This window comes from Bidens hawaiensis, unplaced genomic scaffold (genome assembly GCF_021521415.1).
Source record: "Bidens hawaiensis isolate Kalapana, Puna unplaced genomic scaffold, B.hawaiensis_p1.1 tig00020443_1, whole genome shotgun sequence".
In the NCBI taxonomy this organism is placed as follows: Eukaryota; Viridiplantae; Streptophyta; class Magnoliopsida; order Asterales; family Asteraceae; genus Bidens; species Bidens hawaiensis.
This window is the reverse complement of record NW_027493122.1, coordinates 291,481-363,394: the sequence shown is the minus strand read 5'-3', so window position 1 is coordinate 363,394 and position 71,914 is coordinate 291,481. Positions and strand designations below refer to the sequence as shown.

General features: G+C 38.2%; 6 protein-coding genes across 6 annotated transcripts; 2 read left to right on the top strand and 4 right to left on the bottom strand.

The window, feature by feature from the left end:
* Positions 1 to 13,951: 13,951 nt before the first annotated feature.
* Positions 13,952 to 15,218, bottom strand: LOC143560760 (uncharacterized). The gene has a single exon (XM_077048986.1). It carries the CDS (start codon positions 15,195 to 15,197, stop codon positions 14,160 to 14,162), a length of 1,038 nt encoding a protein of 345 aa, XP_076905101.1. The 5' UTR covers positions 15,198 to 15,218; the 3' UTR covers positions 13,952 to 14,159.
* A 16,513-nt stretch (positions 15,219 to 31,731) lies between these two features.
* Positions 31,732 to 37,214, bottom strand: LOC143560775 (peroxisomal fatty acid beta-oxidation multifunctional protein MFP2-like). Its single transcript, XM_077048998.1, has 17 exons — positions 37,080 to 37,214; positions 36,128 to 36,199; positions 35,971 to 36,036; positions 35,808 to 35,876; positions 35,192 to 35,259; positions 35,020 to 35,101; positions 34,861 to 34,916; positions 34,465 to 34,767; positions 34,295 to 34,381; positions 34,032 to 34,206; positions 33,832 to 33,953; positions 33,188 to 33,351; positions 32,735 to 33,111; positions 32,539 to 32,660; positions 32,286 to 32,434; positions 32,045 to 32,183; positions 31,732 to 31,955 (listed from the first exon to the last, which is right to left on the bottom strand). The coding sequence occupies exons 1-17, from the start codon at positions 37,168 to 37,170 to the stop codon at positions 31,920 to 31,922; spliced, it is 2,178 nt and encodes a 725-aa protein (XP_076905113.1). The 5' UTR covers positions 37,171 to 37,214; the 3' UTR covers positions 31,732 to 31,919.
* A 3,469-nt stretch (positions 37,215 to 40,683) lies between these two features.
* Positions 40,684 to 46,777, top strand: LOC143560774 (uncharacterized). Its single transcript, XM_077048997.1, has 13 exons — positions 40,684 to 41,850; positions 42,166 to 42,247; positions 42,349 to 42,537; positions 42,651 to 42,715; positions 42,786 to 42,945; positions 43,043 to 43,288; positions 43,375 to 43,488; positions 43,588 to 43,767; positions 43,854 to 43,935; positions 44,010 to 44,845; positions 44,923 to 45,373; positions 45,953 to 46,143; positions 46,227 to 46,777. The coding sequence occupies exons 1-13, from the start codon at positions 40,757 to 40,759 to the stop codon at positions 46,719 to 46,721; spliced, it is 4,185 nt and encodes a 1,394-aa protein (XP_076905112.1). The 5' UTR covers positions 40,684 to 40,756; the 3' UTR covers positions 46,722 to 46,777.
* Positions 46,778 to 48,117: 1,340 nt separating this feature from the next.
* LOC143560759 (protein ENHANCED DISEASE RESISTANCE 2-like) lies at positions 48,118 to 50,114 on the bottom strand. Its single transcript, XM_077048985.1, has 2 exons — positions 49,803 to 50,114; positions 48,118 to 48,691 (listed from the first exon to the last, which is right to left on the bottom strand). The coding sequence occupies exons 1-2, from the start codon at positions 49,879 to 49,881 to the stop codon at positions 48,174 to 48,176; spliced, it is 597 nt and encodes a 198-aa protein (XP_076905100.1). The 5' UTR covers positions 49,882 to 50,114; the 3' UTR covers positions 48,118 to 48,173.
* A 6,174-nt stretch (positions 50,115 to 56,288) lies between these two features.
* Positions 56,289 to 60,617, top strand: LOC143560758 (uncharacterized). Its single transcript, XM_077048984.1, has 3 exons — positions 56,289 to 56,455; positions 57,413 to 57,518; positions 60,372 to 60,617. Exons 1-3 carry the CDS (start codon positions 56,315 to 56,317, stop codon positions 60,452 to 60,454), a joined length of 330 nt encoding a protein of 109 aa, XP_076905099.1. The 5' UTR covers positions 56,289 to 56,314; the 3' UTR covers positions 60,455 to 60,617.
* A 2,635-nt stretch (positions 60,618 to 63,252) lies between these two features.
* Positions 63,253 to 65,214, bottom strand: LOC143560757 (protein DETOXIFICATION 55-like). The gene is made up of 2 exons (XM_077048983.1): positions 65,087 to 65,214; positions 63,253 to 64,793 (listed from the first exon to the last, which is right to left on the bottom strand). Exons 1-2 carry the CDS (start codon positions 65,180 to 65,182, stop codon positions 63,402 to 63,404), a joined length of 1,488 nt encoding a protein of 495 aa, XP_076905098.1. The 5' UTR covers positions 65,183 to 65,214; the 3' UTR covers positions 63,253 to 63,401.
* Between the last annotated feature and the right edge of the window lie 6,700 nt (positions 65,215 to 71,914).

Below are 71,914 nucleotides of genomic sequence, written 5' to 3'. Positions count from 1 at the left end.
TTGTTAAAACATTTAATATTGTATTTACGTGGTATTATATATACGTGTATATACATATATGTATATCTAAATATACGTATACATACATACACGGACAAAAGATGTGAGAAACAAGTATTATATGATCGGTTTTTAACGAAATAGTTTTATTTAATCATTAGTATTATTAAAGGTTCTTAAAAGAAATAAATATACAAAAAAAATAGAAAATCGGTGGATTTGTGACGCTAACAGTACCATTCAGAGAACAAGTTACAACTCCACTTACGTTTGCCAAAACACCAACACTCGGTAGATTCAGTATAATTCCTTGGGCTTTAGCTTGTGTTGCTACTAAAACAAGAACCAAAACCGCGATTGAGATGATAGATTTCATTGCCATTGATTTAAAAGAGTTATTGTGTTCACAATCAATGGCTTGATACAAATCTAATCTTGAAAGTTGCCTATTTATAGCCAAAGTTAAACTATAATGTAGCTTTCACATGTTTGAAAATCAAAAAATAGTTATTAGATCATCAAATAAATCAAGACTTTTGTGAATAAAACTTTTAAATTTGCATTTGACCTTCGCAAAATGGCATGCGAGTTGTAGTTCATAATTTAATGCATGCTATAAATTTAATTTGGGTAATGCCTTTGTTATCTATTTGCACATATGATAACATTGGTGTGTTTTATCAACAAACATTTATTTGATGATCATACGTGTACGTCTTTGTTCAGACTATGTGTAGTAGTTTTAACTTATGAGTAAATTAAAGTGTCAAATTCTTACCACGTAGGCACTAGAACTTTTAACTTAATCACCCTTTTCACAAAGGTGTAATGGTTTTAAATAAAATTTAAATAAAATTATATTATATTATATTAAATAAATAAAATAAAAAATGTTTGATTGGTTGGTTAGTTTTGAGTTGGCCCCACACCCTCCTGCCCGATTAGTGCTCGTTAAACCTTTGCCGAGTTGAAGTTTGGTGCCTCGCCAAGGCGCCCAAGCATGCTGATTTGGCTACATGTTCATGCCTCATTGATTCTCCACCACACTCACCTCGTAAAATTCACATTTTGTATACATGTAAGAAGCCCAATCAAAATGTGTCGGAGCTCTATGTATAAAGTCTAAACTATGCAATCTAATAGCCGATCATGATTAATTCAAAATTCAAACTCAATTGACTAGTCTTTAGTCGTTGTAACTTATTTTTGTAAAGGAGAAATTTACTCCACAATAATTGCTATCCTTCTGTATATATTATTAATCTAGTTAATGAAAATAATCATTCAAGATCAATTCCTTTCATGGTATCAGAGCTAGGTATACCTTGCCTAGCAACCATTGAGCATCCTACCTTCCTCCTTCTTCTTCACCATGACTGGCTCTTCCTCAAACTCCTCCTCTGATCCAACAACCACCCTGTTGCATACTCTTTTACACCTCATAACCATTAAACTCTCTTCCACAAACTTCCTTCTATAGAAAAATCAAGTTTAACCAGTGCTCTCTTACCTTAACCTCCTCAATCATGTTGATGGCTCTTCCGTTGCCCCTCTCGCAACCCTCACCGATAATAATAAATTCATCCCCAATCCCGCCTTTATCACTTGGAAGGAGGCTGACCAGCGAGTTCTCATCCTCCTTCACTCCACCTTAACCGAAGAACCCATGGCAGAGGCCATTGGCCATACCTCTACCTACCATGTTTGGCAGGCACTTGAGCACGCCTACAACCACCAATCTGTTGAACGGATGCACACACTACGTGATACCCTTTGTCAGTTACAAAAAGGGACATCACCTGTTGCTGAGTTTGGTTGCAAATTCAAATCTCTATGTGACCAGTTTGCCGCAATCGGTTATCCAGTGACCGACGAAGATAAACGACATTGGTTTCTTTGTGGTCTTGGCTCCTCATTTGAAAACTTTTCAACCTCTTAACGAAACGTCAAACCCCCTCCACCGTTTCGTGAACTACCCGCTCAAGCTGAAAATCATGAGCTTTTTATCCAGACCCTAGCCGGTCCTTCCACCCCACAAGTCGCTTTCTCTTCTCAAACCCAACGATTCCCGTCTCACTCCAAATCATCTCATGATTCCGCATCTCGAGGTCGGTTTCGGGGATCCTCTTCTTCCCACCGTGGTCGTTCAACTAATCCTAGGCGACCACCACACTGTCAACTGTGCAGAACCGATGGCCATTATGCGAGTGCATGCCCTAATCTCTCAAGTTATGCACAACGAGCCGTCCCACTTGATGCAAATCTTGCTCAAGCTTTCCATGCTCAATGCAACATGGCTCAGAACACCCCCTGACTGGACCGTCGACTCCGGAGCAACCGCTCATATGACTCGATCCACTGATGGTCTTGACCAATCCCATGCTGATTCGGGTAATACGCTTGTCACATTCGGTAATGGGCAATCTTTATCCGTTACCCAAATTAATGGAATTGGTACCAGGTATTGAACACGAACTCAGACTCGTTAATTTGGCTAACACCCAAACACGAATATTATATTGAGAAACTTCACAAAACTCAATTACCCAATTACAATCTCTAACCCCAAAGCACGGGTATTTATAATCTAACCTATCACAATTAGACTACAACTAGGATTGCTAAATAATAGGACATCATAATAATACTAACAATTAAATCTAAGCACGTTTAATTGTTTATAATTATCCGCTCCTTAAATCTCGTTACTTAACCTTGCACGCCAAGTAACGGCCTTTAACCGAAATTCCCAACAATCACCCCCGGAATTTCGAACTCGAAACCGACAAGTCTTCAACTCCAAGAAATTCCCGCATCTCCGTGAATTTGATTCTCCCAAGAGCCTTAGTCAAGATATCGGCACATTGCTTAACACCACTAACATGCTCGACACTTACTTCTTCACGATCAACACATTCTCGAATGTAGTGAAACCGAGATTTGATGTGTTTGGTCCTTCCATGGAAAACCGGATTCTTCACGAGTGCTATTGCTGATGTATTATCAATACGTAACACCACTGCTTGAATTTCCTTGTCGAATAACTCACTTATCAAGTCTCTTAGCCAAACCGCCTGACACGCGGCTGCGCTTGCCGCCATGTACTCTGCTTCACACGATGAGAGTGCAACCGTGCACTGTTTCTGAGAACACCAAGTAATTGGTGAAGACCCAAGATAAAACACATGCCCCGTAGTGCTTCTGCCATCGTCTTGGTCAATGTTATGGCTACTATCACTATAACCAAGTAACACGTTTTTCCCACAAGTGTAAGAAATACCAAAACCAAGAGTACCTTGAATATAACGAAGAATTTGCTTTATAAGAGTTGCATGGGATTGCTTCGGGTTTTGCATGTACCGGCTTACGACTCCGACCGAATACGCTAAGTCGGGACGAGTTTGTAACAGGTACCAGAGACACCCGACAATATTTCGATATCCCGTAGCATCAAAATCTTCTTCGTCTTCATATTTAGAAACTTTTATACTCGGATCCAATGGAATTTGAGCAGGATTGCAAATCTCCGTTCCCGCTTCAGCTAAAATTTTCTTCGCATACGCTTCTTGCTTAATTTTTATCCCATCCTTGCTTTGTGAAACTTCAATTCCGAGATAATAAGTTAGCTTTCCCAAATCCGACATTTCCAAGTTTAAAGCCATCTCGCGCTTAAACTCCATAATTAAGTTTAAATTTGAACCCGTCACGATTAAGTCGTCAACGTACACACCGACTATTAAAAGATCGGTTCCAATTTTCTTTCGGTATACCGCTTGTTCTTCTATGCACCGGTGAAACTTCACATTTATCAAAATACCGTTCAACTTTGTATTCCACGCCCTAGGAGCTTGCCTTAAGCCGTACAACGCTTTGGATAATTTGTATACTTTTTGCTCTTCACCCTTTTTAACAAAACCAAGCGGTTGAGAAATAAAAACTTGTTCTTTTAACTCGCCATGTAGGAACGCGGATTTGACATCGAGGTGATGCAATTCCCAACCTCCATTCGCTGCGAGAGATAAAAGTAAACGAACCGTTTCGAGTCTAGCCACTGGTGCGAAAACCTCATCAAAACCGACTCCGGGTTGCTGAACATAACCCTTTGCCACGAGTCTCGCCTTGTGTTTATTAAGCGAGCCATCCGCGTTTCTTTTAACCTTGAAAACCCACTTAAAACCAATCGCCTTTGCACCACGTGGTAACTCGGTCAATGTCCACGTATTATTTTTATTTATCGAGTCAATCTCGATACGCGTTGTATTCATCCACTCCGGTTTCGATTTTGCATCATCAAAACAAACCGATTCATCATCCGCAAGTAATAGCAAATCTTCATCAATTATACTCGAATTCAAGACATAATCATTAAAATGTACCGGGGTAACCGTGGCTCGAGAAGATCTCCGAACAGTTGGCTCAGGTGTAACCGTGTTGCTTGTATCAGCCGGGCTTGTTGGAGCATTTTCGACTATCGGTTCTTCATTGTATTCGCCACCCCTATCACCACTTGAACTCGTAGAGTTTGACTCGGGGTTCGCCCCGATGTTTTCGGTATTAATTGTTCCTTCTCCGGTGTCAATTTCATCACCAAAGTTAACCCAAAACATGCCAGGTGCTCGATCCTCCTCGTCGATTGTTTCGGTACTTTTACCCCAATTCCAACTTTGCTTTTCATCAAACACCGTGTCACCCGCTCGAGTCACAACAATTTTTCTAGTCGATGGATTGTATAAACGATACGCCGCCGAACCTTTCCCGCTCCCGAGATAAACTAAACGATTCGAACGATCGTCTAACTTCTTAATATTTCCCGCAACTATTTTTGAATACGCAACACATCCAAAAACTTTAAGAAATTTAAGATCCGGTTTCTTTCGCTTTAACATCTCATACGGTGTTTTGTCTTTTAACGCTCGAGTTGGAATTTTATTAATCACGTCGGTTGAATGCCTCACCGTTTCACCCCACAAATAATTCGGAACTTGTCTCGCTTTTAATATGCTCCGAGTCATATCCAATATCGTGCGGTTCCGCCTCTCGACAACACCGTTTTGTTGAGGTGTATATGTAGCAGTTAAATGCCGAATAAACCCCTCATTTTCTGAGAACCGATTGAATTCACGAGAGGTAAATTCTCCCCCTCGATCGGTTCGAAACGTTTTGATTTTCTCACTATTTTCCGCTTCCACCATGACTTTAAATCGCTTGAAGGTGTCGAAAGCTTCACTTTTTTCCTTCAACAGAAAAGTCCACATGAAACGAGAAAAATCATCTATCAAGACGAACACGTACCTATTTCCGACTATGGTACTAGGAGTAATGGGCCCGCATAAATCTCCATGGATTAGTTCCAACGCTCGGGTTGCTCTAAAAGTCGCCGACTTCGGAAACGGTTTCCTCGTTTGCTTCCCGACTAAGCACGAGTCACAAATTTGATTTTCCTGATCAACTTTTGGCATTCCAATGACCATATTATTTTTCACCATTTGTTTCATAGACTCGAAATTTAGGTGTCCTAGTCTCGCGTGCCAAAGCCAATTCTCGTTATCAATCCGGACTTGTAAACACACGGGTTTCCCCGTCTTTAATTTTATCGTATAAAGACGATTCTTGGATTGAGTAACCCGCATCAACAATTTTCCTTGATCATCATACATCAACAAGTAATCATCTTTCATACGAATATCACAACCACTTTCCGTTGCTTGCCCAAGACTAATAATATTACTTTGTAAACTAGGAATATAATAAATGTCGGTCAATAATTGTTGCTCCCCCCTTTTACCGACTAGCAATATCGACCCTTTCCCGCAAATATCCACATAAGACCCATCTCCAAATTTAACTTTGACACCAACACGCTTATTCAATTCAGAGAAAAAGGATAAATTACCCGTCATATGGTTGCTCGCACCGTTATCCAAATACCACAAGTCTTGTTCGTTCGAACCACTCTCGTAATCTTTTGGTATAACCTTCTGTTCATTCAAGTACACTTTTTCTTGAACACACTGCACCATATAGAGGGACGGGTCTTTTTCTTTTGCTTCGGCCAAATGTGCTTGCCTCTCTTTCCTTCGTACCGGACACCTCGAAACGAAGTGACCAAATTCATCACAACGAAAGCATTGAACTTCGGAGTAATCCTTTTTACCCTTTCGTTTATCCCCTTCGTTAGACCCACCTTGTGAACCACGGTTTTGACTCCCACGTCCACCACCACGTCCACTACTACGTCCTCGATTCGAACCTTTCCTGCGCCCCCCTACTCGATTCGCGTGAAAACTGATTCGAACTCGAAGAGGATTCAGGATTATTAAACAAAAGTTTACCTTCTTCAGAACGCAACACGTGTCCTTTGATACGCTCCTCATAAGTTTTTAACCTCCCGAAAACATCCTCATAACCGACTGTTTTAAGGTCTAACATTTGCTTGAGGGATGCTACAACTTGGATAAACCGGCTCGGCAGGCTTGTGAAGAATTTCCGGACTAGCTTCCTTTCTTCATACGGTTGTCCAAGTGTGACTGCTCTAGAAGAGATCGCGGTTATTCTCGAGGCATACTCGTAAATGGTTTCGGTTTCTTTCATCATCAAAACATCAAATTCACGTATTAGCGTATGAAGTCTAGCATTCTTCACACGTTCCGCGCCCATATTTCTTGACTTTATGGCATCTCACATCTCTTTTGCCAATTTAAAATTACCGATTTGAAATATCTGTTCCTCGGGAATCGACTGGAACAGAAGCGCATTCGCGATGTTATTTTGCTTCGCGTCATTAGAGCCCGGGTCAATCACATCCCAAACTCCATGAATCCCAAAAATAACCTCCATATGCATACTCCAAATCGTGTAGTTTGTTTTCGTCAAACGCGGACACTGAAACGACCCGGAGATCGTCTCCTTTTTCGCTTGGTTCGCGTCACCCATCTTGGTTCTACGACTATAAGATTTTGAAAAATCCTTTGGTGTAACTGGTTCAATTTTTCCAGCCCACACAACAAAACCCGTTTCCAAATCTGATCCGAACACACCTTTCGGTTACAGACTCAAACTCTTGGGTTCTATTTCAATTTAACTTTGAAATATCACTTTTGCCTTTTGGAGCCTTCCTGATCACGAATTCAATTATTAAAGAAATATTGAATTCTTTTTTTTACGTAGCTCCTGTCCACACAAATATGAAAACCTTTTTCACTTTTGCAGGCTATTCCTTTTTTGTGTTTCCCAGACTCCTCCTTCAACAAACAAATAAACCCTCTTATATTGTTCAAGAAGAAATCACACAACAGGGTTCTTACAATAGTTGCTCGCCATAATCTTTGTTCTTCACAGCCGCTATTTGAACAAACACCTTGATTCTAGCACACGCCGACAAGCACCCGTGGTTATCTGATCGCCGATGGAGTTCCCTCACGTCGCAGGTTACTCCGATTGCAGCGGCTCAGATGATGAACACGGATGGTGTCTTGAAGGTCGTTGGGAGTTCCCTCACATCACAGGAGACTCCGACTTTTAATTGCACAGGTCCGACCTTCACGTCGGTTACCAAGTCGTCGATTAACAACGCTCTGATACCAATTAATGGAATTGGTACCAGGTATTGAATACGAACTCAGACTCGTTAATTTGGCTAACACCCAAACACGAATATTATCAATGAGAAACTTCACAAAACTCAATTACCCAATTACAATTTCTAACCCCAAAGCACGGGTATTTATAATCTAACCTATCATAATTAGACTACAACTAAGATTGCTAAATAATAGGACATGATAATTATACTAACAATTAAATCTAAGCACATTTAATTGTTTATAATTATCCGCTCCTTAAATCTCGTTACTTAACCTTGCACGCCAAGTAACGGCCTTTAACCGAAATTCCCAACAAAAATCGGTAACACTAAAATAAATAACATACCTCTTCATAACGTACTTGTTGTTCCAAATCTGTCAAAAAATCTACTTTCTATTAGTAGATTAACAAATGATTCCCCTGTTGATGTTTTCTTTTCTAATAATTTTTTTCACATTCAGGACAGAAAAACAGCGGTGGTCCTCGCCAGGGGCACATGTGAAAACGGATTTTATGTTCTCTCTCAAAGTCACAAGTCGTTTGTTGCTGCTCTTGCTGCTCCTTAACTTCGAGCATCTTTCAATAAATGGCATAGCCATTTAGGCCATGTTTCGTTTGATGTTATTTATGTTTTAAGTAAACTTGGACGTGTTTTTGTCACTTCTTTGTTGCCCAAACCGGGTTTATGTTCATCTTGCCAATTATCTAAGGCTCATCGTTTACCTTTTATTGAGAATAATAAACGATCATCGCATGTTTTGGATTTAGTTCATTGTGATCTTTGGGGTCCCGCACCCATTTCATCCACAGATGGCTACTTGTATTATGTTATATTTGTGGATGATTATTCTCGTTTCACTTGGCTTTATCCGCTAAAATACAAATCTGATTTCTATAATATTCTCACCACTTTTCTAAACTTTGTGCAAAACCAATTTGCATGCAATGTCAAAGTTTTTCAAAGTGACAGTGGTACCGAATTCACAAATCAAATGGTTCAAAATCTTTTTCACCAATGCGGTATTCATCATAGGCTTTCATGTCCGCATACACCACAACAAAACGGACGAGCCGAACGCAAACACCGTCATATAACCGAAACAGGATTAGCCATGATGTTCAACTCTCATGCACCGGCTAAATTTTGGCTTGATGCTTTCTCTTCTGCCACATACATTATTAACCGTCTCCCGACCCTTGTTCTTGATAACAAATCTCCATTTGAAGTACTTTTCAAACAATCACCTTCTTTTGCTACTTTTCGGGTGTTTGGTTGTCGTGTGTATCCGTATCTAAGAGACTACGCCAAGCACAAGCTTCTTCCACGAAGCATCTTTATTGGTTATAGTCCTAAATATAAAGGCTATCGATGCCTTGAACCGTCCACTTCGCGGGTATATATAACACGACACGCAAAGTTTGATGAGGACACGTTTCCATTTTCTGGGAATATTCCCATGGTTGATGAAGAAAAGCTTTTGTTATCAAACTTTGATGACAACATACCTCAACCAATTATTAACTAAGACATTACCAAACCCATGTCTCATAACACTTAAAACAATATTTCCACTCAAACAAAACCCATGTGCACTATTTGTCCACATCATCCCACTCCAACCATAACACCAAACCCCACCCAATCCACAACCCAAGATGAGCAGATCATAAACGACCCAATCACTCCAGCCCCCATCAGTTCATCTTCTCCATCTAACACTACACCTACATCTCAACTCAACTCTACCATTATGTCTACTACCACCATTCCTACCCCACCCACTCAACCTTTCTCAATTCCCATAGAAACAACAAATACACCACCCATAGACCCTCCAACAACCTCCATTCACCCTATGAACACCCGTTCCAAATCCGGAATCTCCAAGACAAAATATTTTGCCGATCTTACGAATTTTTCCACAAATAACCTCCATCATGCTCTATTTGCTACCAACATTCCAAAAGGAGTCAAAACAGCCTCCAAAAGTCAACACTGGGTGAGTGCCATGCATGATGAACTTGATGCCTTAAAAAATAATCATACATGGGAACTTGTCAACCGTCCCGCCAACTCTAATGTCGTTGGTTCAAAATGGATATATCGTATCAAATATAAAGCGGATGGTTCTCTTGATCGTTACAAAGCCCGCTTGGTTGCTCAAGGTTTTACTCAAGTACCCGGACTTGATTTCTCTCACACGTTCAGTCCCGTTGTAAAGGCATCTACCATTCGTGTCGTGCTAAGTCTTGCCACCATCTACGGTTGGCAACTACATCAACTAGATGTAAACAATGCGTTCTTAAACGGGCATTTAACAGAAACTGTTTACATGGAGCAACCACCGGGTTTCATCGATCCAAAATTCCCTAATCATGTATGTCGACTCAAACGTGCTTTATATGGCCTTAAACAAGCCCCACGCGCTTGGTTTCAACGTTTGAGCACCTTTCTTACGTCTCTCGGTTTTAAATGTAGTAGAGCTGACCCGTCACTTTTCATTTATAAAACCGATAACGTCCTAATTTACCTCCTTGTTTATGTCAATGATATCGTAATTACCGGTAATGATGCTCAAGTTATCAATGACTTCACTGTTCGTTTACACAAGGAGTTCAAAATCAAAGACCTTGGTAAATTAAACTATTTTCTTGGTCTTGAAGTCACTCAAAATTCATCAGGTCTCTTTCTAAGTCAAACTAAATATGCATTTGATATTCTTTCTAGAGATGGTTTACTTGATGCCAAACCCGTGGCAACTCCACTTACCACCACCGACACTTTCACCTCCACCGGCTCCCCGTTTCACGATCCAACTTTTTATCGTTCCTTAGTTGGTGCTCTTTAATACCTCACAATAACGAGACCAGACCTATCTTATGCCGTTAATCAAGCCAATCAATATCTCCAAAACCCAACCACCGCTCATTTTCAACTCGTTAAGCGAATCCTTCGGTACGTTAAAGGCACTCTCTCTTTTGGCTTAACTTTCGACCGGCCCATCAAAACTTCCTTGGTAGGATACTCGGATGCTGATTGGGCAAGGTGCATTGAAACAAGACGATCCACATATGGTTACTCCATCTATCTTGGTGGCAACTTAGTCTCTTGGAGCGCAAAGAAGCAACCAACTAAATCTCGTTCAAGTTGTGAGTCTGAGTATAGAGCTATGGCAAACACTGCCCCTGAGATCATTTGGCTAACTCACCTGTTACGTGAACTATATGCTCTTCCACCAGACCGCCCTACCTTATTGTGTGATAACAAAAGTGCACTATTTTTAAGTCAAAATCCCGTGGCACACAAACGAGCAAAACATATTGATATTGATTATCATTTTATTCGGGAACTAGTTGCTGCAGGTCGTCTACAAAAAAAATTTGTTCCTACCACGCTCCAGGTAGCTGATATCTTCACAAAGAGTCTACCTCGACCTCTGTTCGAACGAATCCGCACGAAGCTTCGCGTTGGACCCCTACCTGTTCGCTTGAAGGGGGTAATAGCCGATCATGATTAATTCAAAATTCAAACTCAATTGACTAGTCTTTGGTTGTTGTAACTTATTTTTGTAAAGGAGAAATTTACTCCACAATAGTTGCTATCCTTCTGTATATATTATTAATCTAGTTAATGAAAATAATCATTCAAGATCAATTCCTTTCACAATCAAATATTGTATTATATATTATAGATTTTTATAATATATAATACATAAAGCTCAAACTCAAACTCAAACTCAAACTCAAACTCTTATTAACCATGTTTAAGTTGAGCAAGGTTGTTTCCATTATTTTGGGTGCTCTAGACGATTGCTAAATTGTAATAACAGGGAAAAAAACCAAATATATAAATGTTTTTTTTCAAAGATTGACGATAATTGAATACAATATAAAAATACAAAGTTGTTGTAGCGATAAAAAAGGTGTATCTTCAGCCAAATGTTTGTGTGTTATAGTGTCACTTGAGACATGGGATAAAATCAGAGAGAAAAACAAAATTAATTAATTAATAATAATAATAATAATAATAATAATAATAATAAAAGAGAAGACTTTTGTATATAAAGCTCTAATTTGTGTCCGACGTTCGCATAATTAATGGCATGCAAGTTGTAGTATAACTTTATAAGTTCTGCTATACATTTTAATTTGAGTTATGCCTTCTTTATGTAATTATTTACAGCCAATAATATTGGTGTGTAATGTGTATTAATATATTATCGACAAGCATTTATTTGTTTGTCTACATTATTGTGTATGTTGTCCTTCATGTTTAGTAACTTTAGTTACAACTTACAACTAGAGGTGCACAATCGAAACCGGACCTGAAATAAATACCCGGAACCGGTTTTTCTAATACCCGAGTTTTTAATACCCGAACCCGTACCCGACCCTACCCGTAGGGTACGGATAGGATATGCATTTTGGCACTAAAACCCGAACCCGAACCGAACCCGATTTGTACCCGGTAATACCCGAAAACCCGATTTGTACCCGGTAATACCCGAAAACCCGATTTGTACCCGGTAATACCCGAAACCGAGGTTTTCCAATACCCGAAACCGGGTATTTCAAATACCCGAGTATAGCCGAAAAATACCTTAAAAATACCCGAATAATACCCCTAAAAAGTGTAAACTTTTAAAAAATCCAATCTATACCAAAAAAATACCGGAAAAAAACCCGTAAATAGGGTTTTTTCAATACCCGATAATAGGGTATTCAAATACCCGGTTTTAGAATACCCGGTTCTATACCCGACCCAAACCCGATGCATAGGGTATGGTTTTTAGAGACAATACCCTACCTGAACCCGACCCGATTACTACCAATACCCAGTCATACCCATACCCGAACCCGGTTCTATACCCGAACCCGGGTATTTAAAAAACCCGATTTGTGCACCTCTACTTACAACACTGCTTTCCTATATTTGGGGCCGGTCCAAAGGCTAGTCGGGCCTCAACTGATGTTGAGGGCCCGTTATAGAGAAGGGCCCAAAACTTTGGCCATGGTAATGTGGTATTATTTGTGTGTCTAGGGCCGTCCAAACCGCCCGTCGCTCGCCGCTCGCTCAAAATTGCTCGGAAAATACTCACTCGTTTTTTCTGCTTGATTGTAAACGAGCCGCTCTGCTTGGTTCGGTTTGTAAACGAGCCAAGCAACGAGACATGGTCTGCTCGGTTCGGTTCGGCTCGAATATTTTTAATTTATTTTAGATATAATTACATATGAAAAAATATATAAATATATAAACAAAACACATAAATATAAGCTTACAATTTTTTAAAACCCTTATAGTATTTTTTTTTCTATTCCGTTAGTTTTATAGTTTTAGATGTTCGCTTCATGTTTTTATAATACTAGAAGTTTGTTTACATGATTATTATATCTTACTTCAAACTTGTTTTTAATAGAAATTTACAATCTATTACACGTTTGTTTAACAACTACTAATTTATCTATAAAATATATTATTTACAATCTTCAAATTTGTTTCTTTTTGAAAATTTTCAAGTGAAAAAAAAATAATGCTCGAAATCGCTCGATGTTCAATCGAAAAATGCTCGATTCGATTTTGGTTCGTTTCGATTTTCGCTTAGTTCGAATTTCAGCCGTTCAGTTCGGTTGTAAACGAGCCAAGCCATAAGTAAGTCTTCGCTCGGTTTGGCTCGGCCCATGAACAGCCGTATTTGTGACTATGAACAACTTAATATCCTTGAGATAATTTAAATTTTGTTATACAATATTTGCAACTAAAGTATTGGTTTTAGCATATTTTCCTCACAACTTCACAAGCTATTCTAAAAGGCTTTTTGTTAAAAAACAATATAATAGCTTATAGAAAAATGTGAAAGCATGGAATAGACACTTTAGAACTCCCATCAAATCTTCAAAAAGTAGTAAATCAATTTCTTTTTCTATTATTGAAAGCGTTAGAAATTATTATCGATTATCGAGTGAGTTTTTCTGAGACGGAATGTCAACTGTTATACTGATATTAACATTTCAGACCAGACTTGATAAAGAAAAATTTTGAACTTAAGACCATAGGCTTTAACCATCATTTCTATATCAATGAGCCAGAAAGCTAATTGCGTTAATCAAATTGTGTCACTTTTTTCTATCATAAACCCAGTCTTTAACCCAACCATTACCAAACCATATATGAAGTGAATGAATATTCAAACTAAGCTCTATATAAATTAAAACTATTGTATTTTAAAAACTATTAAATAACAATTTTACGATATAGAATTCAATAACTTAATCAACCAAACAACCGTAACATAACCAGCATACAAAACAATGATAAAATTAACATTATAATTATAATTAATCCATAAACAAGCATGGCCATATAAAAATAATAACATAAAAATAAAATGTGTACTTAAAAAAGGGTATAATCGTAATTTCACTACCTTACAATATCTTATTACTTCATACCATTTTCATTTCCCATTTTCTTAATTCATTTTTCCATAAAATAGATGGATTTTAATATTTTATAACCCAACCAATTTATAAAAAAAATAAATTAAACGAAAAATGAAAGAAAAATAAAAATATCTTCATCTTCCAACGGACAACAATGAAGGCACAGCAGTCAAATTCGGTTTCTGCTTCGAGTTCGGTTTCGGATTCGGATTTTTCTTAAACGCCCTCATCGGACTTGCTAACGCCCATCCCCAGCTCTTGCTCCGAGCATGCAAATGCTGACGTGTTCCATCATCCGCTGACGTCACTCTTCCTCCAATCACACTGTCTTCATTATTATTATTATTATTATTATTATTATTTGAACTGAATGATGAGGTTGAAGATGAAGTAATCATAAAACCACTAAACAAACCTCCACGCCTGACTCTTTCATGGATACCGGGTTTGCCTTCGCGTTGCGACTCCACGCGCAGCAACGCGCAGTCTCCAAACCCGGTCGAGATTCTCTCGAAGAAATCACCCGAAAAGCTTCTGCTCCCGCACCCAACGGATCTGGATCTGGACACCTTCCTATCAAACGCAACGTCGTCGTCGTTTTCTTCCACCACGATATTAATATCATTAGAAGACATTGTTGACTCCGTCCGCATACTGGCGGACGGTTTAAGAGTTTTTTTCCCAGTAGAAGAAGAGTTTGGGTTCAGGTAGAGAAACGACCACAACCCACCACCACGCTTGTTGTTGTTAGGTGGGTGGTTGTGGTCGTAACTTGACTTGCTCCTCTTCAAAACAATATTATTGTTGTTAATAATATTGTTTTGAAGATGAGCATGTATATCTTTCTTTTTATTCTTACTCTTCTTCTTCCCGAGTAAGTGCAGTATTCGTGACCGGTTAGGGTTAGAATACTGTATATTATTCGAACCAGAAACTGAACCCATTGTGATGGTGTTGATTGTGTTGTTGTTGTTAGAGGTGATGTTGGTGGTTGTTGAACTAGTAATGTTGTAAATGTCAGATCTGAAGGATGGAGAAGATGAAGAAGAAGATGGAAAGACAGTAATTGGAAAAGAAGAAGAGACCAATTTGCCTAGCTTCTCTTGAAGGCAAAAGGCACAAATGCCACCACTTGGAGTGGTGTTTTTGAACGGATGATCAGTGCATATCATGCTATAGTCTCCAGTGTCGACTTCCATGATTAAAAACGCTTAAATTTAACAACTTTGAGAGTCTTTGAGCCCACAAAGCTTGATATTGATGTGCAAATGGTGTTTGTTAATGAGAGAAAATGGAGGTCAAAGGGTAATGTAAATGAAGAGTGTGTTGATTCCCCAGGAGCACGTGGAGGACTGAGTATGTGGGAGTATTGAAACACTGCAAGAGGACAGAAGATATAATATATAAGGACAAATAATGTGTGTAGGGTGTGATGGAGAGAAGGGTAGATTGGTCATTTAGTGTATGAGAAAGAATCTTAAGTTATGCTAAAGAAGAAACATTAGTGCTTTAACTACAATTAACAATATCTGTGTTACAGTTTCTGTCCCTTTAATCTTGATATTTGTTGCATCTTTTTACTCTCTTGTTATTTTATGACCAACACAATAATCATAAAATAATAACCGTTATAAGTAAGATGTTCGCAACAAAAACACCCGGGTACAAATACTTAACACCATTACAACATATTTAAATTAAAACTACACCACATCTCCCACGTTAGACCCGACCACTTAGATCTATCTTGAATCCATAAAAAGCTCAACATTTTAATCTCGGTTGTCATACTATATAATTGCACCGGCTTCTTTTCAAAAAAAAAATTATTTTATGTGAAAATAAATAAATGGAAAAATATAATGTAACAAATAAAAAAAGATAACCACATGAATTGACTTATAGCATTCTCAGTTCGTTCTCTAAAAATATGTAGATAAGTTTTATAAATTATATAATAGAACCATTTACAGTCACACTTAAAAAAAATATGGTACACACTTACGTATGATATTGGAGCTGTTATGAACGCTCTTAATGATTTGAAGCTTTGCACCTGCATTGGTGATGGTTTTACCCTGTCGTTGGTATTTCCGCCAAAAAAAACTAAAATGTTAAACAACTAAGGACGATAAAAATACTTTTATATGTGAAAAATGACCGATACCGCGATACCCTATTTTATACACAATAACCAAGCTAGAAGTTAGAGAAGAAGACACATCATCGTAAACTTGAAGTATCCACTTGATTCACATTCCATTATTTCTAGGATTGTTTGGCATCTAAACCTCAATTTTTTCTATTTTTTAAGCAAAATAATTGTCCTTTTTTTCTGATCTAAAACTAGGTAACAATAGTTGTATTATGCTTTAGATTTAAAGACTAGTTTGTTAATTTAATTAGATTAATCTTGTAGTCACTTCTCACAAGTGTCAAATGTATACTTATTGGAATAAGTGAAGACTTTTATCTATGATTGACCATCTTTAAACTCGATTGATTTTACTGTTTCTAGTTATTTCTAGATCTATGGTATCCATTTTTCTTCATTCTTAAGCCACCTTTTAAGTTATTAATCAAAATAAATAAAATGTTTTTATTAAAAACTAATTTAAAAATATATAACTAAACTAACAATGTAAACTAGTATATATAATATTATTAACAAAAAAAATTTACAAGATAAAATCATAATAAAAACAATAAAAAAAGAGTAAACTACGGTTTTCGTGAATGTGGTTTGTCCAAATCTGCGGTTTTAGTTCAATAGTTTCAAATTTGCGTTTTTCGTCCCTGTAGTTTCATTTCACCTGCAATTAAACCCGAATTCATTAACCCCGTCAAGTTTGGTCGTTAAACACATCGGCGTGTCCCTCACGTGAGGGCATTTTTGTCCCTTTTCTTCCCAAATAAACCTCAGTCGTAATTCGCAAGCCCCCTCACGGGAGGGGCTAGGGTGTATTTGGGGAAAAAATGGACAAAACTGCCCCTCACGTGAATGGTACGCTGATGGGTTTAACTACCAGACTTAACAAGTTTAATGAATTCGGGTTTATTGCAGGTGAAATGAAACCACATGGACGAAAATCACAAATTTGAAACTATTTTACTAAAACCGCATATTTGGACAAACCACATGGACGAAACCCACAGTTTACTAAAAAAGCATCTCATTCACATTCCTAACATTATACAATTACCCGCTTTATTACTAACACCGCCGCTCCATCCAAATGATCACAAGGCTTTAAGAAGTTCATGGCTTAAAAACGCTTTTGTGCTAGCACCACATTTAACGCTGCTTCACAGCAAAAACACAACGCCACAATGTCCAATCAATCGCATTGAGCTCAATTGCCCATCGATTACTCGTGTCGGCGTCAACCATCGTCTCCATTCCGCTTATCCCTCCATGACATCTACATCTCACCAACGTGATTGTTAACATTCATCCTGTCCCATCACCCGATCTCCACTCTACGCACCCTCATTGTTCGAGATCATGTTATATGTTGCTATGTTTTTTCTTTGCATTTGTTCTTTATAAGGATGGTAAAGAAAAAAAAAATTATTCTTGTTTTTTTTTTATTTTGGCTTAGAATGTTAGCGCATGCTTGATTTAATACATCGTTGTCAACTTGTCATGTCTAAGGCCCTATTAGATCTGATATTATAAAAATAAGGGTGTCGTTATTTTCACACTTTAGCCATGGCATTTAATACCTAACAAACAATAAATAAATGAAGCATAAATCGAAAGTAGTTTTGAGTCGGTGAAAGTTATAACTCATGTTTTTAAAATTAAAAAAAATATTAATAGAAAATATTGATCCTTTTATATATAACACAAATCGAATTACATCTGGATAATGGGTAAGGAACTACATCTGGTAGATCCTTTTAAAAAGAAAAAAAAGGATATTTTGTATATCTAACAAATGCTTGTTATGTATTAGTGTTGTAGATCTTGTTAAGCGCTAGTTGATATTAATCAAGATTAATTAAATTAGAATTTATGAGTTATATGTAATGTTTTTAAAATACATGTATATACCAATTGTTGTATATAAAATTTTTAATTATGATCGATTTTGACTGAATAGCAATTAATTGGTGACCATTAATCAGATGATTAGTCGACGTCTGGTCGGAATTTTTACAAATATAACTATTTATATCATATCACCTTATTTACCTCCAAGCCAGTCTTAAAAAAATAAATAGTAATAGCTTCATGCGTGAGTGTGCTTAATAACACACAAAAAAAAAAAGAAAGTTGATCACTTATATATAATTGACGAGTATAGTATTACTTATATATATTACTTATATATGATATCAATGTATATATTATAATTAAAATTTATTTTAAGGTAGTATCTAGACACCAACGAAATTAAAACTTTTAGTTATAATTAAAATTCTCATACTAAGGATGAACGGTCAACTTGGTAACTTGAAGGGAGCGCTCAGGCTGAGGGGTGTGGGGGGCGCGAGAGGGGGCGCGAGTGGGGGCTCCAGCCAATAATATTGTGACGTGTGGCAGAGAGAGAAACTTGATAAGATGGGTGTTGGTTGTGGTGCTCGCGCCCCGTGCCCTGGTGTGGAGGGGCGCGAGAGGGGGCGCGAGCGGTTTTTTTTTATTTTTTTATAAATGTATTAAAAAAACGTATTATTAAAAAAACTCATAAATTATTTAAAAAAACACACATTAATTAAAAAAACACATTAATATCTAAAAAAAAAATTAAAGTACTAAAAAAAAACATTATTCTTATTCTTCGGCTTGGTCTTCTTCGATCAACCTCTTCCGGATACGTTCCTTTTGTTTTTCCATCAGCATTTGGTCGACCGGATTTAGGTTACTGAAGTCTCTTGTAAGGAAGTCCAAATCTCTCATTCTTTTTTTTTTTTCCTTTTTGTCATTAGAGACCACCTCCATGGTTTTGTTGAATTTATTGAGGGATTCAACAAGATCGGTGATGTTTACGGCTTCCCCCTCAGCCGGTTTTTTCCCCCTGGCGTCCCTTCCCAATGGCCGCCTCCTCGGCGGTGAAGACGTTTCCTCCCCCGCAACGTTTAGGTCGAATCCAACCCGGCAATCCGACCCGGCGGAAGTGCTATACGCTCCAGACGAACTAGTTTTAGTCCGTTTCGGCCCTACTTCCGCATCAAGGTCCGGCGCCACCAGCTCAACCCACTTAGAACACCTTCTCAACCTCTCCCACACCTTTACATCGTCCCACGTCTTCACCGTCCCATACCTTCGCAGGCACTCCTGCTTCCACTCTTCGACAGTGAAATTATAAACCGCCAAATCGTCACTGCCACTTGGTCTCATACGACCGGCGTTCCTGTTGAACAGATTAGTAAACAAGCCGACAAATTTTCTGATTTCGGTCCACCGACCCGAAATCATATCGGCGTTCCGCTCTGTACTCCCAACGAGCGAATAGAACGTCTCCCTAACCTTTGTCCAAAAGACCTTGCTCTTTTGGTAGTCCGCTGCAAAATGCATAAATAAATTTGTAAGTCATTTAACTTTTTTATTTAACTTTTTTATTAAAAATCATTTTTAAAAACGTTAAAACAATTACCGCAACGCCGATCCTCAGAAATGACTATCCAAGCCCGACACAGGGCTTCCTTCTCATCCGATGACCACGGAGTGGTTTTCCGTTTCGTCCTTCCAGTCGAAGCCGAACCCGACCCGTCCGTTGCAACTTGTTTTTTCCGGTGGACTCGTCTTCTTTGTCCCGCAGCTTCACCTTCTGGTTCTTGTGTCTCCGGAACAACAAAGTTAGGAGACGGTTGTATGTTGGATGGTTGAAAGCCGGATGATTGTTGCGACCCCGAATAAAACATCGGTTGGTCCGGTGCCGACCATAAATCGTCGTAACTGTAATCTGAATCTAGGTTTGGGTACCAATTTCCAGCCATGTTTTTAAAAAACGGTTTCGAAGATGGGGTGATTTTGGGTTTTGGGTGTGGTATGTGATATTGGTATGTGATATTGGTTTTGGGTGTGGTATGTGATATTGGTTTATATAGAGAAAAATTTTTTTTTTTTTAATAAACATTATGAGCCCAACGGCTCTATTTACGCATCCCAAGACTCCTCACGCGTATTCCCAGCCGCTACCCCTCTTGCGCCTGCCTCTTTTTCCGCGCTCGCGCCCCTCTCGCGCCTCGGTGGTGTGGTGCTTGCGCCCCGGGGCGCGAGCGGATGGGCTCACGCGCCCCCTGTCGCGCTCCACACCCCTCAGCCTTAGTAGTAATTGTTTCGTAAGTTTGTAGTTTCTTAAATTGATTATATTTCTTTTATAATTTTTAGTTGTATTTTGAGTAGGTGTTTATTTAGGCTGAGGGGTGTGGGGGGCGCGAGAGGGGGCGTGAGTGGGGGCGCCATCCAATAATATTGTGACGTGTGGCAGAGAGAGAAACTTGATAAGATGGGTATTGGTAGTGGTGATAGCGCCCCGGGGCATGGTGTGGAGGGGCGCGAGAGGGGGCGCGAGCGGTTTTTTTTTTTTTTTTTATAAATGTATTAAAAAAACGTATTATTAAAAACAAAACATTAATTAAAAATCTATTAACATGAAAACTAATTAGAAGATAGTTTTTACGATTTGATTTCAATTTTTTGTTAATTAAAAATCTATTAACATAAAAACAATTTTTTTTTTTTAATATAATATTGAGCCCAACGGCTCTATTCCGGAATCCCATGCATCATCACGCCATTCCCAGCCGCTACCCAGCCCGCGCCTGCCTCGTTTTCCGCTCTCGCGCCCCTCTCGCGCCCCTCTCGCGCCCCGGTGGTGTGGCTCTCGCGCCCCGGGGCGCTAGCGAACGCCCTCACGCGCCCTGACTAGCGCTCCGCACCCCTCAGCCTCACAGTCAGATCCTGTTGTGACCTTTGCTATAATGAGCTTTCATGTTAGCCAGATGGGTTTAAATGGAGCATATGACTACATGAGTGCTTTTGAAGGTTAATGTTTTCGTGTGAAGAGCCGGTCTTGGTAGAATCCCAACTTCTAATGTAGTGTTAAACTGTTAATAAGAAAATGGCAATCAAAAAAGTTGGTGTTTGTTCAGTAATTATATCCCGAAATCAACGTTAAAATTTTTTGTTAGTCGCGAACCGTTATTTTTTTTCTTCTACAAGACACCATAAAAGTATATAATTAATATTGTTTTATGAGGTTATAATTTTCAGTCGGCATATGCTATGTTGTATTGTTTTGTTTAGTAATAGTGACATGACTAATATCTTATAAAATACAATATTTAAGATATTATAGAAAGCATTAATTACTGCATGGAGATAAGTGGGGTTAGAGGCGGTGTTAGTGTGTGATAATAAAATGTTGTTCCCTACAAAACATTAATAGAATCTCCACACGTGTTATTAGTTTGACTATTTGTTGTGTTTGAAGCTGTTCATGAGTTGTGTTGTGGTCCTCTTCATAAAACAAAAACACAACCATGTTTTGTGGTCATCCTAATACTTGGACTAAACATGCCCATTCTCACTCAATTTCTGTTTGTATTCTTCTCAAAGATTATTATTTTTATATTGTTATATTCATTATTCAATACCAGTGCTGAAGAGGTAGGTCCCAGCAGAGCCCAGTTGGACCCGCAAGACTCACCTTAAACAGGGACGTCTGCGCAGAGACCAACTGGATCCGCAGGACCAACCATGCTCAGAGAAGTGACGTCCTTACGCGCAGTATGCAAGCTGGTCCCGCAGGAAATGCCTCCCATGGTGAAGGACTCCGCCTGTTCCCGCAGCCTCGGATACAAGCCATGAGGGAAGGCCACCCGCGCAGCATGGCTACACGCACTAGGCACTTAACTCTCCCCAGTGTCACCTGAAGGAATGAGCAAAGGCGGGAGGGGGAAAACTCCCGCCTAAATGAGCCAGTCCGTATGGAGGATCTTTTGTGTGATACCTGACGAGGTACAGACAAAAGATCTGACCAAGAATGCGACAGCTCACTGACAGCAGCATGGCAGACAGCACGCCACAGCACTGTGACCAATAGCCGCCGCCTACCCACCAACTCCTGCCATACCACGTGCCTAGCCTGTAGTTGGCAGAAGAGGAAGAGTGCACGACACGCCTGCTCTGTGTCAGCCGCTACCTATCCACCACTCACAGGCAGGGCACGTGCATAGGTTACAGTTGGTAGCGTGTTGGGCCGGCTAAACCCCTTGGAAACCTACCTTCGGCTATAAATACCCCAAATGGTATGACCATCTCATCTTATCATATTATCATCATATATACCTGATATCTGCTCTAGCAATCTCTTAATATACTTTTATATTTAAAGAGCAATCTAGTCTGATTCTCACGCCGGAGGGTGGTCACAAGGAGGAACCCCCCCTTCTCAGTGACGAGCTCACGGTGTCTGTTTTGCAGGTTATCAGAAGAACCATCTTCCAAGGGTCTAACCCCTCGTGGGAAACATCTATCTAACCCCCAGGTTACCAGTAATCTGCCCGGGGTCCGGTTAGTGTTTCTTCATTGGCGCCATCCGTGCATAAAGCTAGAACTTCATTTTTCTCCAGTTTTTTCAAACTTCTAGAAAGATGGTTAAAGAAACTCCGGTAACCACAACCCCAGCTACTGGAGGGAATACCGGCAACACAGTTTTTACAAACAGTACCCCGGTTACCCAAGCCGGGGCAAGTGAAGTAAATTTTACGAACACTACCCCAGTTACCCAAGCTGGGGCAAGTGCAGTAAATAATCGCCCACTGGGATTCACCGATACCCAGTTTAAAAAACGAACAAGACTCCCCCGCCAAACTCTCGATGAAGTTAAGGCATGGGCGGAGGCACGACAAAAGGAATTCCAAGCTGAGTTGGACGAACGCTTGCGTTCCGTCCAACAGGCCGACGAATTCGAAGAATACTTGGACAATGACTCGGAGGAATCCGACTCCGACGCGAACCCTCGTCATAAGGCAAAAGGGAAGCGTAAAGAAACGGAAACCCAACCGAAAAGGCATTTTGGACAAGCCTTCAAACCAAAAAGCATAGATGGAAGTCCACGAGACTTCTCTAAAACGTTCAGACCAAACGTTACAAATGCAGGAACGTCCAAATTTGCAAGGGACATTGCTGAAGCAATTGCCCCGAAGAGTGCTAAACAAATGCCTAACATAGGCACATATGACGGCCTATCTGATCCAGACGATCATTTGAACAGGTTCATAGCGGGGGCAACCGTTAGCAATTGGACGGAACCCACGTGGTGTTACATGTTTCAAATGACGCTGGTGGGGGCTGCTAGGGTTTGGTTTGATCGTTTACTGGTTAACCACATTTACAACTGGGTAGAGACCTTCCGCAGAGCACAAACCTTTACACCCAGAGGACGAGAGAGGACAACGTCCTCACCGCCCGATTGAACAAAAAACGGAAGCAAGGCATTTGGCAGTCAAGGGTAAACTTTGACACCTCATCCGGCTTACAGCACCGATTGGGTGAAAGGGATAATGTAAAGCCGCACCGGAACTCCAGATGGACGCCACTTACCAAAAGCGTCACTGACATATTTGCTACTGAAGAACTCCCATGGCCAAAGCCTCCAGTAATCCGACATCGTCACGATGCTGATCGGAGCAAGTACTGTGACTATCACAGAACAAAAGGCCACAACACTGAAGAATGCATAGACGTAAAAGACATGGTCGAAACATTCGTCAGAGATGGGACGCTCGCGCACCTCGTGGCGAAATAAAAGCTAAGCAGGCAGGTGCGTGTGGAACCACGGCTGGAGTAAACACGAATAAAAAATCAGCTTCAATAGAGACTACATGCTGCGTAAAGAACGAGATCCCGAAACAGGTGCGTGTCGGCTCGATGGCACTCCTGTCCCAACATGGAAGGGAGTTCAATTACACAGTTTGCATGTAATCAATTCCAATTTGTAAAGAGAAGGCCAAGAGCCACTTCTAATGGAAATGATTCTCTTTAAGAATATCGAAGCTGATGATTTTACATTTATACTTTTCTGGACACTAATATGCCGGTTTTCACCGCATAATTACGTGAAGTCAGTGAATGGGAAGGCGGTCCTACCCGCACGAACCCAATAACGTGACAAACCTTCACGCAGGTCAGTTGAAGGGGAAAAAGTTCAGCACCCAAAAATGAAAGTGCCGGTCTATCCGCATGAATCATTAAGGAAACTGAATAATAACCTGTCAACAACCGCGCGTCGAACGGTTAAAACTATCCAACACTGGTGACGACATTCACATTACGTGAAGTCGTTGCGTGGGAAGGCGGTCTTACCCGCACGAACCCAATAACGTGGCAAACCTTCACGCAGGTCAGTTGAAGGAGTTCATCCCATTAAATGAAAGTGCCGGTCTATCCGCATGAATCATGAAAGGAAAATGAACACTAACCTATTGACAACCGCGCGTCGAACGGTTCAAAACAAAATTCTTAAAAAGGTAAGAAAACCTACACGCAGGTCAGGTATGGGTAAAGTTTTGCCATCCTAAGTGCAAGTGACGGTTCTACCCGCACAATCACGAAAGAGGAAGCAAAACTTCACACCTATTATCAACCACGTTCAAAGGTTAACTTATCCTCAAAAAGTAAGAAAAACCAGCACGCAGGTTAGATAAAAGTTAAAGTTTAGCCATCCTACCAAGTGCAAGTGACGGTTCTACCCGCACAATCACGAAGGAGGAAGCGAAACTTTAACCCACTATCAACCACGTTCAAAGGTTCTTATTCTAAACACTTGGAAAATTGCTATTTTAAACTAAGTATGCAAGTCATAAGTTTATAAAGCAAAGAATCCAATGAAAGGAATAACAATCGTATATTTCAATGATATATTACAACAGTGGCCGGGTAACTACCCGCCTAAAAGAAATCTATACAAAGCGAAGTCTATCTTAGCAGTGGGAAGGGACCTCCAGGATCAGGCTTCAGGGCCACCTCCGCTTGGACCAGCACCGTCAGAGCGCGGCTGCCCAAGGAAAGCCTTAAGGATGTTTAGCCCATCATCAGCAGCAGCAGCTTCGTTCACCTTCTCCACCACTGGATGCGGGAAGGCAGCGTACTGGTTCACAGCTTGGTCATAAGCAGCTTCAGTATTAACATTGAATAAAGGGAAGTTGGAGGGCGGAAAGCCTCTCTCAGCAAACCCTAGACCAAGCAGGAAGCCAGTCTTCTCCCCATCCTCATGAGAAGCGTTGAGGGCTGTGCTCATCGCATCGTCATAAGAGGTCTCTGAAAGGACCCGACGCACAACCTACAAAAGAATACAAAGTTAGAACATTTTCTAATTACGAGCGGAAAGCGTAAAGAAAAAGATAAAGATACCTGAGGCAACGCTTCTCGAAGCAGCCATTGGAGGGTAGCTTGACTTTCTTTATAAGCACGTTCGGCTCCGCTCTTATCAAGGTTGGCAAGTTGAACTTCCTTGGCGGCAGCCTCTTCGACGCTTTTGAGTTTCCTTTCAGTGCGGTCGAGCACCCCCCTCTGGTCAAGGATCTCCTGCAGCTTCTTGGCATCTTCCATTGCCAAGGCGTCATGAGCATGCTGAAGAGCCTTTAATTTGCATTTAAGCTGCTCATTCTCTTCGCGAAGCGGCTCAGCAACAGCTTCAGCCTTGGCAGCCCTCTCAGTTGAGTTTCGCGCAGTCTCCTTGGCCAGCCGAAGCTGTTCATTCACAGCTTGGGCAGCCTTGGAGCGGGCCTCGAGTCGCGCCTGGACTTCAACCTCGAGGGCCTTGAATGCCTTCTCCTTCTCGGCTGCGGCAGCGGCCAACTGCCGGTTCTCCTCCCGAAGAGCCCGCGCTTCAGATACATCTTTGGCGCGAGCTGCTTTTAACTTGTCGTTTTCACGACAAAGCAGCTCGACGCGGGGCTGCGTCCGGGCCTGGAGAACCCGAAGCTCATTGGTTAGCCTACCCTCTTGGTAGCTAGCCATGGCTTCCCCCAACGCACCATGAGGAGCAGCGTGGCGAGCCCAGTCCACGCACTCCACAGGGGTACGAAGGGTTGTTCCTCGGCGTATGTTCCATCTTGGAACATACACTTCATTGGAATCCGACACTGCAAAAGAAACAAAGGCAGTTAGGAAAAGATGATAAAAATATACAAAGGAAAAAGAACCCTACGTACCTGTAGGGTCAATAACAGGCCGATAGCCGCCAAACCCATCACCTGAACCTAAAGGAAATCCATCCAACAGGTCAGGTAGACGGGAAGGTGGCATAGATCGGCGGGAAGCCCGGCGCGTACCTGATGGTCCGGCCATCGGTGCCGGTGGCGCAGGTATAGTGGCAGCCGCTGTGGTAGCCATTGTTGGCGCCACCTCCTCAGCAACAGTAACCGCCGGCTCCGTGAAAGATGCTGTAAAAATTGCACTCACGGCCGGCGGAGACAACTTCTCAGCTGGAACAGCCTCAGGAAGGCTGGAACCAGCGGAAGCAGGCATAGACGCCTGGGTCGACGCCTCGGGAAGGCTGACCGAGCCTTCCCTCATTGGCGGGGGAATACTTGCTCCAACTCCACCCTGGAATGCGTCAACATCCACACCTGCACAAGCAAAAGTGTTAGAAAAATTTATTTGAAACAACAAATCTAGACAAGAATTATGGGGGCACTTACGGGGTTTCTTGAGCTTGAACGTATGGACGAGCGGGGGCGAACCCGATGGAGCCGGCCTCTTGACACCGGTAACCGTCGTCGTCGCTGCCTCCCCGGAGGTAACAGCTACAGCCTCCGGAGCGGTGGTCTCCTCACCACCGGGCTCCCCCGCCACCTCTGCACTATCTGACTCCGAGTCAGATAGGACTACCGGGTCGGCCGTAGAGGCCACCTTCTCCTTGCCTTTCCCGACGGCAGCCTTTTTCTTCCGCACCAGTGGAGGACCTTCTGCGGATTCCTCAGAAGAAGAAATGTCAACTCCAGCAGCAGGCACAGCATTGAGAGGTTCAGGGTAGAAGATAGGCTTACCTGGCCGTCGGTGGCTCAGGATCTCTTGGCCTGGCGGGTAAACCTCCACGAACCGACCCGCGGTCTGCTCTAAGATGGGCAACTCGTTCTCGTCCAGAGCACGAGTACCCATCCGTGCGGGACCATCTTCCTCCCGCGGGTTCAGGAGCGACTGAAGATCGTTCCCCTCTGAAATCAACAAGAAAGTTAGAAAAAATCGAAGTCAGCAAAATGAAACAAGACGTACCATAAGGGACAGAGTTCGAACCATATTCAAGAACGATCGGAACCTTATCCGCATTCGCCGCCTTCCACACCCGGCTCATCCCCAGCATCACCATCGCCGACTCCGGAAAACGGAAAACCGGGGACTGGACCCGGGATATCTTCGAGAACCATTCCGCCTCCTCGTAGTTGAGGGCGGGAAGGTTCGGAAGCGCCTGGCCATTCTTGAACTTCATGGCGAGGGGGATGGCGCGAGCGGATATGAAGAAGAACTCTCTTCTCCATGAGCGAAGACTCCGCTCGGTGGTACAAATCTTTAAACCCTTGATACGGGTTGTAAGAGTATACCACCCCTGGATGCACCTCCAAGTGTAGAAGGTCATCAGACGGTCAACGAGGGGCTCAAGGCCCAGTATCCGGCACACCCACTCAAAGTGCCGGACCTTGGCAATGGCCATGGGGTGCACCTCTGTCAGGTGCACACCGTGCCTCTCCAGAACACGGTACACAAACTTTGTCAACGGAAACCTAAGGTTTCCGTAGACAAAGAATGCAGCATAAACACCGATCTTGCCACTAGGGGCATCGTACACAGTATGGTGGGGTTCAGGAAACTCAGGCTCGAGAGACTCGAGCATGAACTTCCTGACGATATACTGGTACAGATCGACAGGAAGAGAGCACTGGCATTCGCCAGCAGTCTTCTGGTCATCAGCATCATGAGAAGGCATGGTGGAAGAAAGATGAAAAGAGATTTCAGGGTAACGCTTTACTGAACAGAAAAATTCGCCGGAAATTACTTGAGAAGAAGAGATGAAAGTGAAAAGTGTGAATTGCAAATAACCCTCTCCCCCTTTATATACTAATCGCAATTAATGCGGTGAATTTAATGCGAAGGAGAGAGAATTCGAAGGTGCAATGAAACTATGACACGTGGCAAAAAGCAGACTGGCAACAGCTGTTGACAGGACGTGTGCCAGTAATTTCGCGGCCACGCGCCCGAAAAATCGCGCCCACGCGCCTGAAAAAGCGTCTGGAATGACCATATAATGTCACGTCACCATAACTTCCTGCACGTCCTGACACAGTCAGAAGAAACCGTCGCGCGACGTTTCAGAGGTTTGGACTGTTCCTATCTTTCCACCAACCTTTCGAATTTCAAAATTCAAAATTTAAAAAGAAGCGGGAAAATACCCCCTTACCTTGGCGAACAAGTAACCATAAGACGGATGCGGGTACAGTGTTAAGGCAAAACCCTTCACATACCTAGCACCCGCAGGGAATTGAAGCCAAGAAAACCTTGGCGAACAAGTAACCATAAGACGGATGCGGGTACAGTGTTAAGGCAAAACCCTTCACATACCTAGCACCCGCAGGGAATTGAAGCCAAGAAAACCTTGGCGAACAAGTAACCATAAGACGGATGCGGGTACAGTGTTAAGGCAAAACCCTTCACATACCTAGCACCCGCAGGGAATTGAAGCCAAGTACCTCGGCAACCAAGTAACTATAAGACAGGTGCGGGTACAGTGTAAAGGCAAAACCCTTCACATACCTAGCACCCGCAGGGAATTGACGCCAGGAATACCTTGGAAGTAAAGTAACCGTAAGACGAGCGCAGGTACAGTGTTAAGGCAAAACCCTTCACATACCTAGCGCTCCGCTGGGAATTGAAACCAAGAAGGATCTTCTGGGCAATGCTTGCGGAAAAGGAAATAACATCCCCGCATAGCGGGAACGTCGAGAACTACGTTGTTTGAAGCTCCAGGATGGAATTGGTGGTTTTAACATAATTGATCACTATGTTCAAAACTACCAAAACCTCATGGAGAATCCACACAACTGGGACTCAATGCTCCTGACTTGCGAGGAGGTTACAGACCTACCCGCATCATACCCAAAGACCAAGCAGGAAACTCGGGCATTTCTGCAAGTGACAAGGACTTCCCATGGAAAACCTTACAAAACCCTTTTCAAAACCCTTTTAAGTCCAAAAGTTCACCTCACTTTATTAAACACGCATGAGAAGAACATTGGACTGGGGGGACTTGAAGAGGTAGGTCCCAGCAGAGCCCAGTTGGACCCGCAAGACTCACCTTAAACAGGGACGTCTGCGCAGAGACCAACTGGATCCGCAGGACCAACCATGCTCAGAGAAGTGACGTCCTTACGCGCAGTATGCAAGCTGGTCCCGCAGGAAATGCCTCCCATGGTGAAGGACTCCGCCTGTTCCCGCAGCCTCGGATACAAGCCATGAGGGAAGGCCACCCGCGCAGCATGGCTACACGCACTAGGCACTTAACTCTCCCCAGTGTCACCTGAAGGAATGAGCAAAGGCGGGAGGGGGAAAACTCCCGCCTAAATGAGCCAGTCCGTATGGAGGATCTTTTGTGTGATACCTGACGAGGTACAGACAAAAGATCTGACCAAGAATGCGACAGCTCACTGACAGCAGCATGGCAGACAGCACGCCACAGCACTGTGACCAATAGCCGCCGCCTACCCACCAACTCCTGCCATACCACGTGCCTAGCCTGTAGTTGGCAGAAGAGGAAGAGTGCACGACACGCCTGCTCTGTGTCAGCCGCTACCTATCCACCACTCACAGGCAGGGCACGTGCATAGGTTACAGTTGGTAGCGTGTTGGGCCGGCTAAACCCCTTGGAAACCTACCTTCGGCTATAAATACCCCAAATGGTATGACCATCTCATCTTATCATATTATCATCATATATACCTGATATCTGCTCTAGCAATCTCTTAATATACTTTTATATTTAAAGAGCAATCTAGTCTGATTCTCACGCCGGAGGGTGGTCACAAGGAGGAACCCCCCCTTCTCAGTGACGAGCTCACGGTGTCTGTTTTGCAGGTTATCAGAAGAACCATCTTCCAAGGGTCTAACCCCTCGTGGGAAACATCTATCTAACCCCCAGGTTACCAGTAATCTGCCCGGGGTCCGGTTAGTGTTTCTTCAAGTGCCGTCTCTGAGGATGTGAGGAACCTCAAGGGCCCCGTGCAAAGAAAAAATATTGGCCCCTATATATTGAAATTACTTTTCCCTATATATTGAAATTACTTTTGAAGATAAACCAAAAAATGCTCGGATTATTATATTGAAAAAAAAGACTAATACCTTTTGTTTTTTGAGTTACACGAAATTTGAATTTTATAACTTTAGTTATGAGCTTTTGCTTTAAAAAACTATATATTAGATATACAAATAAGATAAACAAATCTTAATACAAACAAAGAAATTAACCCAATCATTAAAAAAGAAAAGAAAATAATGCTGTAGCCCATAAAATATGCAATACAAAGACTGGAAAAATTGGAAAAAATAGTGCAATTACCAGGTATTGAACTTGAGTCTAACACCAATCATGCAAACAATGAAGCATACAATGTGAGCTACAAGACACTTTTAGCTAGTTTTTGTTTCTATCTAATTTATCTATTGCATATCCTGAATTCTTTAATTTTGGGCCCCAAAATTTTTGGCCCTTGTGCGGTTGCACGGGCTGCACGGCCCTTGGGCCGGCCCTGTTCAATACAATAGATACAAGAGGCATGTTTGTTACATAAGATTTGCAAGAACAGTAGAAACACGTGTACGTATTTGAAAGACGAAAAATGACAGGGCGTCCAACAATAAAAATAAAAACGTGAAAATAATCGTTGTAGAAATCAAGTCGAACACGTTATTGTAGATTAAAAATAGGGTGACATTTAGTGTTGTGTCTTGATGTGATTTGTGTAAGTTTGAAAATGTATTGTAACGGTAAAACTTTGCTATCTAAGCTCTCCTTGTTTGATGTTCTTTTCATTTGTGAAGTTCATAGTTGCTTTGTCATTTAAAAAGAAAAATTTTAAACTACTTTACTAGGATAAATATTAAATATAAGTCTATAATTCTCAACTTTTGTCTAAGAACATATCTAATCGGTTTTTCATCTCTAAATCTAAAATTACACAAAAATAGCTACTTTTCTTTCATATTTTCAATTAAATAATTTTCTTTTACATTTATCATTACATTTCTCTATATTTCATTCACAACTATTTTAAAACAATATTAAAAATTTATAGAGTGTAAATAGTATTTTTTCAAATTTAATTATGAATAGTATTCTCAAAATCTTTTTCTTACCCAAAAACTTTTGTGGTCTTTATTGGTTGGCCCCCCTGTACCACATATATGAAGCTAGTAAATTTTATTACCAAAAGTACATATGACCTAGTGATAAAAGGTGTTGGAAAAGTGTCACCATATGGTTGAGGACATACCATATCTTTATAAATATTTATCTTCTTGGTATGAATTATGAAATATTATATTTTTTTATTTTGATATATTAATTTCCTTTAGTGTAATGATATTCCATATTCCTAAGTCGTTTTGTTTTTAGATTTAAGCAAACTGCAAAGTGCTATAAAACTTTAAATTTAAAGCAACCACAATTGCTTAAAGTTGCAAATTTGCAAAATTGATCTCTAGAAAATACATTACAACATAAAAAATAATTAAAGATATAACATATAGTTATATTGTTGTAAACAACATAAACTTAAATATGAATGCAACTCGTTTTCGACCTATAGGTATAATTATAAGGTAAAATTATATAGCAACGCCTCCGCTCTCCAAGTTTATTTAGTTCGACGAACATGATGCCGATTTCATCTCACAACCGCGATTTTGATTGATCCAACGGTGCACTCTGCAAACCAAAACAATCATATCATATTTTTAATCATCACACGTTTGCGAATATATAAAAAGAAAACGATTAATTAAATAAGTTCTAACCAAAGGAGCCCCGAGCGCAGCTCTCTGAGCCAAATAGTCACACGGCTTGAAGAACGCCCCGTACATCTTTGACCACTCGGTCAACCTCTCATAAATGTACTTAGATCCGACCAAATCTCCCCAAAACATAATCCCTCCCCTGTATATAACATATATTAATATAAAAACAAATATAGTAATAATAATAATAGTAATAACAATAATAATAATTTATTTTTTATCTAAACATGAAAAAACAAACCTGTAAGGTGGAAATCCCATTCCCATAACACCCGCGATATCCAAATCGGCTGCTTTTACCGCAATACCCTCTGCATATACTCTACACGCCTCGTTCACAACCGGAAAGAACACCATTTCGATAATGTCTTTATCCGATAATTTCCCAAGCTGAAACAAAATCAAACCAAATTAGTTAAATATTACTTTATAAATTTCTAATAAAATGTTTAAAACCGAGTGACCTAATTGTAACAGTTACGAAAATTAAATACCTTAGGGTCAACCGAGAAGCCAGAAATTTCCCTTGCTTTATCAATGTATTTCTTTATTTCAGGATCCGGACTCGCCTTGCGTTTATCATCATACTTATAGAAACCTTTGCGGGTCGTTTCACCTAAACAAAAATAACAACTTTAACTAACTAACTAACTAACTAACTAACTAACAAAATCATTAAAAAGTAAATACCGGCTCTTTTATCCTCTTGCATGAGCGGAATCAGCATTGATTTATACGTTCGTTCAGGAAAATTCAAAACAAACTGCGACCCGGTTGCCACCGCAACACCAAAACCGACAAGATCACACAACCTAAACGGGCCCATTGGCATTCCAAATTTCGTTATCGCACGATCAATCTTATAAACGTCGGCCCCACGCTCTACTAACAAAAGTGCAGCTTGAGTATACGGGAAAAACATCCTGTTAACAGCAAAGCCCGTGCAGTTCCCAACCACAACGGGTGTTTTTCTTATCTTTTTCCCGACATCTAACAAGTCAACCACGGTTTGAGGTGATGTGTTTGATGTTCGAACGATTTCCAAAAGCGGCATCACGTGAGCCGGGCTGCACACATGATTTAGGCATTTAGCAAACATATGTCATCAACTACTAATAAAAGTTTGTATGGGAAAAATGTTACCTGAAAAAGTGGGCCCCGATTATTCGATCGTGGGACTTCGTCTTTTCACCGATTAGATTCAAGTCGATCGTTGAGGTGTTACTTGCAAGTATACAATTTGGAGAGCAGTATTTTTCCAAATCAGCAAATATTTGTTGCTTCAATGACACATTCTCAATAACAGCCTGTTTATTCATAGATCATGATTAAATTTTTCGTAACAATTTTCTTCAATATTTTTTGTTTCAATGAGACATTTTCAATAACAGCCTGTTTGTTCATAGATCATGATTTAATTTTTTTGTAACAAATTTATTTATTTTCAAAATTAAATGGGACTTATGAATTATTAGAACTAATTACACGGATGGTCGCTGTCGTTCTGGCCATATTGCAATATTAGTCTCCAAGTTTTAAATATTAAAACTTTAGACCGACTGTTTGCACGAACGTAACACCGTAGGTCCGTGAAATGAATGGAGGTTAACTTTTTCCGTTAAAGTTTGTGTGAAATGACCAAGGGTATTTTGGTCATTTCTAAAAGTTTTAACGGAAAATGTTAACTTCCATCCATTTCAAGTACCGACAGTGTTACGTTCGTGCAAACAGTCAGTCTGAAATTGTAACTTTTAATTCTATAAATTAAAACAAAAAATGTTAAATACCTCTATCACCATATCCACATCCTTAAAGCTTTCATAGTCGAGAGCGCCTTTAAGACGAGAGATGGTTTTATCAAACTTTTCTTGAGTCAACTTACCTTTCTTAACACTGCTCATCAAATTAGCTGCATAACAGATATGTCAATAGTAAATTAGTAATACAAAAATAATTTGAAAAATATCGAGATAGCAAAAAGTCAAACCTTTGACTCTGCTTAAACCGGCATCTAGGAACTTTTGATTGACTTCTTTCAAGATAACTTCATACCCGTTGAGTATTAAAGCAGTTGCTATTCCCGACCCCATTAAACCACCTCCAAGAATAGCAACCTTTTTAAATTGTCTCGGTTTCAAACCGAGATCAGTTACACCTGGTACCTGTTTAACACACGAAAATGAGACTTAATCTTGTCGTTTGACCATGTTGAATTTTTATGAGGTGGCACTTAAAAGCTTGTTATCTTACCTTTGTAGTACCACGCTGCGCCAAGAAGACATGAATCAAGCTTTTGGCGGTATCCGACTTTACCAGAACTTGAAACGCTTCGTATTCCTAACAAAGTCACATTATAGCGCGTCAAGTAATATAACAACCATAAAAAATTCAGTTAGTAAAAGTGTAAAACATTTACCAACCTTCATTAATCCCACACGCGGGCCCGAGACAATGCCGGCTTCAATAACATCAATGCAAACTTCTGGATGGTGTAGATTTGGCGCTTGTTTACGGGCCTGCGCTCTCGCAAAATTAAGTATTTCACGGGCCTCACCGAGTGGCTCTATTTTATCTGTTTTGTAAAGACTTGCAACCCATGGTTTTCTACGAGCCAGTATATCCAAGGCCCATTTACGAGCAGTGTCTAATAACTCGTCCCCTGATACGATTGCATCCACAAGTCCTAAATTATGAGCTTCTTCTCCCCTGACCGGCTTTGATGTCTACAGTTGACAACGTTTGACCAATTACGTTTATTTTTCATAAATGTTGACATACATAGAATCCGGTATATTTTAATATATAACGCAGCATACCAACATCATTTCAAGAGACTTTGCGAGACCAACAAGTCGTGGGAGACGTTGAGTTCCTGAAATTATTTAACATCATAAGTTATACTTATTATGCATTGTTTCTTAGTCTTTTTTTATTGTGCATAATATTTACTTTTAATGCGATACGCATGATCATACCTCCAAATCCAGGAATGATACCGAGCTGAAGTTCGGGTAAGCCTAACTGAGCAGTAGAAGTGGCTATTCTAGCATGACAAGCCTGAAAATTAAATCAGCATGATTTATAATTAAAATTAAAAAAAATGTTAAACTAGCCGATAAAATAGCATTATAGCACATAGTCACATACCATTGCAACCTCCAGTCCACCACCTAAAGCAAGCCCGTCGATAGCAGCAACAGACGGTTTTCTTGCAGCTGAAACCAACAAAAGCATTAATAAAAATGAGTAAATTACACTTTCGTCGTTTAAGTTTAAACCATTTTTCAGAAGTCAAATTTAAAATAGAAAAATAACAAGAAACATTCTATATTTTTAAAAAGTTGGCACGTTTCATCGTTTCCACTAACGAGTGTTAGTTTTTTCCGTCAAGTCCAGCACATGAGGGTATTTTCGTCATAATATCTTTCTATGGACTATTCGTGTAATTAACTTATAGAATAATGGGCCCAAGCCGATAAAATAATTACACAAATAGACCCTACAAAAAGTAAATGACGAAAATACCCTCATGTCTTAACGGGAAAATCTAGCCACCATTAGCGGAAACTGGAAAGGACGAAACGTGCAAACTTTTTAAAACATAAAGGACGTTTCTTGTTGTTTAAGAACGATTTCTGAAAATCGATTTTAACTCATAGGATGAAATCATTAAAATGTATAATTTACTCTAGCAATATTATGAGTTTAAGATAAAATTCTATAAAAAGATGGAAATAAAAGTATATAACAGTATTTAAATTACCTTCCACGGTATCGGCCAGAATATCAATTGATACATAACCAGGTTTTGCTACCGGTCCAGTTGCCATTGCTGTAAACGACATAACAATGCGAATATATACTTAAATTTTCTAAAAACTAATGTTAACACTAGTCATAGGATTCAATGTATGCAATATGCATACCTTTACCATCCTGCAGTCCACCGAATGCGTTAATATCAAAACCACCCGAAAACTTGCCTTTTGCACCTGTGCTCAGATCATGTAAAAATACATATGCAGATCAAAACTACAGTAACAAATAATTATTATGAATTATTAAAGTGAATACTGAGATTACCTGTAACAACTATTGCCTTCACATCATCCCTTTGTAATGCTTGATCAAAACTTTCCTTTAAACTATTTAGCACTGAAGATAAAAATGGATGCATAATTTTTTTATATAATTAGCAGAACAATATAAACTAAAAAATACTACAAAAGATACAGAAATAAATTCTCGTTTATAATTTGAACTGGTTGTAATATCCAGTGTTGTAAAAATTGCAATTAGGCGTCGATTAATTCCAGATTAATCTGGTATAAGAGGGCTACCAATTCGGTACATATTGTGAAAAACTATAAAACTTTATGTGTGTATTTATAACTTTAAAAAATTACATAAAATTCCAATCTGATTAATCTTGATTAATCGTTAATCGTTAGTCGCTATCTCACCGCTTGACTAGCGCCTAGCGAGTTCTTGGGGTGTGCACGGTTCGGTTTGCTTCCGTTTTTGGCTAAAACCAAACCAAAAACCGAAACTTTGTTTTTTGAATATTTGAAAATCGTTCAGTTTTAGTTTTTTCAGTTTCGGTTCGATTCGTAAAAATGGATAAAAAAATTGGCCAAGGTAAAGAATTTGGGTTAAATCATAGTAGTTAAAATATTTGAGTTATATGTCTATTAAATTTTTAATAAATTACTTAAAAATAAAAAAATGAAAATCTATAAATCCGGTTCGGTATTAATTACATATAAAATGAAAACCAAAACCAAACCGTCGATTTTACAAACATATAAAACCAAATCGTCGCCTTTTATTTTGGTTCGGTTTTTTCAGTTTGGATCGGTTTCATGCACCCCTGGCGAGTTCTACAACACTCTGGGATATCATATATTAATATCTATTATTAACAATCTCAAAAGTTACTAGCACACATCATAGTGATCAAAATTACACCATATAAAGCTTAAAATCCAGTTAAATAATAATAATAATAATAATAATAATAATAATAATAATTTACCATCAAAAGAAAGTGAATTAACAGGTGGATTAATAATAGTTATGACAGCCACTCCATCTGATCCAACTGAGATCGTTGTTTTTCCGCCCATAATTGCAAAAATATTATTATTATTATTATTATTATTATTATTATTATTATGTTTGTAACAACAAAGTTTAAAGAGTTTGAACTCAAACTGATGGGCTTTTATATTATGGATGAATGTTCTTTCACTACGACGACGTTTTAGGTGTGAATATATATATATATATATATATATATATATAATATATTATAATATATGCGTGGAGTTGCGTGCAAGGATATCCTTTTGTAAATCCTCGATTGTTTCAACGCCCATATTATCCTGTTCGAGTGTCAATAGCGTGGCGTCATTATCCAATCAAACTTGTTTACGTATATATTATTCACATGGAGGACAAGAGTGTTCCATAATTCTTATTCCTTATGAGCATTCTCATCAGAAGATTGCAAATTATAGGGTAAGGTTGTGAGTGATTGTGAGTGTAAATTATAGGATAGAAAGAGAAATGTAGTGATTTTTTATAAATTTGGGGAAACATTGTTTCCCCTATTTATTTTTTAATATTTGTTGGATTGGTTGTGAGTAAAGGAGAGAGAAAACTATAATGATAAAGGTATAAAAATATTATTTAATTGAACATAAGAGAGAAATACAGTGTTTTTTAGTGTAATTATAAAGATAGTGATGGAGAACGGGTTGAGAATGCTCTCATATGGATTTGTTTTATCCTCCATCTTCATCTCTATAATTACACTAAAAAACACTACATTTTCTCTCTCATATACAATTAAATAATAACTTTTTAAATCTTTATCATTATCTTTTCTCTCTCCTCACAACCCTTTCAAATATATTAAAAAATAAATAGAGGATGAATAGTGTTTCTCCAAATTTACTCAAAATTTACCCATCTCTTTAAATTTTATCTCCCCTCTACTCACAACCACTTACAATCCTCTAAAATTTTTTAGAGATTTTCTCTCATAAATATTTTAGAGGACCTGATGTGAATGCTCTAAGACCATCCTCTACGGAGGGCATCGAAGCCCCTTCATAGTGTCACGTTAGTATTACGTAAGTATCGGGGGCATTGAAGCCCCAACCAATAATGTCTCGCTATGGTTTAATGCCCCAAGGGTGTCCATTTATATATATATATATATATATATATATATATATATGGTTGTGTGTGTTTGAGAGAGAGAGCCATTGGAGGGGGTGGGGGCCTCCACACCCATTAACGCCCATCGTTGGAACGATCTTGGGCTCCACGCCCCACCAACAAGAGCGTCCCTTGGTGGTGTTCCGCGCCCAACAGTGCCCGGTAACCACCTTCATCGAACCACCGCGCCCAAATAGCATATGGTCTAAGCGTGACTATTTTGACACATTATTTAAAAAGTGGACATATTTTTGTTCATTATCTTATTTGAGTTAGACCAAACAAACTTATATGCAGCTTTAACAAATATTAATTAGGAGTGTAAACAAGTTGCCCAGCTCGTAAGTTACTCGAGATTAGCTTACCAAAGCCCGAATCACACTGAGCTTAAATACAAACTCGGTTAATAAACAAGCTCACAAGTCTAAACAAGGTTGTTATTCATTCAATCTATATTTAATACATATATGTTTTTATTATATATAAAATTATGAATAAAATGGCTAGTTAACATATAATCTGTTATATATAAAAATAATCATTACAGTGTAAAAATAAATTTAAATGTATATATGTGACATGAGATTGTTAATTTTCATTTTTGTTTTTTTTGTGATTGTTTTTATATGCTTGTTAATTATCATTGTTGGTTTTTTGTAATTGTTTTTATATGCGTAAATGGGTCTTGAACTGAGCCCAGTCTTTTGGATACGATGTTGTTGGGCCTTAGTGGAGCAGACTTATGTTGAGGCTAGCAATAGCATGGAGCCATTCTCATCATGTAGAGGCCATTGGTGGTGGTATGTTCATGAGTTTGTATAGTCTACAATTCTACATGACTATTGACTACATTTCATGTGTGTATACCTTTCATCATCTTGATGTAAGGTTTGTCTTTATACTTCTTTTCATGTATAAAAGTTTTATATTTTATAATTGCTCGAGCTCAAGTGAATTTTTAAACAAGTGAGCTTTGTTTAGCCCGAAATACTTAACCAAGCCGAAAAGTTGAGCTAGAACTCGGACGGGTTGCAAATCAAGCAAGCTCCAAGCTCGACGAGCCAACTATTTTTTTTAATCAGCATATGTAGATCTTGGTTTTAATAAATCAAACAAATAAGTAGAGGTGTAGCCGAGCCGGATCTCGGCTTGTTTGGATGTACAAGAGCTCGAGCTCTACTCGTTTCGAGCTATGTTTCTAAAGCTTAAGCTCGGCTCGTTAGTCGTTTTAGAAGCTCAGGCTCAAATAATTTGTTATTTATTAACTACTAACATTTTTCTTATATTTTGAGAAACATCAATGAGCCTAAGCCCAACTCGAGCTCGTGTATATGCAGTGTAAAACTACTACATAGAATTCCAAAATTGTTAAAACTTAGAAATACACTAGACTTGACGAGTCTAACCTGTATTCTTACAAGACTTAAGCTTAGACTCGATAACTATACAAGCTTTAATGTTTGGCTTGGGATTCATAAAGTCTGGCTCGTTTCGAGCTTTTTATTAATCCGATCAGTAGTAGTTTGCGAGCTACTTGGCTCTTTAAACCATCTTGTGAAGTAAGCTTCCTTATCCCGCAAAATATAGATTGCAAGTCTTGAGTAGGGGTGAGCAATAACCGAACGGTTGACCAAACCAAAAGTTAACGAAATTGAAAACTGAAATAACCGATATTTGGTTATTTTTTGTGTCACCGGTTAACCAAAATTACATATTTCATGTATTTATATTTTTATGCATCAATTTCATTCATGTATTTATAAGTAAAAGTGAGCTTGATTTGATTAACCAAAATTAACCGAATCAAACTGCAAACCAAAAAGTTAACCGAATAAACTGAACTGATTAACCAAAAACCAATAGGTTAAGTTGAATGAGGTTAATAACCAAACCGTGCGCACTCTTTAAAGAATTTGTAAACCTATCATGTGAACTAAGCTTCTTAATCCTACAAAAAATAAACACAAAACATTTTCAATTTCATTTCATGTATATGTATCCTCATTTCACGTATTTATGCATCAATTTCATATGTATTTACAAGTAAAAATTTTAGTTCAAAACTTATTTTGATTATTAACCAAAATTAACTGAACTGAACTGAGCGGAAACAAAAAAATTAACCGAATAAACCAAACCTCGGGCTAAAATCATTTATTATTTATTAATTACCATACACCGTACACTTTTTATTTATTCCGAGAAAACCTTAACGAGCCCAAGCTCAGCTCAAGCTCGCGTTCAGTCCTAAAAACGAGCCAAAACTCATACGCGCAATGTGAAATGAATGCATAGGTCCAGAATAGTTAAAACTTAAAACTACAATACACTCAGCGAGCCTAAACAAGGCTCGACCTCAAACTCGATAACTAAACAGACAACCTTCATATATATTCCGATTCACGCTTAATTATTTTCAATTTTCCCGCGCCTGGACAATCAACAAAAAGTAAACCCACCGTCACAACTTCATTTTCAACCACCATCATGACCACCAGTAACCACCACAACACACCACCACCACCACTGTCACCGGACGACATAATCCGGCTCGCTCAATACCACACCACCGCACCACTCCACCCATTCCTCTTATCCCCAACCTCTCACCAAACCCTAGCCTCTCATCTCCACACACTCCCTCAGTCCACCGTCAATCTCTACACCTCGTCTCTACTCACACTCCTCTCACCTTCACCCGCTCTATCTTCGCTTGTCACACCTCTATTCACTTCCTACATCACTCTCCTCATTCCTAACAATAATAATAATAATAATAATAATAATAATAATAATAATAATAATAATATTCCGCGTGATCGCCTTTCGATAAAGACGTTACAACTTTTTATTCCACATTTGGAATACATTTCGTTACCTGAGTTAGTTTCGGTCGTCAATTCAATTGTTAATGTGTTTAGTATTAATAATAATAATGATATTAATAAGATAGGTGCTGGTGAGGTTGAACTTGATTTGGAGTTGGAACTGCTTGAGTTGGTTCCGAAGTGTTTACGGATAATATCGGATTCGGATTCGGACGAGGTTGATAAGCCGAAGGAGTTAGCGGATGGAATGTTCGATAGGATTTTGGAGTGTGAGTGGTCGGGCGTGTTGTTAGTGAAGTTAGTGACGATTATTAGGGAGTTTCGGATTGATAAGGTTAGGGTTAGGCGGTTTGTAGACAAGGTGTTCGATGAAATGCACCGGGTCGAATTGCAGGATTTGCCGTCGTTGGTTTACCAGTTGCTGGTGTTGGCGTCGAAGGGGGTGAATAAGAGGGAGGTTGTTGAGGGGATCGTCGGGTTTTTTGGAGGGAAGTTGGGGTTGAAGAAGGCGAGTAGTAATATTGTTAGGGAAGTTGAAGGGACGGTTTTGTTGCATGTGAATTTTGCGGTGAAGCAAGATCCGTCGTTGGGGCAGGAAGTTTTGGGGCTTGTGAGGTCGGATGTGCGGGCGATTGATCATTTTGTTGTCGGGTTGTTGTTGTCGATTGGTAGGATTAGGAGGTATGGTGAAAGCGCGATGGGTACGTTGAAAACGGCGTTGAGTACTGCTTATAAAGATTACAAGTTTTCACGGTACACAACTTAAACATTGATTATTGTCAAGCTGGTTAATTTCATATAGTCATTGGCCTGAGTTAGATGTCATAAAGATAGTCTTTGTGTTAGATTTTATTGGATGACTTAGGCTACATATTATAAACATTAAAACTTTGTGTTAATCTCATCTTTACAGCCTAAATTACATTGTGTTTGTGTTGCCATCACGAACATCAGTTAAGTATCAATGATAGATTTATGTTATCAACAACACCAAGTACGTTTGAAGAAATTATCGAGCGGTCACACGTACAAGCTTTTTAGTTAATTCTGTGTGTTACCATCTTGCAGAGATTGTAAATGGCTACCAGATGACTTAAAGAAAGTGTATCTTCAGAACGCTATTTTGACCGAGACAGCAGTGTTAAGAGCTGTAAACCTTTCTGCTCTTCTTTTTTACTTAACTTACCGTCACACTCTACTCATGAAGCATGTCATTATAACTCTGTTGTGTTTTTGTCGCTTTGTTTTCAGGTTAACGAGAGCAATTATGGAAGAGAGCATATTGTTCCTAGCATAGTGCAGTTGGGCTTTGTGTTACTAGAATCAGTGGAAGAAATGGGTCATCAAGAACTTGGAAATACCGGTCTTATCGGTTCTCAAGAGTTGGGCATTCAGATGTTAAAAAGTTTATTTGAGGTTCATGATATGGCAAGAAATGAGGTCAACTAATGAATCCTTAACTGAAATCACTGAAAAAATAAGTCTTTTGCATTTGGGTCAGAACTATGTCTGTAAATTGCAAAAAATCTTGATGGTAGATTTCTTCTTTGCAGATAATTGAGCAATGTAAATTCCGAATTCTTTCTCTTAAGCCAGATCAAAGTTTAGCTGTTATAAGGTAATTCAATAGGGTAGTTAATAATTAATCCCGGTGTGCTTGTTATAAATTATTTATTTTCTTTTGACAGATTACTTGGTAACCTAGTGAAGAACTACCCACATCCAATGTTAGAATATATTTCACATTTAAAAGAATTGTTAGATTATTTTGGTTTCATGCAAAGCAAGGTTACTTCCCATCTGATTAATGTTCTGTTGCCACTCATAAAGTTCAGTCACAACCTTCAGGTTTGCTCTTTTTTCGATGTTTATTCAAAAATATTTTGGATTACCGAAACACAAAATAGACTAAATAATAATTCTGTATTTCTTTACAATACTGCAGGATTACATCATCTTAGTGGTGCGAAAAGCTATGTTTAGACAAGAAGATCAAATTCGATTAGCTGCAGCTGGAGCCATTATAAATCTAATTATTGCAGAAAGACAATTTAAACAAAATAAACCTAGCTTTTATCAGGAATCCTCTAGCCAAGCTAGTAGTAGTCAAGTTCATGAAATGCCACCTGGAACTGGCAGTGATCTGTTCAAAGAACTCAGTGGTTTATTGCAGCGTTGTCTCTACCAACAGGTTGTTCTAATACGCACAACCCTCCCTTCTTAAAATCGTAAAAGTAAACATAATTCATGTGTCATTGGCTATGCTGTTGTGTGTAGGCGAAAGTGAAAGAACTTATATACAGGGGACTTTTAAAGCTTGTGCTCGTTGACCCTTTAACCGCAGGGGCAGTTTTTTATTTTCTCTTGCCTCATTTTCTGAAGTTTTACAAAGTAAGTACTCATGGTATTTTTTTTTATTTTCATTTTAACATTTTTTTCATTTTGTTGGCCATTTTTTGATTTCATGGTTGACATTTTGCATTGTGGCAGGATGGTCAGCTCGGCATAATGCAGTGTGTTAAAACAGATAATGGCAAAATTTGCATAGTCGAACCACTAGATGAGCTCTTATCTTGTGTATCATGGATTCTTTTACTTCAGCCACAAGCAAAATCTGACAGTCATTCTCGTTCAGTTTCTCTCGGTTTCTCACTCACACAAGAAACTGAGGTAATAATCAGACTTTTTAGAAGATAACATAACGATTATTATTTAGTATTTTAGTTAAATGTGTTTTTAACAATCGTTTGCTGCAGGCACAAGGAACAAGTTCCGGTGAGTCGTTTTCAAGTGCTTTAACAACAATCCGTAAGCTTCTAAGCAATGGAAACTTAGAAGGTCAGTTGGCTACCCTTGAAAGTTATAAATGAATATTGTAAATGTGTTAACTTTTTCTATGAATGTTTGACCAGGATTACTGGGTCAAACAAAGGATGCAGGCCCCACAAGTCAACAAGATGAGAGATACAAACATAGTGGTGGGATTATATCAGGTGTTATCAAGGTGATCCTGAATACTCTTGCTACTGAACTGGAAAAGGCGAGCAATGATAAAAAGATTGAACTGGAGAAAGAATTCGTTGACCTTGTTGACTTATATGTTTCCATGGAGAAAAATACTACTAGTTCTGCACAAAATACACAAGCTGACGGTACTAGAAAAGGGATAACACAGGCTACTGCTGTGGATTCAACATATACTAGCGAATCTGACAACACAAAGTTTAAAGGAAAAGCTTTTCTTTTGGCGACTTCTAGCATTTGTCAGTTGTTTAAAACATCGTTTGAATTATACACACACGATGCAACAAAGAGTAAACTCTTGAATTTTGTCTTGAATGTGATTCTTAACCAGATAAAATCCTTTGCTTATCTGGCAAAAGATGATCCATTGAAGGCTTTGATTTATGAAGATATTAAGGTGCTAGGACCACCATTGTTGAAGTTGATTTGGCTACTCATGAAAAAGGAAGCCAAGGGTAAAAAGGACAACGGAGATATAAAGGGTCTATTTTTATTAGCTTTAATGTGCTTGAAGGAACTGGTAACAGTGAATTCTCATAGTCCCGAAGAGATTGAAGAAATGCTGTCAGATTCTGTAGGTGAAGAAGATGTTATTGACTCAGAATGTGATCATGATTCTCAAGTCAACGGAGTCAACAGTCAAAGGGAAAGCCTTACGGTTACAAAATTCGTGAAACCCTTGTTTTCTAAGCTTCTTCATGCGAAGTTCTTTCATGAAATTGAGGTAATTTCAACTTTTTTACTTAAAAAATGTGTTCTTTTGGTTATATGATATTGACTTAAATTCTACCAACTTATCAGATCTTATGTGACATTGCAAAAATGATTGGGAGTAACATTCTTGGAAGCTGGGCTATACATATATGTAAAAGTAACAATATAACAAATCCGAAGATTGCAAAAAGTGTGGTCACTTTAGCACTATCATGCACTCAAGCTCCAAATGATTTGATTATTGCTCAAGAAATTGCAGTTGAGTTAGCAAAAACAATGAGATCTTCATCCGAGAAATCTGAAACTTATGCTATCATAAACCGTACAACAGAAGGTGCTATAGCAACCGGACTTTTGCAGTTAGTCGAGTCAGTTATTGCAGATATTGACCGACTCAGCATGAAGTTGAAGACATGCTTAGCTGGTGCATATAAAGACGGAAGACACAACCCGTATTTGAGTTTGGAAGAGACTCTGTACCAGAGGGCTGAAGCTGTGATGGAATTGTTGTCGTCTTTTGTGGTCATGAACCTCAGGGGTAAGTAGTAACTAGTAACCAACTCTTTCTTTAGTTATTTATAGGGCTGTAAACGAACCGGATGTTCGGCGGACGTTTGGACGTTGTTCGTCGAGAGGTTCGTTTATGTTCGTACGTTTAATAAACAAACTGAACATGAACAAAAACATTTCGTTCAGTAAGCTTAACGAACGAACACGGACAGAGACCGCGTTCGTTCAATAGTGTTCGTGAAGGTCCGGTAATGATTATACTTTCTGAAATTAATATGTAATCGTTTATGTTTGTTTGTCTATTAATGTTCACTAGCATATATTCGTGTTCATTTGTTCATTAGGGTCCGTTAGTGTTCGTTTGTCCGTTAGCGTCTGTTTACAATATTAACAAACGGACACGGACAAACTTAATTCTTAATGGACGGACGCGGATACAAATTTTTGTTCGGTAGAGTGTTCGTGAACCGTCCGTTTATCTGACAAAAGCTTAACGGACGAACATGGACAAGGTCTCGTCTGGTTCGGTCTGTTTACAACCCTAAATTTATTTATATGTTAATAGTTTAACACCATAAATAACTGTTAAAGTTTATTATATATCCAGATTCTCAAGCGGAACATTTGCTAAAACTGGCGGCTAAGTTTTATAAAAACTTAGCTAGGATATCAAAGTTCCATATCGCTCCTAAAGGTTGCAAACAAATTTTACCGAGCCTCAAGTGTCAGAAGCTTGTGGAAGCTACTTGCAAGCGGCTAACCACCCCGTTGTACATATTCGTGGAATCTATGCAGCAGGTTTATAGTCACTGTATCTTTCGTAGTTCATTCACACCTAACTTATATATGGCCCAAATGTTAACATTATACAAAACTTGCAGAATAAAACAGAAAGCAAAGCGGTTAAAGGACTGATAAACAAGATAAAAAGGGAGAATAAATGCATCCCAGATTTAATATTTCAGATAGAAGATTATGAGAAGTATCTGATTCTACTTAGCAAAGCTACCAAAACGAACTTGTTAAGGCATGCGAAGCGTAGTACTGCTAGAGACTTTAGAATCACTGACCAACCAAACATTCCCCGACAAGAAAATGGGCCTAACCAGGAACCATTACTTGACCCGCAAGATATTGCCCATCAAGAAGACGCGCTTAACAAGGAACCTGATATGGATAATATGGATAATGACTCAATGGCTCAAAATGATTTGGTTCAAGACTCTGATGATGGTGAAGCGGATGCTGCATTATTGTCACCTGAAACCGTTACACCATTGGGTGCTGATGGTTCCGAGACTTGTAGTGAAGACGAAAACGTGATTCCTAATTCAAAGCGAAGTCGAATTGTTTATGATTCGGAGGACGAAACGTAAAGATAATTTGTATAGGTTGCTTGAACCGCTGCCATGTGTCACGACGTGACCTGGCAATTTTTATTACAAAATCATGACAGTATGCTGCTTTCAAGTAGGTTTGTTTTAATTGCCAACTAAGCTCCATGTGGCCACTGGTACAACTATGTTAAGTTGTAGAATCAAGTTGGTGATGAATGAGCTGTCTGTGTTGTTTGAAGACTGTTCTGTCCCTAGTAAAAAGACTATTCTGCCCTGTATGTCCTTTTAAACCTCACCATCTACTTTTGCAGCTATATTGATGGTATAGAATAATCTCACCATCAGCTTCAAGTCAACTCATTTTGCACCACAAAGTAGATATAAGTGTGTAGAAAAACCACATTATTTTTTAGATTCTTCAAATACGTGTAGCTTTGAATAGGGTTGTTTATGTAACCTTTGAGACCGCCGAAATTAAAACGAATTGACCGGCTCGATTGGTTTGAGATTTATAGGGTTAGGTTTACGGTCTAAGACATCATAAAATGACCACCCTCGATGCACAAATGAGAACTAACTAACCAGTCCAGTCGGTTTAAGTTTTATAGAGTTTGGTTGACAATGATTCAACTCATGGAACCAACGATCCTAACCATCCAAATCGAAACAAATCAGCCTGTTCAACTTATGTAGTTTGGTTTGCATTTATGATTTTTAACAGTTCATTGTTTAATACTCGAAACTGCTCATGTAAACTAAAACGATCGTTTACATTTATCGTATATGTACATCCATAATGTTTGCAAATACAAATTTAACAAAACTAACAATTTGGATACAAAAATCAGTTCAAACCGTCAAAAAGGAATCGTTTTGACCCCGTCCAACCAACCAGACCGGTTTCATTTAAAACCGCAGTTAGCGATTCACCAATAGCTTTCTAAAAGCATTACATAAAACCTTATTGACACAGAAGTTGCAAACTTCTGATAAATAAAACAAGCAGTTTATAGTTTACCAGATAATTCTAATTCTTCAAAATCAAATCAACAAAATTAAATTTACATAACTATAAGCAAGTACCAGGGTTGCAAACGAGCTGAGCTGCTCGAGCTCGGATATAAAAAAAGCTCGAAACGAGCCAAGCTCGAGCCTAGTTGAGCTCAGGCTCGGGTGAGGCTCGTTTACACCCTAAAGCAACAAATTGGAGTCAAGACTCTGAATCAATAAGATCAAATGTGAGAAACTTTATATTAAACACTTAAAAAGGGTTATAGTTATTATTATTATTAACTTATTATTATCAATATTCATCTACACAGCATCAAATCCCCCCACAATAATCAGCATTATATCAGAAAGAACAACAGATAGAATAATAATAATAATAATAATAATAATAATAATAATAATAATAATAATAATAATAATAATCATTAACCCTAACTACAAACCCTATATCACCAATTTCCACTCCTTCATTACCTTCATTCAATCATCATCTTCATCGTGCAGATCCGACGCTTGAACACGATTACTATGAACTCCTCCCGGTACACTCACCGGTTTACTCGTTACCGCCGTATCAACAAACGTAGCTGACGACATCTCCATCTGACAAACCCTAACCGCCCCAAACACTCGCTCCGGTAAATCCTCTTCCTCCTGCGCCTCCACCACAAACGCCATATCAATCGTCACCGCCGTCACACAACCTAACGCCAGGTGCAAAATCGCGGTTGCGATCTTCGAGCTGCTAATATCAACATCAATCTCCAAATAATTCGGTCCGGTATGGTAGTGACACGTCAGCGCCTTACCGAGCAAGCACGCGGAGTAGTTTCCGACCGTCGCTTTAACTATCCACGGTCCTTTAACGATCCGGTTCACGATTTTGAACCGCTGGTTACGGAAATTATCGTCGCCGTGAATAAACCTGTAGAGTAACGAACCGGTTGGGATTGGATCGTCGGTAGCGAAGTAGAAAACAGCGGAGTGGTGGTCCCTACCTGGTGATAACAATTGATATATTAAAGATTAGTCTAAACTTGATTGTTTTATTAATTTGCGATCACAGTTGTAAAAAATCCCGACTAGGCACCAAAAAATCACTAGTCCTCACCCCACTGATTGATTTTTGGCTAATCGGTCAATTGTTAAATCCGGCCAAAATTGGGATTAATCAGACTTAGTGTTTTCTTGCAAGGTTCAGTCCAAAATCGGCAATTTCCTACAAGATTCTGGCCAAAATCAGCCGTTTCTAGCGAGATTCCATCAAATTTCTGACCAAAATGTGTGTATATATAAAAATCTTAAAATTACATATAAAAATGTGCGTGTATATATATAAACCTGGAAAATACATATAAAAATGTAAGTGTGTGTGTGTGTGTATATATATGTACATTACATATATAAAAAAGAAAATTACATATAAAAGAGTAAAAAGACTGAAAATTCCATATAAAAATGTGCGTGTATATATATAAACCTGGAAATTACATATAAAAATGTGAGTGTATATATATATATATAACTGTACATTACATATATAAAAATATGTGTGTATATATAAAACTGAAAATTACAAATAAAAATGTGCATGTATATATAAACAAACTAAAAATTACATATAAAAATGTGAGTGTGTATATATATATATATATATAAAACTGTATATTACATATATAAAAATGAAAAGTACGTATAAAAATATGTGTGTATATATAAAACTGAAAATTACATATAAAAATGTTAAAATGTGCATATAGAACTGAAAATCACATATAAAAACGTGTGTGTATCTAAATCTAAAAATTATCCATTAAAATCCGATCCAGTTAATCCCAACTAATCCTTATTACATATAAATATGCGCATGTGTATATAAAAAAACTGAAAATTACATGTAAAAATGTGCATGTATATATAAAAAAACTAAAAATTAACTGAAATTACATATAAAAATGTGTGTATAAAACTAAAAATTAAAGTGTGATCCGATTAATCCAAATTAATCCCGATTAGCCCCTACCCCACCACTGGCAATAACTAAATTGATTACAATTTACAAATAAACCCCTAGCCACGACATCCAGGTCCTCGCACTTAAGCGCTTACCTGGAACTTGTAAATTAACAGCAAGGACGAAACTCTTCTGATTCCTTCCACCACACTGTCTCTTCCTGAGCGCGTGCATCACACGATTATCGGCGCGTGAGAGTACATGGTCGAGCTTAGAATTGGACCGGAGTCAGTCAACGCCGGCGGGTTGCAGCAGCCATGGGCCGGAGGGTAGTTTGGTCTTTTTGGTGAAGTAATTATGGCTGCGGAGGTTGAAGAGGTTGCCCGGAGGTGAAGCCCAGCCGTTGGATCCGGTTTCCATGTCCACGTGGCGGAGAGATCCGGCGTTGATTGATTCGTGCATCCAGTCTTCTTCCGGTGTGGAAGACATGGGTGATACGACGGCGTTTTGGGGTGAGAATGAATATAATAATAATTATTAGAATTAGATGGTGTTTGGTTTGGAGGGGTGAGGGGTTTTTGTGTGTGTGGGATGTTTGACGTTTAATGTTTCTTTATTTATTTGTTTTTTTTTATTGATTTATTTCCTTACTTTGAAAGATATATATTGAATGAATTGCATCAAGTTGTAATGTTTTTAATGCGTCATCATCCATTTTTATTACACCACTATTTTTAATTATTTCTTTTTTTTGTTGGTGTGTTATGTCGTAAACGAATCAAACGTTCGGTGAATTATTTGTGAATTGTTCGACTCGGGAAGTTCGTTTATTTAATAAACGAACGAACATGAACACATGTTTCGTTCGTTCGTTCATGCTTATTTATTTACGTTTGTTTATGTATTAATAAATGTTAAATAAATATTACTTGGATGAGTCATCTACTTAAAGTTTTATATTTGTTAATTTGTGTTGATTTAAGTGTTTTCATTTATATTTGTTTGTGTTCATATATGTTCATTTATATATAGTTCAGTTATATTCATTTAGATTTTAAACAAACGAACACAAATGTTCAGTTTATAAATAAACAAACATGAACATAAATATTTGTTCGGTTAAGTGTTCGTGTTCGTTTAAAGTTAAACGAACGAACACGAGCATGCCCTTGTTTGTGTTCATTCAATCCGTTTACATGCTTTCATTATTTACATTGATGAATACATCGGTTTTAATCTCTAGGCTCTACCGATTTTATTTGTGTTTGTGAACCGTAAGCGAGCACATTAATTTCCTTAAGGAACGAACACGAACATAAAATCTCATTCGGTAAGTATTCGTGAAACGTTCGTGAACACATTAGTTTCCTTAACGAACGAACACGAACAAGGTCTTGTTCGTGTTCGTTCGGTTTGTTTATAGCCCTAGGTGTATATGTTTTCAAACACATTTTTTATGCATACAACTATACCGTTACTGAGCGAAGCTTGGGCTTTGTCAGAGCGATGATTAAAGTCACGAAACTAATGTCTTGGGCAAGGCCATCTCCGAAAATTTATGTACCTCAACCAAACTAAAATAAAAATGTCTATATGCACTAAGGAGTAACGAATATATAAACTAATCATTTTTAAACGACAATAACGTTATAACAATAAATATAGCAAAAATATAATAATAATAATAATAATAATAATAATAATAATAATACCTAATACATTAATAGCTAACGGCTAACCGATATTCGTAAAGTTCTCCTAGCATTTCTTATCAATTAGATTTTGGTTTGGATCTAAGCAAAATTGACAATTTACTTTTAATAACCGTGTATTGTTTAAAAAAGAAAAAAAAAACTTTGTATTATTTAAAATTAAAAGACCATTAGAAAACAGATATTAAAGTGTTCAAAAAGCTCGCGACTCAAAGCTTTGGTCCGTAACTTTATCGATAAAAGTTCGAATAAAACTAGCTAAAATAACTTGATTTAAAACAACCTAGTTAAGCTGTCTTGTTAATTTTCAAGCTCGAACTCAAACTCACCCTAACTTCACTCGGGCTAGACTAATAAAAAGCCCTAATATTGGAAGCTACTTCTAAAACCTCCCATCTCTTAAAACAATTTGACTACACGCCAAAATCATGAAATGCAACAAAAGTACAAAACATGTTTAAAATTTTCTAATATAGAACACACGTATAAAGGTTGGATATCATATACAATCATCTACAAATCTAATAATGACAAAATTTGTGACGTTAGCACTTAGCATGGCTTGTATTATATACTGATTGAACATATACAATATTAACATACCCCACATGGATGATGAGGATACAACCAATACCTTGGGGTGATGAGCTAGTCGTTAGTATAAGATAATGACACTTTACTAATTTGTAAAGAATCATTACGTATGACTATATAATAATCAAGTTTAAAAAACATAACGTTAAAATTTATTATAAATTAGTTTTTCATATCCATCCAACCATAATAACATAAATAAATACAACAATAATCGACTTGAATGGTGAAATAGTCCTGTTTTCCGAGTATAATAATTCATGTTGTAAGAGAGAAGAGATTCATCTATGATCCATCCCTAAGTGGCACATGGTGTAGATTGTAGAGTGCTTGCTCAAGTCTACACCATGTTACCTAAAAGAGTTATGGTTTAACAGACGGTACATTCATATTCAACGCTGGCATAAAACAATACCTAGTATATATGTTAGTAATATCACGCAAGGGAATATCATTCATTCTCTCAACCGTCTCTCTCTTTTACATACTTCTTTCCAGTGATCGTATAGATGCTTATAATATAATTGCGCGTGTGTGTGTGGGGGGGGGGGGTCATGAAGAACTCCCTCCCTTTGGCTAGGCTAACGACACTTTTGTTTTGTAGATTCGGCCGATCTGATTCTCCTAAGATGCTCATAAGTTATAAGTAATCTCTTGTAGAAGTTGGTGTTAAGGTCAATCGGGGTGTTGCGGCAATTCGTTCTTCGTATACGTTTTCTTACGAATTTTGAGTCTCGCCACTGTTTATGAAAATTTTTATTCGTAATGAGTCTGGACCCTCCAATATTTTCGTCTAAAGCTTTGCCAATGCTTATAGATATATAAATTATAAGTTCCTTGAGCGTAACTTACGATAAAATAAAAAAGTTGTATAGAAAGGTATAATAAAAGTCATGTTTCATGATTAATATATAAAATAAAAAGTGTAACGGAAAAGTGCATAACCAAAATAAAATAAACGAATTAGCAACATGGACATGGAGGTCAAATTATGTAGGCCGGCCACCAACCGACCACACGATCCAGTTTTTCAACAACACAAGCGCGTTTTTTTTAAGATTCCTACACAACAACACAACCCCTTTTAACCTTTAATAGTCTTTAGATTATGCTAAGGGGTTTTAACTTATTGGTGTTTATATTATTACATGAGATAGTGGGAATTAATTTAATCACATGTTGATAAGAGTGTAGCGGTTCTAACTAAAATTAAATTAAAAAAAAAACTAAAATGTGTGATTGATTGATTTCGAGCTAGCCCCACACCGTCCTTCCTCAAATGACCTAAGACAATTAAACCTAATTATCTACCAATAAGCCGCAATTAAACCCAATTTAGAAGTGAATTAGGTTCAAAGCAGAATGAACTCAAGAGAATATGAATAATCAAGAATCACGGGAACAATTATAATACAAAGGAAGGTATAACATATCTGGTGTAGAGTCTGGTGATGAAGAATCTCATGTCGTTGTTTTTATTGCATTACATTACATACAAACCCACATCAATTAAAAGAATTCGATTGAGGAATTGATTGGTTGTTAAAGATGAAATTGATTGAGGAATTGATGTCTGAGGCTGTAACACATGAAGAGAGAAGGAGAGGCATTAAAAGAAAGGATTTGAAGTGGATTGAAGTGGCCGACAGGGGTTTGTTGAAGCCGAAGTTGGAACTTGGAAGCGTGGCCAGCAGAGTTGGAAGGATGAAGCAGGAGTTGGAAGGAGGATGAGGTTAGGGTAATTAATATTACGGCTTCTGATGAAGATAGAGTCTAGGAATGTAAAATACTGTCTATGTTATAACGTAGCACAATTAATAACCCATTTTTTTAGCATTGTTGGCATAGAATAGTGTTGTCCACGATAATTTCTAAGAATCTCAGGACCAAGACTAATAGAAAATTGGACCCATGCAAATTGAGTTAGCTTGGTTCGATGTGATTAATTTACTTACATTGGTGATGTGAGATAACCTTTTAAAGAGAGAAAAGAAAAAATAGAGCAAGAAAAAAAAGAGCAAAATTTGAAGCTAGAAAAATAAAGTGTGTTGCCGGTTTTCAAATTGGAGACCCAAGCAATGATTTTACTAAATGCACCGACACAATGTTGATGTATAGTAAATATATGTATAACGTAGATATGTTATTAAAAAATATATAAATAGTTTAATGTTTGGGCCCTTGTGAAAACTGGGTCTTAGACACTCACCCACCTCACACCTCCCTTGTGGCCATGTCTAAGCTATGCATAATATTCAACTAATAGCATATAAACGGAGTCAACTTTGTACGACCTTTGGAAACCTTATATATGTGTGTGTGTGTATGTGTTGTATTTTAATTTTTAAAACAAGGAGATAAGCATCATTGGTATTTTGCATTAACAATATTCTCTCTTTATTGGAATAAATCAATTTGCACTAATATTGTACTATTAGTGCACATGGCCTACTCTTTGGGATGGTTGCACTATACACAAACCCGTTGTCAATGGAATGTTTGTTCTTTTGCTTCACCTTTATATCTTTTCATACTAGATTTGTTACAAACTACACTTTACTCATGTTCCTTATGGCCCCTATAAAATTCATTTTTTAGATGTTTTTGACACCATTGTTAGGCTATCAACTTTATCTCAAGGATCGAAACTTGAAAGAATAAGTTCTTTTTGGTTATGGTGTGGAATGACAAGAAAAGTTCCTTTGAGATATAGCTTTTGACACATCAATAATCATCACATTCATATGTGATTCTATGATGAAGTTGTGTTACATCAACCAATTATGGCATAGAAAACCCCTCGGGTACAAAGAGTCATAGAAACCAGACGTATGATGATATGATGGTGGTATAACCAAACGGCTCATTGCTTTTAAAGACATAAAAGAAATACAAGGATGCTTAAGTGCTTGTTGATGAAGTTGTTGAAGACATATTTCACCGGTTTTTGATATGATTATTTTAAGTAGCATAACTATTAACTATTGTTGAAGAAATTAATTGAGCAATTCTCGAAAGGAAGCATTATAATTCATTTAGTGTAGTTAAGATAAAAATCACTTATATAGTTAAAAGACAAAATTTGACCAAGCATTTGTCTTGTCTTGATGGTGTTAAAGTGTGTGAAAAACGTGGCAAAAAAATGTATAGATTTAACTTATGATTTCGGTATGAACAATAATGATACTATTTTTAACTTTCAATTTTAATCCTTATAATATAAATAAGATAGGTCTTTAACCCATTTAATCTTTATTTAAATTGTTTTTTATTAAATAACTTTCGCTCATTAATTTTTAAAAAAGCTTACCACACAACGGTTTTCTCGACGTTCCAATATAAATTTCGTTAAAACGGCGTTGTAATCACAATAGAGTGTATTTTGTAATCGTAAACTATAGTGAGTGCCGACACTGTACCGCTACCTTGACAAACCAAATTGATACTTTTTTTAAACGACCAACGAATCCTCCAAATGAGCTACTGATTAAATTTACCACATCGGGATACACTCGCATTTCAATCAAGGGAAAACTCTCACCTAAGGCCAGCGTCCGTGAACACTCGCCCGAAGGCACGACAACGTGGTGAGATAATACCCGTTCAGTTCAAGGATCTAACAAGTAAACACTACCTTCTCGCATATTCTCCTCATCACCTTGGTGCCACTAATTCTAAATACCGAGTGAAAGAATCGAACATGAGCTACTTGAAACACCAAGTCTCTTTCTTGTTGGACGTAATTTTCAACTTAATAGGCCCGTCACGTGTAGGTGCCCGAGTTGGACCTATTTGGTCCGTGAGATTTATTAATATGTAATGAGTTTATGGGGTTGCAATTAAGGTTTTATTATTTTCGGCAATTTCTTGACTAACAAGTTTGGTTAGCCTATATAAACCAAGTTATAGTGACATTATAGATGGTGAGTATGATGTAACCGACTTTGGGTTCATCAAAAGTCAAACCGAGTTAGAGTTTGAGAGTTTGTAATCAAGTTTTTGAATAATATTTTCTGATTAATAAACGAGAGTTATTCGTTAATTATTGTTTGATTATCAATCTACGGCTTAATTTCTTACCACTCCATAGCTGAATAACATCAAGACTCGTATCACTCTTATCATAACTAATATCCGTATTCCTTTTCGCGACTTTCATTCAAAGTAAATCACGTGTCGATATTCTTTTAAAAACTTCACGACTTTATTTTTTCGGTTCTCTCTCCATCAAGTGATGGTATTTACTGATATCATAAGTCCGTAACAAACTGAACCGATAGAGAAACTTAAATTTTTATATCGACGAGTAGTATCCCAAAATCAAACAAACAAAGAGTGAATATTGCAGCAGCAGAGCAGAGATGAGTGAAATAGAGGCGGCGAAGAGATCTCCGTCGTCCGATGACCGGAAAACCACCACCACCACCGGCAAAAAAGTCGTAATCAAGAGCGCAGATATGAACGAAGATATGCAAACTGAAGCCGTCAATATCGCCATTAAAGTAATTATTATTATTATTATTATTATTAATCCTCCTCTTGTTATTTGTTAATCAATTCTATTTCATTCAATCTGTAACCTAACATTTAACTGTAATTTTGAATGAAATGATTTATTGATTCAAACAGTATATAATATAACCTAATTACGAAGAGTTAACGGTAAGCTAACGGCGAGCTAACAAAACTAACTGTGAACTAACGGAGTTTACATAAGTAATAATCCTTCTCTTGTTAATCGTTCGAGTTTCATTAAAATTATAAACGTATGTAACCTAATTACGAAGAGTTAACGGTAACCTAACTAGTTAACGGAACTAACTGTAAACTAACGGAGATTGCATAAGTATATATCCTACTCTTGTTAATCGTTCGAGTTTCATGTTGAATCTGTAAGCTAACAGTTAATTTAGCAATTATTTGTAATTCTGAATGAAATGATTTATTGATTCAAAGACGTATATAAACTTAATTACGAAAGTTAACGGTAAACTAACTAGTTAACGGAACTAACTGTAAACTAACGGAGTTTACATACGTATTAATTATCCTTTTTTTAATTGATTGTGTTTCATTGAATCTGTAACCTCACAATTAGTTTCTGTTTTATTGTATTTTTGAATTTGAATGAAATGATTTATTGATTTTAAAATGGATATATACCTAATTATTACAAAAAGTTAATGGTGAAGTAACTAGTTAATGGAGCTAACAGTGAGCTAACGGAGATTGCATAAGTATGAATCCTCCTCTTGTTAATCGGTTGTGTTTCGTTGAACCTGTAATCTCAGAATTAGTTTCTGTTTTATTGTAATTTTGAATGAAGTGATTCATTGATTCAAAGGCGTATATAAACCTAATTACAAAGAGTGAACTGTTAATCTAACTAGTTAACGGAGTTAACGGGGAGTTAACGAAAGTAACTGTAAAGTAACGGAGTTTGTGTTACATTTGTGCAGGCATTTGAGAATTACAGTGTGGAGAAGGATGTGGCGGAACAGATAAAGAAGGAGTTTGATAAGAATCACGGTCCTACGTGGCACTGTATCGTCGGCAAAAACTTCGGTAATTGATTATTTTGTTAAAATTCATGAATTTGTTTGCGTAGATTTTATAGAACCTTACTTATAAATTTGTTTGTTTATTGGATTGATTGCTTGAGTTTAGAGGTGTACATGTGTGGAGCCGAGCCCGAGCTGTCGAGCTCAGCTTGTTTTGACTTACGAAAGCTCGAGCTCAGCTTGTTTTGACTTACGAAAGCTCGAGCTCAGCTTTGGCTTGGTTCATTTATTATTTATTGATTTATATATATACATATATATAGAAAAGGGTTCAAATAAAAAGAAATAGTTTCCTAAGAATGGTAAGAACCAATAGATTTCTGACAAGTGGCATTACAACATATGGTGAAAGAACAATTCTAAGAAACTATGTCGGTTATAGTGGTGAAAGAGTAATTATAGGAAACTATGTCGGTTTTTGATAATTTTAAATCTCAACCATTGATTAACATGATCCAATGGCTATGATTTATTCCTAGTCTTTCTAGGAAACTACTTCTTTTTAGTATAACCATCCCCTATATATATATATATATATATATATATATATATATATATATAGGATTAGTATCATTATAGAACTCTCAAATTATTTAAGAACTTGAAGGAACCCTTGAAAATTAACGTTTTTTATAATTTTTTTTGTATGTTAGTGTTATTTGAGTGTAGTTTTATCACTTTTTATATCTATAATTACGATTACAATTATGAAAATTAGTTTTTACACATATCTAAACTTTTTTCTGCATGTATGTAAATTTGTTATTACATAAATTTTACACATATGTAAACTTGTGATTTATATATGTAATAACAAATTTATATATAAAATATGGTAAAACTAGTCTTAAACAATGTTAATATATGAAAAAAATTAAAAAAATGTTTGTTTCTTATGAGTTCCTAGAAGTTCTTAACTTTTTTGGAGTTCTATATATATATATATATACGTTATTAATTATTGATTAATATATTTTGAGAAAAGCCTTAACGGCTCGAGCTCAGCTGTGCAGTCTCCAAAAGATGAAACTTAAGTACTTAACAACACTCAAGGCTTGTTAAGGCTCGACGAGCCTAAACGAGCTTCCCATACAAGGCTTGAGCTCGGGCTTGTTAACTAAAAGAGCTTTATTTGAGGCTCGGGCAGTCGGGCTCATCTCGGCTCTAAAAAGCTTGGTTAGTTTTGAGCTTTTTATTCGGTCTGAGCTTTATTAGCTCGCGAGCGGCTTGGCTTGGTTCGGCTCGTTTGCACCCCCTAGTTGAGTTATCATGCTTCAGATGTTTTTTCAGGGAATGAGGGAATGCATAGTAGTTTGGTTTTGATTTTGATAAGTCATATTTGCAGTGGATTGTAGAGTTTATGAGTGTGGTGCAAAGTTGTGGTATGGTGTATGTGAATCTGTTGCGATTATCCAGATTTCATTCTATATGTTTGTGCAGGGGAAAATAGTTATATAAAAGAGGTGGAATGTGGAGAGGTTATTTTAGTCTTTATTAATATTGTAGCTCCATTCTAGGTGGTGATTTAGGTCAAATTTTACATTTTCTGACACACACATTATCAGGGCATCCGTAGTGGAAGTGAAAAACATCCCGCCACGTCACCGCCATGTAGGCATGAGGGCTTTTTTCCAATATGGTGTGGAATAGTTTCACTTGGCATCAACAAAAAACATAATTAAACCTTAATTTTTAGGTGAGGTGGCATGATTTTAGTGGCTCAAATAAAAAAATATTAAATATTTCCTGCCCCTAACGTTGTTGCCTGTGTAGTGGTGTTTGGGCGTGTTTGGGGCGAGGTGTCATGGGCAACGCCCCCACCACAGATGCCCAAATTGATTTGTTGTGTTGACTCTTTAGGATGGTAAAGTGAGAATTTATTATCTATATAGATCAAAATATGCATGTGTGTATACATGTAAATATGCATATGTATATATAAACCTAGACTGCTAACATGCAGATGTCAAGTGGCTGTTTCTGTATGTGTGCAAAGTATCTTGATCCATGCCAATGAAGTTGTTTATATGCTACCTTTCTTGGGAGTTTGTTTTCTGATTATATTTCTTGAAAATAAACATTAGAAGTTAAAAACAATTAAGAAGTAAATAAATAACATTGTTACCAAGTTAGTGCTTATAGGGATATGATGCGTGTGTATATCAACATATTACATGTCACATCTCTGCTTGGTTGAAGGTTAATTTAGTCATAATCCACAATTGACACTGACATGCCTGCTACTAGACAAATTAGGTGTAGGTTTGTTTTGCTTAAAGTATAAACATAACCAAGTTACCAAATACCACCTCATAGTTACACCTAATATTAGCTGATTTCAGTAATATCATTATCTGATAGTCTCTGATTTCCTAATACCAGTAATTCAAGTGTTAATATCGGTTTTAGTTGAAACATGCCCACCATTATCTCTATTTTTGTTATATATATTCATTCATATGCACTAATGTTTTAGGTTTATAGTTTTATACTTGCACCAGTCTTAAGTAAGCCTATAGGTACAGAGTCTGTATACAGAAGCTGTTAAATCATGCAAGTTTGGATGATATTGTTGCAGTACTTCATCAGTTACAAAAATACTAATACTTAACATATTTTTTTGATTCACACATGTTACATCAATTATATAAGATACTGTAAATCACTTTTTAGACATCCTTAATCAACCAAAAACTCACTTATTTTCATGTTTCACCACATAACCATAATCGCACACAGTTTAGGATTAGGTCGTTTGGTGATTGTGAGTCTGAATTCTAAAACTCTAATTACATGATATGAAGAGATCGACGGAGGTAAACAAATAACAACGTAATCTTTTGGTTGCATTTTGCAGGGTCTTACGTGACGCATGAGACAAACCACTTTGTTTATTTCTATTTGGAATCAAAGGCGGTGTTGCTGTTCAAATCTGGCTGAGCATGTTTTAATGCTGCTGTTGCTGCTTACATATGTATGTATTCTAAAAACTAAACAAAAGCTGAATATGCGTTTTCTGTGTTTAGACGCGTGTTTTGTGTACTTGTAGATATATTGTTGGATTCTTTTTATATTGTGTTTTGTTTGAATCAAAATTTTCAAAATCACATCCTTATTTTTTCACCTATTTTTTCTTTTCCGAAAGGCAACTGTCATCCTGTTACCTAAATCTCAGTGCCTTTCACACAAACTCTTCTATGAATATATTACATCAGCAACAAAATTCTCCACTGATTTTCCATCATAACCTCTCGAAGGCTACTGTCTTGTTACTCTTGTACAGTTGGGATTTTATGTAATTAAGTTGTGTTGATTAGTAGGGTATCGGTGTGTGACTCTATCATTCATTAAGCATATCCACGGCGCTTATTTTCTGATTTTAACTTGCCCACTATGTAATAATTAACATAATGATGGATTGGTCTTTTTTTCTAAAAACCGAAAGTTACGGTTCGGTTTTGGTAATGCCACACTTCAAAATCAAACCAAGTCATAAAATTGAAGCATACTGAACTTGTTTGAATGTTTGTAACTGAATTAATCATCCATATTCATTATTTAAGCCAAAGTTTGGATGCTCAAATTCATTAACAAATAGTTAATAGTAATTTTAAGCCCATTGTATTATTTTTAGCAACCTTTTTCAGACTAAAAACATTTTAGGCTCAATTGTGAAATCGAAAATAGTCCCTAACTGAACAGAACCGAACCAAAACTGACAAAACCAAAACTTCAGTTTTAGTTTTTTTTTCCTCCAAAGCCTCCCATATGGCGGTGGGCAAACCGGGGTTTTTCAGGGACGGGTATGGTCGGGTTTTTGACCAGGTTTTGACGGGATTTGGCCCGGCCGGTTCCGGGTTTTGACTGGGTAAAGATGGAACCTGTTGCAGTTGGTCCGGTTCGGTTCTGGGTCCCGGTCCGGTTTCTCTGAGAAACTGAAACCGTGTTCGTACCCACGTGTCAGGTATATTGGGTTTGGTCCGGAATGCCCATATACACCCCTAAATTGATAATCCTTTCACTGGACTGGTGTACCCAATCTATATCTGGGCTCAAATTCACTTACTAACAGGCTGTTTTCTCAATGTTCATCTTCTCTCAGACTCACAAAAACCAAAAAGGGATTTGGTACAATTTGTTATTGTGCTCTGTAACCTCTGTTTCGGTTCTATATTATATGATAGCACCTTTGAGTAAGGTTGCATATGATTTTAATTCCTTCGAAGAAGAAATGGCGATTGCATTTCATTTTAGGTATTCAGTTTATCAGCTAAGCAGTTCGATGGTGAATTTAGTAGATATCATTAGATTGACGGTTGCAGTATGTATATTCTTAGTTATGTACAGATTCAGATTGCATAGGCACTTGCACTTCATGTTATGGACATTGGTTTAGAGATCAGTGTTGTAGAAACTCGCTAGGTGCTAGTCAGGCGGTGGGATATGACTATCGATTAATAGATTGGAATTTTATATGTAACTTTTCAAAACTATATGAAAAACCACTATAGATACTTGAAAACTTGTGTAAACCACTTTTAAACATTTATTTTATTCATTCTTTTTATATGTTATTAATTTTACCAAAATCAGAAATAAATAAAAAGATAAACGTAGCTCGTGGAAGCGCATTATGTAGCTAGTAATCTACATATATTTACCTCGTATGGGATACATATATGTAACTTGGCAAGATGCATATATATAAACTTCCGCAATCTACATATTCGTTTAATTTCATTTTGGTTTCGCAAAGATTAGTAACACATAAAAAGTGTTTAAAAGTGGTTTTGAGATTAACGGTGGTTTTCGTTGGAACACTCCCCTGTATATATACATACATAACTCTTCAAAATAATACAAGGAGCTTGACCAATTTTGACTAAATTGGGCAGACTTTGACCGACTACCGATTATAGGGTCTGATTACATGAAATTGAATCGGTAAGCCACCGATTAGCGACTAATTCCGATTATGACAACACTGATAGAAAGATGAAACAGAATAGGAGTTTCATTTTCAATGCAACACATTTCATTTTCAGTCTATAGACAACAAATCTATGTTATTATCCGTATTTCTGTTTTTTTTCCTTTTTTCTTTTTGTTGTTTAGTTGAGATAATTACTACACAAGTCAGGAACAATAACGTAGTCTCATTTTATTCTTCATTCTTAGGGATTTAATTATAATATAGATAGAATAAATTAGAAGTGTTAAGTGTGCAAAATAGCAAAGTATTTTCACCTACAACTTACTTTAAAAGTTATCAGAAGTAGAAACATACATTCATATTGTTAGGCTATGTGCAGTGGAGGGGCTACAAAATGGGACGTTTTGCGTCATGTGGGCCCAGTCAGCAAAAGGTAGGTTTTGTTTTTGGTGTGTAATGGTGTTGTAGTCTTATATATATATATATATATATATATATATATATATATATATATATATATATATATATATATATATATATATATATATATATATATATATATATATATGTCACACACACAATAATAAAATACACACACAACTCCCGGCGAAAAATTCCCCCCCCCTATCGCCCCTAAAATTGCCCGGGGGGGGGGGGGGGTGTTCTCGCCCGTCTTCGCCCAACCCTTGCGCCCACTACACATAGCCTTACCGATCATAGCGACAGACTTTCGGTTCTTTAACTAATAACAGCAACATATTTAGCTTATGTTGCTTTATGTTTTAGAAAATGAAAATATGTTGCTACTATTGGTAAAATGTGAGTATTGTTATGAATAAAATGAAAGATTATGTGTAGAAAGGAATGAAGGATTAGTACATACCATATGTTTGTAGGACTTATAAAGATATTAAAACAAACTTCAATTAATGTCTGTACATAAATGTTCAAATACTAAATAAACCCAATTCCTTGCTCACACTCCATAATTTGATATTCACTGCTTCTTCCCACCAATTGTCTTGCATTCAATGACTCTTTCTCCCAATCTGTCCTGTAAATCACAATCAATATCGATAATACACACGCCATTTGTGCTGCTAACAGCCCGTAACACAGCCCTAAGAACCCTAATCTCCAAACAAAAGCCAAAATTATCGCTATAGGTGTACCCACCAAATAAAACGAACATAAGTTAATTCTCGCACCAATACCCGGCCTTGCACTTCCACGAAGAACGCCCGAGCACGTGGTTTGTGGGCAGTTTGCCAGCTCACAAACTCCAATTATAGGTAAAGCAGCCATTGTTAACTCCAAAACTTCACTATCACTTGTGAACACTTTCCCCCATGTTTCTCTTCCATATGTTATCCCCAATAACCCGAAAGCCGAAGTTAAAAGTGCCAGCCCGATTGCCACTAGTGTCGCCAAACGAGCCCGGCCCGGTTCCCCTGCCCCAAGCTCGTGCCCAACCCGAGTAGATATCGACATGCTGAGTGCTGATGGTAATGTGTACATTAAAGAAGTTGTTTGGATTATGATAGCGGATGCAGCTAAAGAAATGTACGGTTTATGAAGATAACCGCTTAAGAATGTCATTAACTCGTACCACCACCATTCGGAACAAACTGCTAAACAGCTGGAAACCGCGAGCCGAAACAATGCACCCCAGCCTTCCCGTACCGACTCTGGTTCGGACCATGGTTCGGGCTTGTGGGTGTGTGTGAAAAACATGTATCCGAGAATGAAAACCGATGTGGTTAAGTTGGTGATAATTGTTGAAATAGCAACCCCTTGAAGACCTAAGTTAAGGGTGATGGCTAAAGTGTTGGTGATTGGAAAATGTAAAAGTGATGAGAACAAACTACACCACATTAACGGCCATGCTTTGCCGTTGATTCGTAAAAAGATACGTAAAGGGTTTAAAACGCAGTTAATGATAAGATCGGGGGCTGCGTATCGACAGTATAAACTAGCAATGTGTGATATTTCAGGGTCTTGGTGTAGTTTAAGCATGATTGGTTCAAGGTTTACCCATAGAATCCCAATGGGTAGTGATGCAAATAATAACATCAAGATGGTTCTTTGTAGAGTTAAGTTAACCATGTGTAGGTTTCTTGAACCGAAAGCCTGGCTGCAAAGTGGCTCCATCCCCATGGCTAACCCTGACAGAACCGAGTAGCCGGTTATGTTTGTGAACCCAATGGCTAGTGCACCTCCGGCTAGCTCAAGCCTCCCAAGCCGTCCCATGCATGCTACCGAAGTCATGTTTTTGAGATAACTCACTAAACCCATGGTGAAGAGTGGGAAGCCTATGGATGACATCATCTTCATTTCCTCCATGACCTTCACAAATCCATAATATATGAGTCTTTATAATTTATAAATATTCTAAAATAATAATAATAATAATAGCATAATTTTTTTGGCTGTCAGACCATTTTCCTGAATAAAATCTAACAAGATATTTTTGTTTAGTTTGAGGAGAGATTTGTTTTAGTATCCCTCCAAAACCTATGTCTGAAGCATCTGTCTCTATCACCTTATCCCAACTTGGATTAACAATGGTTAAGATGGGAGGTTAGAGACCTTTTGTTTTAATAATAATAATAATAATAATATGGATTGAAGTTGCTTACCATGGGAACAATGAGATTGATTTGAGTGTAGTGTGGCATGATTTGGTTGTATGTGATGGAGATATAAGATTTGATATGAGACATTGAAGTCTTCATGCATATATATAATTATATTATAATGTGTACATTAAAGGGTACAGTCAGATATAAGGGTAGTGAGAGAGATAGAGGACAAATGCAGAATTGTCAAGTGTTTAAAACAATTTGGCATGGTTTTATAGTAGAGTGAAAGTTGGTGGGGATACCTTTAGATGTCAAAGAAAAAGACACATAGTGACATAGTTTAGAAGCTAAAATGTATTTAGACAATATAAGCATTAATAATATTAGCATCAACACATGACATATACATGAACATAACACATTATTTGGAATTTGGAATTTGGTCCTCATCTTTTACCAACGTGTTATGTTGGTACTTGGTGCGTTAACGGATGCATGTGACGAGCTTTAATTTTGTAGCGTGTATAATGTGAAGCTTAACTATTTTAAATGTGACATAAGTATGTCTTGTTTATTTCAAGGACCACTAGTGAAGTTGCATTTAGTAATGAAAACATGTCACATTATTGTGTTCAATAGCATAAATGGCTTAAAGTGATGAAGAATTTGGGAGTTGGGTTTAGGTCCATGCCACAGTGATGATCAGAAAATATCTTCACCATGTTCTTAAAGATTCTCTTACTAGATTTTCATAGCATCGTGTGATCGAACATGCATACATGTTATGAACATGTATGTATGTATGCATGCATGTATGTTCATGACGTTTTCTCTCATTTTCTCTCCCTGCTTTTATTAAACGGTTCATTTTCTTATGAGTTTTAAATTTCCGTTTGGTTATACATTTATCTTTAACTATGTGTATGCGCGTGCACGCACATGAGTAGTTGACAATGACCTGAAAGATAAGAACTCATCTCAAGTTAAATTGTTAAAATCTCTCGACCAAACTTAAAAATGAAAAACCATGCATGTGGATTTGGTTACAACCTATGGCAAAAAATCAATTACCATCAATCAAACATTCAAACTTATGATGCAAATTATTTTATTATATATATATATTTATTTACTTTTAAGGAAAACAGATGGAGATTTTACACCATCTAAATATATTCCATCTTAACAACTCTAATAATATTGTTGGTTAGACAAAACACAACCATCTTTAGTAATCTCACTCTTTTTGTGGCATTGCAAGAATTTGAGACTTGTTTAATACTCCTTCATTAGAGTTATAAATGGGCAGTTGTTACCATGTATATCCTAAAATGGGAATAATATCTTATAACCACCACTAATTGCAACAAAAAAATCTCACTCACTTAAACCACACAACTTGCATCCACATTCCACAGCCCCACATGCCATCTTATTTTCATATCAATTTTAAAGTTTGTGAAATTCTTTTGAATACAAGATTTTATGTTAGCATGGATATTAACCAAAAATTACATGTAGAGATTAGGTGTAGTCAGTCGTGTCGGTCGACATTATCTTGTCATACCTTAGAAACTAGAAAGTCCTATATTTTTAACCCATAAGATTGTTATTCGAAAGCGCATGTCAAATGGCAATAAAATCCCATTCGATTATTAGTCGAAAGCTTTGGAACCAAAGGATTCTTAACCTTCATGGTTTACAATGTTTATGCAAAATCAAAAGCTAACAAACTAAACAATCATCATATAAACCCTTCTCATACCAACGAAGGAAACAGATAAACTTGAAAACGAGATAAACATATATAAAATAACAGAATATAAAGTAACAAATAAAAGATTCCAATTAAAATGCTCATGCATCATTTTCAACTTACAATTACTTATATTTTTTCATATTATTGATGTCATTGATTTGGTCCACAAGATTAGCTTAGTTTAGACATTCTATAAATAGTAACTTTATTTTTAAACCAAGCATCTAACCAAATGTTGCAATCTTATGGTACAGAGGGACAGCTTTTTATACTTGTAAAAATAATGCAGCTAAAATTGTTTTGACATTTTATGAAGGTGAAATGTAGACCATTCACATTCACCTGCACATTGACTGTCCTTTTTTTTGCTGATATAAGAAAAACCATGAAAATGTTATTTATTGAAGAACAATAAATATTTGCTTTGAAGTTGGAAACCTTACATCTGTGTATATACTTTAACTTTTAGATTCTAAATGTGTTGTATTTTAATTTTTAAAACTAGGCACCAATCTTCACTTCAACCGGCAATGGTGAAGCTTGGACTAAGACACCCCGGGGAGGGGGAACTCAAAATGTATACAAAATTTCACATACAAAGGGGGGCTGGCTCAAATCTTTGACCGAAAACAGCCAAATTTACACTACGTATAAAAAAATTTCGGCTGAAAACGGCTAAATTTTACACTACGTATAAAAAATTTCGGTCAAAAACAGCTAAATTTACACTACATATAAAAAATTTCATGCGAAAACGGGTAAATTTACACTACTGCGTAAAAAAACAGGGGGATGGGGCCACCCGGGCCCTAAGAAACCTTCGCCAATATCAACAGGCATTGGAAGAGAAATGAAGATTTAGTTGTAGGCCGCAAAGTCTCAAGTTCGAATCCGTTCCCAATATCGTTGGTCATTCATAAAAAGGAAAAAAAGAAAGAAAGCACCAATCATAATTGATATTTTGTTTTAAAAATTCTCTCTTTATTGGAATAAATCAATTTATACGTACAAAAAGCATACAGTGTCACGACGTGACACCTGATAGCGCGGTTCATTACCGCCATGACAAGTATGATCTAAAGTCAAAAAGTCAACACCCGCATTTTAAAAGAGACTTATTTTTATGATGAAGTTGAAAAGAAATAGTAATCTTTTAAGAAGCTAGTTTGGTATGTGAATTGTGTCCCCCTCTCATCTTTGCTCTCCAAGTTACACATACATATAGGGCCAGCATGAAACATTATTTGATGGGGACATAAACACACCCATACACCCACTCTCATATGTTGCAATAATACTAAACTTATTATTCATTTCTGTATATATCACTGGTATATGATTATTCATTTGCCCTTTTTGTGAAATCAAAAACCTTTAGTGAATATGGTAACTGTGAGTGTGTGTGGTCCAATATTCCAGTTGTTATACTTGGTCCAATAATACTAAACTTATTATTCATTTCTGTATATATCACTGGTATATGATTATTCATTTGCCCTTTTTGTGAAATCAAAAACCTTTAGTGAATATGGTAACTGTGAGTGTGTGTGGTCCAATATTCCAGTTGTTATACTTGGTAGCCATTTCTCAAGTGTACTTTGAGGATATGTGTGACCTTTATGCATCAACATATGTACTTGATCACTTATTATCTATATGTATGTAATGTATTATCATGCATCCATGTCATCATCATTTTCACATCCCTAAATATTTTACTTTAGGAAATAGGTATAACTAGTACTTTATGTAAGCTTATTATATTTGGTATTCAATAATGCCTACTTTATGTACCTTGGTTTCAATTTCCAATCGGCGTAACTTTGAGTTTGAAGCCTTTTTAACTATGCTTGTTTGTTATCGTCGTGACGAATCTTGATATAACGAAGTCAATGTGTGATTGCAACTAAAGAAACACTAATCGAACCCGGGCAGATTACGGATAACCTGGGGGTTAGATAGATGTTTCCCACGAGGGGTTAGACCCGGCAAAGATGGTTCTGATAACCTGCAAAACAGACACCGTGAGCTCGTCACTGAGAATGGGGGGTTCCTCCTTGTGACCACCCTCCGGCGTGAGAATCAGACTAGATTGCTCTTGAATATAAATGTATATTAAGAGATTGCTAGAGCAGATATCAGGTATAATATGTAATACGAGATAGTATATGATGATAAGTTGAGATGATCATACCATTTGGGGTATTTTATAGCCGAAGGTAGGTTTCCAAGAAGGTGTAGCCGGCTGAATAGTATTCCTGGTTCTACCAACTGTGGCCTACGCACGTGCCATGCTGGTAGTTTGTGGGTAGGCAGCGGCTGACAGTGACCAGGCCTGCTGTGTACTATTCCTTTTCCACCAACTGCCGGCTATGCACGTGGTATGACAGGAGTTGGTGAGTAGGCAGCGGCTAATAGTGACATACAGTACAAGAGCATGCTGCTCGCCATACTGTTGTCAATGAGCTGTCGTATCTTTGGTCAGATCTTTTGCCCATACCTCGTCAGGTACAGTACAAAAGATCTTCCCGTATCGTACGGACTGGCTTATTTGGGCGGGAGTATTCCCCCTCCCGCCTTTGTGCGGGATTGTTCCCGGCTTTGCTCATTCCTTCAGGTGACAACTGAATTATTGAGAGCTAAGTGCCTTGTGCGTGTAGCCTTGCTGCGCGGGTGGCCTTCCCTGATGGCTTGTATCCGCAGCTGCGGGAACAGGCAGAGTACTTCACCATTGGGAGGCATTTCCTGCGGGAACAGCTTGCGTACTGCGCGTAAGGACGTCACGTCTCTGAGCATGGTGGGTCCTGCGGATCCAGTTGGTTTCTACGCAGACGTCTCTCTTCAAGGTGAGTCCTGCGGGTCCAACTGGGCTCTGCTGGGACCTACCTCTTCAAGTCCCCCCAGTCCAATGTTCTTCTCATGAATGTTTAATAAAGTGAGGTGAACTTTTGGACTTAAGCAAAGGGTTTTGAAAAGGGTTTAGTTTTAAGGTTTTCCATGGGGATTCTTCCCGCGGAAGTCCTTATGTCACCTGCAGAAATTCCCGACTTTTCTGCTTGATCTTTGGGTATGATGCGGGTAGGTCTGTAACCTCCTCGCAAGTCAGGAGCGTTGAGTCCCACTTGTGTGGATTCTCCATGAGGTTTTGGTAGTTTTGAACATAGTGATCAATTATGTTAAAACCACCAATTCCATCTTGGAGCTTCAAACAATGTAGTTCTCGACGTTCCCGCTATGCGGGGATGTTATTCCCGTTTCCGCAAGCATTGCCCAGAGGATCCTTCTTGGTTTCAATTCCCTGCGGAGCGCTAGGAATGTGAAGGGTTTTGCCTTAACACTGTACCCGCACTCGTCTTACGGTTACTTTACTTCCAAGGTATTCCTGGCGTCAATTCCCTGCGGGTGCTAAGTATGTGAAGGGGTTTTCCTTAACACTGTACCCGCACCCGTCTTATAGTTACTTGGTTGCCGAGGAATTCTTGGCTTCAATTCCTTGCAGGTGCTAAGTATGTGAAGGGTTTTGCCTTAACACTGTACCCGCACCTGTCTTACAGTTACTTGGTTGCCAAGGTAAGGGTATTTTCCCGCTTTTGAATCTTTTTGAAATTTTGAAATTCGAAGAGTTGGTGAAAGGATAAGAACAGTCCAAACTATTGAAACGTCGTGCGACGTTTTCTTCTGACACTGTCAGGACGTGCAGGAAGTTATAGTGACGTGACAGTACCTGGTCATTCCAGACGCTTTTTCAGGCGCGTGGGCGCGATTTTTCGGGCGCGTGGCCGCGAAATTAATGGTACGCGTCCTTTCAACAGCGGTTGCCAGCTTGCTTTTTGCCACGTGTCATAGTTTCATTGCACCTGCGATTTCTCTCTCTTCCGCATTAAATTCACCGCATTAATTGCGATTAGTATATAAAGGGGGAGAGGGTTCTTTGTGATCCACACTTTCACTTTTCTCTTCATTTTCAAAACGATTTCCGACGAATACTCACCTTTTTAGTTGAGCATTCTCTTGAAATCGTTTTCTTCTTTCATATCTGCAAGATGTTTTCTCACGATCTTGAGGCTACAGCCCAGGAGGCTGGGGTGTACGCCGATGACAAGAGTACTGCTGGCGAGTGCCAGTGTGCTCTGCCTGTCGATCTATATCAGTACATCATCAGGAAGTTCATGCTCGAGTCTCTCGAGCCTGAGTTTCCTGAACCCCATCAGACGGTTATGATGCCCCCAGAGGCAAGATCGGGGTATATGCTGCATTCTTTGTCTATGGGAATCTTAGGTTCCCGTTGACAAAGTTTGTGTACCGTGTCCTAAAGAGGCACGGTGTATACCTGACCGAGGTGCACCCGATGGCGATCGCGAAGATTCGCCACTTCGAGTGGGTGTGCCGGATTCTGGGCATTGAGCCCTTCGTCGACCGCCTGATGACCTTCTACTCTTGGAGGTGCATCCAGGGGTGGTATACCCTGATAACCCGGATCAAGGGTTTGAAGATTTGCGCAACCGAGCGCAGTCTTCGTTCATGGAAGCGGGAGTTCTTTTTCATCTCCGCTCGCGCCATCCCCCTTGCCATGAAGTTCAAGAATGGGCAAGCACTTCCCAGCCTTCACGCCTCCAACTACCAGGAGGCGGAATGGTTCTCAAAGATATCCCGAGTCCAATCTCCGGTTTACCGCTTTGCGGAGTCCGGGATGGTGATGCTCGGGATGAGCCGGGTATGGAAGGATGCAGATGCGCAAAAGACCCCGATCGTCCTCGAATACGGTTTGAACTCTGTTCCTTACGGTATGCTCTGTTTACTTTGTTTATATAGGTTTGTCTTCTAACTGCTTTCCTTTTATTTCAGAGGGGAACGACTTGCAGTCGCTCCTGTATCAGGGGGAGGCTGACAGTCCCGCTCGGATGGGTACTCGTGCTCTAGATGAGAACGAGTTGCCCATCCTTGAACAAACGGCGGATCGGTTCGTGAAGGTCTACCCGCTAGGCCACGAGATCCTGAGCGCCAGGCGGCCAGGTAAGGCGTTATTCAACCCTCGACCCCTCAATGCTGAAACCTCTGCTGGAATTCCTCTAATCTTATGTTCTGATGAGGAATCCGCAGATGGTCCTCCGTTGGTGCGGAAGAAG

Coding starts and splice junctions, on each gene's coding strand:
- LOC143560759 (XM_077048985.1), bottom strand. CDS start 49,881: ATGCACGCGCTCAGGAAGAGACAGTGTGGTGGAAGGAATCAGAAGAGT. Junction 48,692..49,802: donor TGTTAATTTACAAGTTCCAG/GTAAGCGCTTAA, acceptor TGTTATCACCAG/GTAGGGACCACCACTCCGCT.
- LOC143560760 (XM_077048986.1), bottom strand. CDS start 15,197: ATGATATGCACTGATCATCCGTTCAAAAACACCACTCCAAGTGGTGGC.
- LOC143560757 (XM_077048983.1), bottom strand. CDS start 65,182: ATGAAGACTTCAATGTCTCATATCAAATCTTATATCTCCATCACATAC. Junction 64,794..65,086: donor TCAATCTCATTGTTCCCATG/GTAAGCAACTTC, acceptor GGATTTGTGAAG/GTCATGGAGGAAATGAAGAT.
- LOC143560775 (XM_077048998.1), bottom strand. CDS start 37,170: ATGGGCGGAAAAACAACGATCTCAGTTGGATCAGATGGAGTGGCTGTC. Junction 35,260..35,807: donor TCTGGCCGATACCGTGGAAG/GTAATTTAAATA, acceptor TGTTGGTTTCAG/CTGCAAGAAAACCGTCTGTT. Junction 34,382..34,464: donor CGCGTGTGGGATTAATGAAG/GTTGGTAAATGT, acceptor TGACTTTGTTAG/GAATACGAAGCGTTTCAAGT.
- LOC143560774 (XM_077048997.1), top strand. CDS start 40,757: ATGACCACCAGTAACCACCACAACACACCACCACCACCACTGTCACCG. Junction 42,248..42,348: donor AGACAGCAGTGTTAAGAGCT/GTAAACCTTTCT, acceptor CTTTGTTTTCAG/GTTAACGAGAGCAATTATGG. Junction 44,846..44,922: donor AGTTCTTTCATGAAATTGAG/GTAATTTCAACT, acceptor CCAACTTATCAG/ATCTTATGTGACATTGCAAA.
- LOC143560758 (XM_077048984.1), top strand. CDS start 56,315: ATGAGTGAAATAGAGGCGGCGAAGAGATCTCCGTCGTCCGATGACCGG. Junction 56,456..57,412: donor CCGTCAATATCGCCATTAAA/GTAATTATTATT, acceptor ACATTTGTGCAG/GCATTTGAGAATTACAGTGT. Junction 57,519..60,371: donor TATCGTCGGCAAAAACTTCG/GTAATTGATTAT, acceptor TGCATTTTGCAG/GGTCTTACGTGACGCATGAG.